This window comes from Cannabis sativa, chromosome 5 (assembly GCF_029168945.1).
Source record: "Cannabis sativa cultivar Pink pepper isolate KNU-18-1 chromosome 5, ASM2916894v1, whole genome shotgun sequence".
NCBI lineage: Eukaryota > Viridiplantae > Streptophyta > Magnoliopsida > Rosales > Cannabaceae > Cannabis > Cannabis sativa.
Window position 1 is genome coordinate 61475985 of NC_083605.1, and position 72089 is coordinate 61548073.

The 72089-nt window shown below is 33.8% G+C and overlaps 4 protein-coding genes across 5 annotated transcripts; 2 read left to right on the top strand and 2 right to left on the bottom strand.

Annotated features, from left to right (window-relative positions):
* Positions 1–3842: 3842 nt before the first annotated feature.
* LOC133038424 (uncharacterized) lies at positions 3843–30238 on the top strand. Its single transcript, XM_061116574.1, has 6 exons — positions 3843–4412; positions 17524–18016; positions 18093–18807; positions 29119–29233; positions 29315–29788; positions 29894–30238. Exons 1-6 carry the CDS (start codon positions 3843–3845, stop codon positions 30236–30238), a joined length of 2712 nt encoding a protein of 903 aa, XP_060972557.1.
* A 1006-nt stretch (positions 30239–31244) lies between these two features.
* On the top strand, positions 31245–44907 carry LOC115716346 (alpha-L-fucosidase 1). 2 transcript variants are annotated; one of them, XM_030645122.2, is made up of 3 exons: positions 31245–32055; positions 32146–32385; positions 44050–44907. In XM_030645122.2, exons 1-3 carry the CDS (start codon positions 31499–31501, stop codon positions 44729–44731), a joined length of 1479 nt encoding a protein of 492 aa, XP_030500982.2. In that variant the 5' UTR covers positions 31245–31498; the 3' UTR covers positions 44732–44907. The 2 variants fall into 2 exon arrangements, with proteins under 2 accessions (XP_030500982.2, XP_060971796.1); XM_061115813.1 differs by having other exon boundaries at positions 44062–44907.
* A 225-nt stretch (positions 44908–45132) lies between these two features.
* Positions 45133–46986, bottom strand: LOC115716134 (pentatricopeptide repeat-containing protein At5g66520). The gene has a single exon (XM_030644866.2). It carries the CDS (start codon positions 46837–46839, stop codon positions 45178–45180), a length of 1662 nt encoding a protein of 553 aa, XP_030500726.2. The 5' UTR covers positions 46840–46986; the 3' UTR covers positions 45133–45177.
* A 4-nt stretch (positions 46987–46990) lies between these two features.
* Positions 46991–50756, bottom strand: LOC115716136 (mitochondrial metalloendopeptidase OMA1). Its single transcript, XM_030644869.2, has 3 exons — positions 49333–50756; positions 49104–49252; positions 46991–47480 (listed from the first exon to the last, which is right to left on the bottom strand). Exons 1-3 carry the CDS (start codon positions 50281–50283, stop codon positions 47231–47233), a joined length of 1350 nt encoding a protein of 449 aa, XP_030500729.1. The 5' UTR covers positions 50284–50756; the 3' UTR covers positions 46991–47230.
* Between the last annotated feature and the right edge of the window lie 21333 nt (positions 50757–72089).

Sequence of the window (72089 nt, forward strand, 5' to 3'; positions counted from 1 at the left end):
TGGATTTCGAATTTTTAGTTTGGGATTTTTATCCCTGTTTTCTCATAATGTTGCAATACATTTTTTTTATTATTAATAATATTTTATTTTCTATTACAACTAAATTGCAATTTATGAGATTGAGCTTCATTTACTTTATCTTAAACCACAATTAGAACATTATATTTATATGTTTGTATGTGTAAGTGTTTTTATTATTGATACAAATTCTATAATATTTACAACTCTTCATAGAGTTATATTAAATAAGCACTAGAAATTATTTCTATGTTTATTAATAATTGTTAATTCTAATACAATTATTGAGAATTTGTTTAATAAAAGGATCTTTTGATCTGATAGGGGTGGAGAAAAGTTAAGAAAACTATGCAGTTCAACGATCTTTTATATCTAATGAACTCTGCATTGTATTCAACTCCACATAATCTCTATAACACTTAGAGAATCATGATCTTTATAACCTTTAGGGGTGGATCATATTCTCTATATACTTAGGGGTGGCATTTATCCACAATACCCTATGTAACAAATATTTTCTTTAAACATGGAAGTAATATAATGAATTAGCTATTATCAGCATAAATCCTTGATCTTGATTGTATGTTCCCATTTAGTTTTATAGTTGTACTAAATAATGATACCTATAAAATTTCTTTGATAATGTATCACATTACCTTAATTGAGTGGGAGAATTTTAAAATTCCTTACCCATCTTCATTAGGTTGACACTTGTGATAGGAACTTAAGAACACTACTGAAAAGCAAATCTAACCATTCATGTGGATAGATATAACTTATCAGAATTATGAGAATAAGATAAAAGAATTCTAGTTCAGTCTATTCGAATGACTTGAGCCAAGATTTCTTAATCCTCATAATATTTTATGGTATCTTAATTTTGATTACTTAATCTCTAGCAAGTATTTTTCACTTCAAATACTAGTCTGCTATGTTGATGATTTAGTCTTAAAAGAAACTTATAGTTTCAGACTAATACAATAAGTCACAACTAGATAACTCTCCAAACAATAAAGAGGTTAAAAGTATTATTTAACCAGACATCTACTATTGAGTGGGAGCTATCTGAGATGTAATCAAATAAGGAACGTTAGAAGATATTCAAGAAAGATTTATGAAAGTGATCTATATGTTAGATATTAAGGAACTGTATATCAGTTATTCTTATATCTACCCCAACTCATTCAAATTTTGAGATGGTGGTTACTCTGGGGGTGGAGGAGTTATTCTATAATAATTCAAGCTCTACCAGAAAAGATTTATAACTTTGTAAATTCGAATTTACCAGAAAGTTATTTTGCTGAAGAAAAGTCTACGCTGTTTTATCTCAATTCCATATTTTAAAATATGAGAGATATGTCTTGTGTTTATTCAGATGTACTTTAAACAGTAAGGATTTCAGTACCCCTTGATGAGTAATGCAAAGGATGTTTCATAAATGTATTTATGAACTAGTTTCCAGAAGTTTGGTAGGATTCAAATATACTACACTTGATCTAAAGATCAAGACAACAGATTGATTAATTTGTACAGTTTGTTTTATGTTAGTGCAAGTGGGAGTCTATTGGGTTTTGTGCCCTAAATAAAACCCTTTACAATCTGATTAGTTATCAATATAAGAAATTTGAAGTGATTTATGTTTGCATGAATTTTACATGCTTATGGTTTAATATGTTTATTATATTTATACACAAAATTTGTTAAGTCCAGATCATATGTTTATTCACAATTACAGTATTGTCAACACAGTGGAATGTGATTGTGATTATATGAATCAAAAGACTAAGTCCCTGTTCCATCAGTATTTTGGATTTACACTGATGTGATAATCAGCGATGATGTGTACTTATACTTGGAGTAAGTGATATGTTCTTTCCAGGACATTGGTAAAGTATACTAGTTTCGAATGTATGGAGTATACATTGGACTGGACCGATATTGAACTTAGTTAAGATATTATAAACTTACTGTTATATCTTTCCAAGTCAATATTAGTAGTTGATCTTAAGATTAAAAGAATCTAAATCCTGATATGCTTAGGCTCAACTCAGGAGTGCTATTCATGTTCTTTGATTTATTAGTTAAGCCTACTTTTGGGTCAGGGTGATACGTATATTTTGGGAACATGATAGTATGATTGAGTGGGAGTGCTGAACATAAATATGGAATCTATAGCTTCTAATGGTCTATAGAAGTCAAGTGATGATTCCCTTCGAGCTTAGCTAAATAGAAGTAAATGGATGAGCTCTTGTTTAAGTGACTAATTCTTTGATCACTAAACATCATTTACAGGTAGCTAAGTGTTTTAAGGGGCAAAATACGTTGAGGGGTGTAAACGGTAAAATTATCCCATCTCGATGTAAATCATCTATATAGAGGATCTTTGATCACAATAAGATTATAACAATGGTTAAATGAGATAGCATATCTATATCGTGGAACATATAATATGCTCTATATATGTCTGAGAGTGCAATTCTAAGTTCTAAGAATGGATTCAACGAGGAATTAATAAGTAGGGATTGACTTAGTAAATTCGGTTCACTTATTGGAAGCTCAGCATATAGATCCATGGTCCCCATTCTAGTTGAGAATATACTGCTTGTAAGACTCAATAATTTATTTGTGATTAATCAATTATAATTCTAAGTTAGACTATGTCTAATTTGTGAATTTTCACAAAGCAGGGGTGAAATTGTAAAGAAAAGAGATTCTAGGTTTATTTATTAATTAAGAGACTCTATATGTCTAATTAATAATTAAATTAAATGACAATATTATTTAATAATCTATTTTAGTTATTAAATAATTAGTTTTGGCTTTTAAATGGTTAGAATAGGAAAATTGGCGTTTTTGTGAAAATAGAAATAAAAATTGTGAAAATTGCAAAATCCAAGTGAGGCCCATTAACACCTATGGTCGGCCACTTAAGCAGCTTTTTCCAATTGATATTTCATTATTTTAATGCCAAATAATTGCTAACCTAAACCTAGTAGTTGCCTATAAATAAAAAGTGATGGCTCAGTTCATAATAACCTTTTTTTTTTCAAAAAATCAAAGATTGCCTTTTCAAAAAAACTGAGCCTTCCACTTCTCTCTCCATAGCCGACCCTATACCTCTCTCTTTTCCTCTTCTCAATTTCGAACCTTAGTGATAGAGTAGTGCCCACACATAGCAAGTGGTACCTCAATCATAGATTGGAAGACTGTGAAGGATCACACACAAAGAGAATGACATTCGGGCTCAGATCTTCATAATACTCTGCGACAGAAAGGATACAAGGGTTAGAGATCTGAGTGGAAGGAGATATTATTCTGCTGCAACTAATGTAAGGTTTTCTTAACTTTATATGTGTTTATTTATCGTTTTAGAAAGTTCATATTTAGGGTGTTAAACAACATACTTGTGAGTAGATCTAAGATCCTGGTAAAATAAATTCCAACATCCATCCCATCTCAAAATCTCTCTTAAGAGCATTAAATATGGGTATCTTCTCTGCCTTTTCCTTAATACTTCCATCTGGCCTTTCTCTCTATCTCTCTCATCCTTCCACCCTCCAAATTTCATTATTAGTTCCGTCTGTTTCTTCGATTTTTGAAAAATGGAGGCGGAGCTATGGCACAATGATAATTTGAAGCACAAATTCATCATTTTTCCTACTTGGCCTACGATATTGGATATGACTGGTAGATCCTCCAGGAGATCTCAAGGAGAATTTTGGTTTTACCTATATAAAGGAAGTTCCAGGTATCGTCTTCCTCACTTCCATCCACTTTTTCATTTTGTAGCCAAATATTTTTCTTTGTGCTTCGTGTCTTTCAATATGGATGAGTTCTTTGTTAATGTCTCGAATTCTCTAATTCTAAATTCTGAAGAAAATATTGTTTTTAATTATGAGATTGTTTCTGTTGAGTCTCTGGTTACCATAAGTCTTCTTCTTTGTCATCACACCATCTGTCATTATAATTGTCCTTCCCTTATGAAAACTCTTTCTGAAATCTGGTCATCACAGTGTCGATTCCCAGTTGTTGTCTCTGATCATGTTGATGGTTTATTTCTTGTTACTTTTGGGTGTGAGGGTGATAAAGGTAGGATCTTAGAGGGACAACCATGGCACTTTGCTCAAAGTGTCACGGTTTTTGCTGCTCCTGATAGTGCTTTTCCTATTCTTCTGGAGCAACTCCATTATGTTCCTTTCTGGGTTCAAGTTTATGGGATTCCTTTTATGTGTAAGTCTCATGAACTTGCTAAGTTCATTGCTTCTGAGATTGGTGATCTGGTTGAGGTTGATCAATCCACTGTCAGGGAGGGTACTAGGCAATATCTTAGGATTCGTGTTTTGCTTGATGTTAACTTACCCATTAGGAGAGGTTTGAATGTTAGATTTATCAAGGTGGGGAGAGAGATCATCAAGTGGATCGATTTTAAATATGAAAGATTACTTGAATTTTGCTGCTTTTGTGGAAAACTTAATCATACTAGAAAGTATTGTCATGCTTTCCTCCAGAAATGTGATTAAAGTCCTACTCCTCCTCCTTGTCCTTTTACTATTCTCCTTCATGGAAAAGAAAAACCAGCTGATCAATCTCAACCATTCCAATATCCACACCCACCTTCTATCTCTGTGGTTCAAATGCCTCGGGGAGGTTTCTCCCTTCCACTTGTTACCAACTATCCTACCATTTAGTTCTCCTCTCTATTTCCAAATTATTTATCTGCTGAAAATCAGCTTACTAATGCTTCTGCGACTGCTGGTATTATGATTCCCAGCCCTGTTAATCCTAATAATCTGGCTTTGATCACTGGTCCTTTGTTGGATTTTATGCCCTAAATAAAACTCATTTCAATATAATTAGATTTACTTATTAATATAGATCAGAAATAACATGTAATGTTGCATGGTTCACATGATTTATTTCATGATTATATGTACATAATGTATAAATTCATCTGAAACCCTTTTCACATACTTGATCCTGTTTATTGTGTCGTCAACACATTGGAAAGTAAACATGACTATGTGAATAAAGTTTCCTAGATTTATCAGACATAGGGTTTTACTGATATGATAATCTACAACAGAGTTTACTTGCATTTGGAGAAGTGCTAAGTTCCTTCGAGAGCATTGGTTAAAGTATAGCTCAGGTTGGATGCATGGAGTATGCATCGGAAGGGACCGATATTGAACTTTGACTTAGATTTATTAAAATTACCGTAATATCTAATCAAGTCAATATCGCCTAGTTGATCCTAGATCAAATGATCTTAATCCTGTTATGATTAGGCTCAATCTCGAAAGGCTACTCGTGTTCTTTGATTTGTTAGTTAAGCCTACTTTTAGGTCAGGGTGATACGTACATTTTGGGAACATGGTAGTGCAATTGAGTGGGAGCGCTAACATAAACATGGAATCTATAGCTTCTATCTGGAAAATAGTAAGTAAAGGATGATCTCCTTCGAGCTTGACCAAACGAAAATAAATGGTGGTGATCTCATTTCACATAAGCTGAAATATCATTTATACGGGATTAAGTGTTTTAAGGATTAAATACATTGTAGGGTGTAACGGGAATCTAATCCCTTTACAGTGTAGATCATTCATATGGAGGATCATTGATCAAATTAGGGTTATAACAATGGATAACTAATGATGTGTCTATATGGTGGAACATATAGAGCATTCTATATACTGAGAGTGCAATTCTAAGTTCTATGCGTGGATTCAACGAAGAATTAATAAGTCAGTGAATTTAAGTAATAAACTCTTGATCTGCTTATTGGAAGCTCGGTTATATAGACCCATGGTCCCCGCACTAGTTGAGATAATATTGCTTGTAAGACTCATATAATTGGTTTTGATTAATAAATTATAATTCTCAAATTAGACTATGTCTATTTGTGAATTTTTCACTAAGTAAGGGCGAAATTGTAAAGAAAGAGATTTAGGGGCATATTTGTTAATTATGATACTTTGTATGGTTCAATTAATAAATATGATAAATGAAAATATTATTTAATAATTATTTATAGTTATTAAATAGTTAGAATTGGCATTTAAATGGTTGAATTAGAAAATTGGCGTTTTTTAGAAAATGAGATGCAGAAAAGATAAAACTGCAAAATTGTAAAAAGTGAGGCCCAAATCCACATGTATAGGGCCAGCCACTTTTGTAGGGTTTTCCCTCTGATATTTTCATTATTTTAAATGCCAAATAATTCAAACCTAACCCTAGTGGAATGCTATAAATAGATAGTGAAGGCTTCATGAAAAAGACACACACTTTTCTTCTAACTTTTCATTCAGAAAAAACTGAGCATCTCTCTCTTCCTATCTTTAGCCGCCACCTTGCTCTCTTCCTTCCCTCTTCAATTTTGAAATTCTTAGTGTGAGAGTAGTGCCCACACACAACAAGTGATACCTCAATCATAGTGAGGAAGATCGTGAAGAAAGACTTTCAGCAAGAAGGAGTTTCAGCACTTAAAAATCAGAGAAAGAGATCCAGGTTCAGATATTGATAACGCTCTGCTACAGAAAGGAATCAATGGCTAGATATCTTAACGGAAGGAGTCATATTATTCCACTGCACCCAATGTAAGGTTTCCTAAACTTTATATGTGTTTATTTCATCGTTTTAGAAAGTTCATATTTAGGGTGTTAATCAACATACTTGTGAGTAGATCTAAGATCCTGGTAAAATAATTTCAAACAACTGGCCTCAGAGCCATAGTAATTTATTTGCTTGCAAGAAATTTGGACTTTAAAACGATTGTTTGATGTTTTGGATGGTATCATGTTGTATTGAGTGTTATATGATGATTGATTGATGTTTGTGAATTTTCGTAAAAAATAATTGAATACCTGTTTCTGGAATTATTTTTATTGGATAGTATGGAAAAAATTAAGCAAGTTACCTTTTTACAGAACTCAATTTCGAATTAATTTGAATTAGTTATGATTTTTTGAAGTTTCGGAAAAATTTCAGGATTGAGCAACATAATTCTGCGCGCGGAAATCATGCGATTTCCCCCTGCGCCGAGTTTGCACGCCCAAATTACCCATGCAAGTGCGCGGATGGGTATGCACAGCATCCCGTCCGTACAGCTTGCAATTTTTTTCGTTTTTCTTCGTTTTTTCATACTTTTTCATGGAATTAACTTCCGATTTTTGTGTAGTTCTGTATTTATACATTTACTATTCCTAATTCAATTCTAATTATCATAATTAATTTAATTAATATTTTTTAAATTTAATTCATGATATTAGTGTAATTTGAATTTGAAAAATAGTAAATATCTATCTTTTTGCTTAATTATCTATTTTGTTTTTAAATTTGATTATATCTTATCTTATTTTTAAATTTAAGGTCAGATTTTAAATTTTTTAAATTAATTTTTTTTTAAATAATTTGACCTTATTTAAATTTAAAATAAGATAACTATAATCATGTAATTTTAAATAGATGTAAGATATTTTGCTATCTTTTAAATTTTATTATTTTATTTATTTAAATTACATTTAAAATCTGAAAAAGATATTCATTTATCTTTTTTAATTTTTTTATTTAATTTTTATTTATAAAATAACTTTAAATTTTTAAAAGTAGTTAGCAAATTTTGAAATGATATTTAGTTTGGTTGAAACCTAATTTTTCAAAATTGTAGGTTTAATTTTAAATAATTTTTTTAAATTTCGAAATTGTTCAAATTTTTTTAAAATTTTCGAAAATAAATTTTTTATTTATTTAATTAATTAATTTTTTCGAAATTATTTATTTAAAATTAAATAAATCCTACATCCAACTATCCAGCTAACCTTGTTGCAGGAGTATGTGTTTTAGCTTGTTTGTGAGTTCTTAAAACCTATTATTGCTTGATTGCAAATATCCATGGTTAACTTTTTGCCAAATCTAATGATCTGATGGCTCCCTTGTTCATCTATGTATGACCTAGCAACATGATACGACCCATCCAAAGTGTGCCTGTGTGAGCGTATGTGTTTAATTTTATTATAGATGCATATAGGTTGTTGTTGCAAAATAAAATATCATAGTTCTTGATAGATTTTATTTAGGCCCATTTAGTTTTTGGGCGTATTCCATTAATAACAGTTGTTCATTTTAAGGTTAAATTCCTCTCTTTTGGGCCTTGTGTGAGAGTTGGGAGCCATAGTAGTGGGTACGACCTACTGAACCCAGCACCCCCTCACATGAACCACCCCAATTGTGAAGGCCCATTTGCCTGATTTGAATAACTGTACTAGGTTAATTAAACTAGTTTAACCTAATAAAATTGACTAGCAACATAATTAATTTCATTTATTTTGAAATTAATTTAAGAAAATCATAGTTTAAAGAATTTTATTCTAATCTAAACTATATGTATTTTCTTGTATTTAATTAAATATAGAATTATAACCATCTAGATTCTTTCTGAAGCTTAATTTAAATTTTTCATTAAATATTCCTATTGAAGTTAACATTTAGTTATCTATAACTAACCAGCTTAAATCTGAGTATCTTTTGGATTTAAAATTTCAAAATTAAGTTGAGGAATTTTAGGCATTGGTTATTAAGATTCTTTAGATATTTTTTTTAAGTTGATATCTTTTCGAATATTAACTTAAAATTGAATATTTTAAAATTAAGCGGTCACAACTTAATTTTTGATATTTAATTAAATTTAAATTTAAAAATATTTAAGTTCTAGATTTTTTCTAATACAACTTAAATTATATATTTTTTCAAATTTTGTGGAAAAGATACTTAGTCAAATAAGATATTTTCTAGATAGTTATTTCTAGACTACTTATTATTTTTAATATTAAATAGGAAAATATTATACATTGTGAAATTAATTATTTAAATAATTAATTTTGGTACAATTTATTTTAAATATATTTTTCCTAGTATTAAACTAGAGATTAATAATTAAGCCTTCTCTACACTTAATTGTTTATTTCTTGAATTTAATACATTTAATTAATTTGAAAATTAAATATCTAAGTTGATTTTCATCATGATACTTAAATATTTTTTTTATTCATGACACTTAATTAATAAAAAATTATTTTTAGTTGAAATTTATTTTTTCAACTAAATTTAAATAATTTTCAAAATATATTTTTTCTTTATTTTATTAATCAAATTTCAAAATTGCATTTCTTAAATGCTGGAATTTCGAATTTTATTTGAAAAATAGATTAAAGTTTTAAATTATTTATTTTAATTTTGGACCAACTTAAATCAATGATTTTTTCATTTAATGATTAATTAAAATAAATGAAGTAAAATATATTTTATTAGAAATTTAATTAATTAGTGAAAGGAAAATCTAGATAAGGGATATTTTTGCTTGAAGTATTTTTCTAGTGTATTTAATCAAATAGAAAAATAATATTTAAGTTGATTTTCATCATCATACTTAAATATTTAAAATTTTTCTTATATATTTAATTAAATAGGAAAATTATATTTTGTTGTAAATTAATTTTATTAATTAATTTTTGGCCAACATTAAATTAGAATAATTTTTCCAGGATTTATTTTTTATTTTAACATGCATTCTCGAAAATTGTATTCTTAAATACTTTAATTTTTCGAAATGCAATATATATTTATAGAAAATTAAATTTGAGTTGTAAATTAATTTAAATTAATTTTGTAACAACTTAAATGGAATATTTTTCTAAATATTTATTGGAAATTATTACTAAGATGGAAATAATTCATGTTATTTTCATATCCATCTAAGTAAAATTTATAAATATTAAATTAAAATTTATATTTAGAATTTTTCATTCTAAATTGGAAATTTTAATTAAATAAATATATATTTAAAATAAATAGATTAAATAAAGAGAATAAAAGAAAATACAACTCTCTTTAAATAATGAGCTTTATTATTATTAGGACATTCGATCTCCATTGTTGGTCTTACAATAGTTAAATGTTTTCAATATAACCTCGAGACGCTAGACTTCGTCCCCCTATGGATGGTTATTCGTTGAACGCATTTAACACTGTAAGATCTCATTTGATAAGTGTTTTTGTAAGTTTTCGTCTCTATTAGACTCTCCCCTACGGTGACTACTTAGAGATAAACTTATAAAACATGAAACAATGGTGGAAGCTCATAAAATGAGAATAACCTTGACTCTCGCCTACCATGACAACGTTGGATTCTTATTTTGATCGAATAAAAGGTTGCTAGAATGGTTTGAATTTTAGATGAGCTGACAACTCTATTCAATGAATGATACTGTGACTCTCGCCTACCAGGACACTGTATTAGTTTGTTGGAAAACTTGGAAATTATTTAGGATTGTATGTTTTAGTATTTTCACTTGTCATTCCTACTTGCTATATGTTTAATAATTTCTTAATTGTGTATGAATTTATATTGAACCATGTTATTTTCTGTTATTAAGTTGTAGTTTAATTTCGAATCTTCATTGTTGGTCTAACTTGGTTTGTTTATCTAATGAGATAAATCCCTAGTGGATTTTCACCATTAGACATACATAATACTATTAGATCTCGAAAGATAAATATTGTATATGCAACATCTAGCTGTTCATCAATTGATGACACTTTAGACTAGTATTTTTACAATATGAAACAAGAAGATTGTATAAATAAGATTACTTTGACTTTCGCTAATCGAAGCATCGTTAGATTCTTATTTATAAACGAAATTATCCTAATTCCTCTTAGCTTATTCATTTCGAATTAGCTCAATAACATATCATTGGATGAATGGTCTATAAATCATTTCACGTCATTTGAAATGAACTTGATTTGTATATCGCGGTGTTGAGATTATTTGAAATGAACTTTTTGTTTTATATTAGTGCAAGTGGGAGTTTGTTGGGTTTTATGCCCTAAATAAAACTCATTTCAATATAATCAGATTTACTTATTAATATAGACCAGAAATAAATTTTAATGATGCATGGTTCACATGATTTCATGATTATATGTACATAATGTATAAATTCATCTGAAACCCTTTTCACAAACTTGATCCTGTTTATTGTGCCGTCAACACTTTGGAAAGTAAACATGACTATGTGAATAAAGTTTCCTAGATTTATCAGACATAGGGTTTTACTGATATGATAATCTACAACAGAGTTTACTTGCATTTGGAGAAGTGCTATGTTCTTTCCAGAGCATTGGTTAAAGTAAAGCTCAGGTTGGATGCATGGAGTATGCATCGGAAGGGACCGATATTGTAAAGACCGCTTAGTTTAATTTGGAAAATTAGCAGTTAATCATGTTTAATTATGAAATTATTTATAGCTATTTAAATAATTACTATACTGTTGTTATTGAATTCTAAGATGCATTTTTATGTCATTTAGCAGTTTTCATAATTTTGCATGTCCGGTGCCCGGTAACATGGAACTTGGTGTTTGGCTCAGTAAAATCACAACTTAGTATGTTAGTAGTTTGGGACGGTTTATTAGACATTGGGAATGTCAGGAATCGGCGGGAATTTAGAATTTCCCAAAAATACCCCTTTAGTGTTATTTATGTTAGTTTAGTGTGGAGGGGCAAAATGGTCATTTTGCCCCATTGTTAGTTTGTCTTTTAGTGGATTTTAATTGGTGGAATCATGTTGTTTATTAGAGTATATGTTGGCTGAAGTAAAATAAGTTAAGTGGCATTTATTTCATTTAGTCAAAAATTTCAAAAGTTAGAAAATTGGTATTCAAAGGTTCTCTTTCTTTCTCTCCTTTTCGGTTCTGAGCAGCTGGGTTTGGGGAGGGGGGGGATTTCTCTTGGATTTCAAGCTGATTTTAGCCTAGATTTGGACCTCAAGTTGTTGGTAAGATCCTTGTAGCTCTCCCTTTTAGTTTCTTGAAGAATTTTGATGAAATGATGATGTTTGCATGCATAGTTTAAGTTGTTATTGTTGCTGTGATTTTATAGTTGTTTGCAGAGGTTTAAGCTTGACTAATTGATGTTATTAAGCTGGTTGTAATGCTTGATGGTTAGGTTGTTAGAGTTGTGGAGTTTTTTTAGTGTAAAAGCTTAAGGTTTTCAAAGAGAAATTGGAATTTTAGTGGCTGTAGTTGTTGCATGAGTTAGGGTTTGATTTCTACAGTTTTTAAATGCTTGAATATGTGATTTTGATCAAGGTTTAATGCATGTTATGTTGTTTAGTCAAGTTTTGAGTTTTAAAACACAATATTTGACCTTTAATGGTGAATTGAGTTTCTGTGTGTGAAGCTCGGTTTTGTTGCTTTAGAAATGTTCTAGGGGTTATTTAGAACAGGTCTAGAAGGTTTTGTGTGATTTGGAGTTGATTTGAATGAGTTGTGAAATTTTTATTTCTGCCTGCGAGGAACCGGAATTCCGGTTGTGCATCCGGAATTCCGGATGGATTTTGAAAATTCCCAGAACCAGAATTCCGGTTGGGCAACCGGTCTACCGGTTGGGGAAATTTCAGAAACCCTAGTTTTCCTCGTTTTTATGTTATTTGGGGTATTGCCATGCTTTTTATCGATAGGGAAACTTTTAGTTCCTAGTTTAAGTCCCTTGGAAGTTATTTAGCGTATCACTTATAGTGTTGTGATTTTTATGGTTTAGGAGCCTGTAATCCGCCGCGCAGATAGTTCCAGTCAGGTTGACCGGCACACCTGAATTCGGAATCCAGGTAAGATTAGCATAACAGTATGCATATGTAGATTACATGTTTAGCGTGCATGTAGGAAGCCTGTTAGATTACATTAGATATGTATGTTGGCTTCGAACCATCCAACTGTGTCACGTCGGTACAGGCTGGAGTATGACCAGCAGCCGGAGTATGACCGGTTCGACCGATTAGGCTGAGAATGTATCACGTCGGTACAGGCTGGAGTATGACCAGCAGCCGGAGTATGACCGGTTCGACCGATTAGGCTGATACTTAGGTTGGTGGTTCCCTACTATTTGACGTATCACGTCGGTACAGGCTGGAGTATGACCAGTAGCCGGAGTATGACCGGTTTGACCGATTAGGCTGATACTGTAACACGTCGGTACAGGCTGGAGTATGACCAACAGCCGGAGTATGACCGGTTCGACCGATTAGGCTGTTACTTGTCAATAGTACCGTCCCTATGAACGTTCAGAACTCAGTACCGTGTTGGACACGGCAGTTAGGGGGACTCAGAATCGTGTTGGACACGGCAGTTAGGGTTATGATCAGGGGTATGGGCGTCTGATCATGACCGGGATTTATGTATGAGTATTATTATGCTTTTCTTACTGAGTCTGTCGACTCACAGTGCTATGTTCATGTGTAGGTTTGGGCAAGATCAAAGCTGTGGAACCGTGAGGACGAACCTATGAAGATTGTACATGTCGGGGTGGTTAGGCCTGGAGCGTACGATCATCGGGACAGCAAGGCTACTTTTGTAATTAGTCGCTAGGCGATAAGTATTTTGTATAAACAGTGAACTTTTGTAAATGGTTTTGTAATCGGGATCCCGAGTCTTTTGTATAAATATTTTACAAGTTTAATTAAAAAGCAAAAATTTTAATTAATCACATTTTCCATAAACCTCGTTGATTAGCAACGAGCTGCACAGTATGTTTAAAAATCACGTAATACGCCTATGCTAGTTAGGGTGTTACAATTTGGTATCAGAGCCGCCAGGTTGTCTTCCGAAGATCGTCACGACATGTACAATCATCATCAGCAGTTAGCTCATTCTACGGTTCAGTAAGCTTTTATTGCTTTAGTAGCTTATTATTTATTTTAAAATGAGAAAAGCCTGATAGGAAGCATGTTAGTAGCCTGATAGTAGAATAGGCGCATGTTTTGTTTTAATTTCCAAATTAAGCGGCATTAGTAAGCTCTCGATGATCGTGACCTGAAGCGCCAACTCGGGGTTTCGAGGCTGTTCTGACTAGATGGACGCCAGACGAAATATTAGGAGTCAGGGCATCTCAGTCGGGTCAGATCAAGGTCAAGGAGCTCAGTTTCCCCCAAGTGTTATGGGCCGAGGTAGAGGTCCCAGGGGCAGGGCTCGTGGTTGGGGTGATGTCAACTCGCCGCAGGCTGCCCAGGTCAATCAGGAAGCCCAGAATTGGGAAGTTGGGTTTGCTAAAATGCAAGCCAGAATAGAGGAGCAAGATAATGAGATTCAGAGATTGAGGCAGCAGGGTGCTCCTGCAGTGCCGGTGCCAGAAGTTCCAGTGGCACCAGCCCCTGCTGCTCAGGCCGAGGTAGTGGTAGCGGCAAAGTGAATGGAACCCTTGTATGAACGGTTCCGAAAGCAAGCACCTCCGGTCTTTTTGGGAGGTCCAGATGTGATGAAGGCCGAGCAGTGGCTAACGGTGATCACCAAAATCCTGAACTTTATGGGTGTCACCGGGAACGACAGAGTGGTGTGTGCCACTTTCCAGTTTCAAGAAGACGCTCTTGTCTGGTGGGACATGGTGTCTCAGATTCACGACGTCACCACCATGACCTGGGAAAGGTTCCAGGAACTCTTCAATGCCAAGTATTATAACGAGGCGGTCAGAAGCGCCAAGAGGAAAGAGTTCGCTCGCCTAACCCAGCGAGAGAATATGAGCGTGACCGAGTATACTACTCAGTTCGCCCGGTTGGCGAGGTTAGCCTCGGGAATAGTGCCAACCGATTTCAGTAAGAAAGAAAAATATCTTGATGGAATTAATGTGAAGATCAAGTATGACCTTATGGTTACTACCGACGACAAGACCACCTATGCTGAGATGGTGGAGAAGGCAGTGCAAGTTGAGGGCGCAGTTAGATGTATGTTGGAATCAGTTAGGACTCCAGTATGTGGCGGGGCTCCTACCCCTCCTGCGTCAGGTTTCAGCAAGGGAGGTAGTGGTTCGGCCATGGACTAGAGGAGGAAATCATCCACTACATCCGGTGTCTCGGGGCAGAACAAGAGGTTCCGAGGGAACCAGAATCAAGGCGGTCGTCAGGGTAGTGTGGAGACCCGTTATTCCTACCGGAGTGTCTCATTAGTAAGAGGCATCCTCCGGGTGAGTGCTTAGGTCAAGGATGATTTTGCGTGGCTGCCAGAATCTCTAGTAAATTGGATAGACCGTATGATAGATATGAATCAGGGTTTGGAACCCTATTACCTGGCGGAGAGTTGATTATCTCCAGCAGGTGGATTAGGTCTATGCCGATCAGGATAGATGGTAGAGAGTTAAGTGTTGACTTGATAGAGATGAGCCTAGTAGAGTTCGATATTATTTTAGGAATGGATTTCCTATCTAAATATTCGGCGAGCATTGATTGCAAAAGGAAGATGATGATCTTCCAACCGAAAAGTGAAGAACCATTCGTGTTTGTTGGTTCAGTTCGGGGAGCTCGGATCCCGGTGATTTCGGCCATGTCAGCTAGGGAATTATTACATGGTGGATGCTTAGGGTTTCTGGCCGTGGTGGTGGACACCACTCGGCCAGATACCATTCGGCCAGAGGACATCAAGGTGGTTCAGGAATTTTTAGATGTTTTTCCCGAAGAACTTCCAGGGTTACCACCTCAGCGGGAGATTGACTTCGTGATAGATTTGGCACCAGGGGTGGAACCGGTTTCCAAAGCTCCATATAGAATGGCTCCAGCTGAACTTAAGGAATTAAAGTTTCAGCTTCAAGGATTGGTTGACTTAGGGTTTATTCGGCCTAGTGTGTCACCCTGGGGAGCCTCAGTTTTATTCATCAAGAAGAAAGATGGAACTATGAGGATGTGCATCGATTACAGAGAATTGAACAAGTTGACAGTGAAGAACAAATATCATTTACCTAGGATCGATGATTTGTTCAATCAGCTTCAGGGGAAGACAGTCTTTTCTAAGATTGATCTCCGTTCGGGTTATCATCAGTTGAGAATTCGAGAGGAGGACATTCCGAAGACGGCTTTCCGCACTAGGTATGGACATTATGAATTCCTGGTTATGTCATTTGGACTAACCAATGCTCCTGCAACATTCATGGATTTGATGAATAGAGTATTCAAGGATTTCCTCGATATCTGTGTGATTGTGTTTATCGACGACATCCTCATGTACTCTCAATCAGAAGAGGAGCATGAATTACATCTTCAGATGGTACTGCAACGGCTTCGGGAACACAAGCTTTATGCCAAGTTCAAGAAATGCGAATTTTGGCTATCTCAGGTGTCCTTCTTAGGGCACATTGTGAGCAAAGATGGGATCAAGGTGGATCCCGGGAAGATCGAATCCGTCAGGGATTGGCCGAGACCGAAGACTGTGACAGAGATCAGAAGCTTCTTGGGTTTAGCTGGGTACTACCGTAGGTTTGTAGAAGGATTCTCTAAAATTGCAATGCCCCTAACCGAACTTACAAAGAAGAATCAGCGGTTTGTCTGGTCAGACAAGTGCGAAGCTAGTTTTCAAGAGCTGAAGCAGTGGTTGATTACCGCTCCAGTGCTAGCTTTGCCTTCAGACAATGAGAAGTTTGTAGTTTATTGTGATGCATCCAGACAGGGTCTGGGGTGTGTGTTGATGCAAGCCGATCGGGTCATCGCTTATGCTTCCCAACAGTTAAAGGATTACGAACAGCGATACCCGACTCATGATCTAGAATTGGCCGCGGTGGTTTTTGCATTGAAGATTTGGCGGCATTACCTTTACGGAGAAAGGTGTGAAATCTATACCGACCATAAAAGTCTCAAGTATTTCTTTACTCAGAAAGATTTGAACATGAGACAGAGACGTTGGTTGGAATTAGTGAAAGATTACGACTGTGAGATTCTCTATCACCCTGGGAAGGCCAATGTAGTGGCCGATGCCCTGAGCAGAAAGGGTCCCGGGCAATTAGCTAGTATGGTTCAGATCTCGCCTCAGCTAGCAGAGGATATGGTTAGATCCAGCATTGAGTTTGTGGTAGGTTAGCTTCACAACTTAACGCTACAATCTGATCTGTTGGAAAGAATTAAAGCCGCTCAGATGACGGATCCAGAGTTAGTGAAGATCAGAGACGAGGTTTTGGCTGGTCAAGCCAGGGACTTTTCAGCGTCACATAACGGGATGCTTTTGTATAAAGCTAGGGTTTGTATTCCAAATAGTGTGGAACTCAGGAATGAGATCTTTGAGGAGGCTCATTCTACCCCTTATTCTATGCATCCCGGCACCACTAAGATGTACCAAGATCTTAAACCGTACTTCTGGTGGAGCGGTATGAAGAAGAATTTGGTAGAATTCGTATCGAGGTGCCTCACTTGTCAGCAGATTAAGGCTGAACATCAGAGACCAGCAGGGTTGTTGCAGCCTCTTACCCTACCAGAATGGAAGTGGGAAGATATCACGATGGATTTTGTGGTCGGGTTACCTAGGACCACGGGTTTGTTTGATTCCATCTGGGTAGTGGTGGATCGATTCACGAAATCTGCTCATTTTCTGCCTGTTAGAACAACATTTACAGTGCTGAGGTTAAAAGGCCCTTTTTCAACTATCAGGGGATAAGGCTCCAGGTCTGGATGGCCTTAATGCTTTCTTTTATCAAAAAAATTAGTCCACTATCGGTAAGGATCTTGTTGAGGCTGTGCTTGATTGTCTTAATAATGGTCAAGATTTTTCTTCCATTAATAATACTTTGATTGCTCTTATTCCCAAGAAGCAGCATGCTCATTCTATTCAGTATTTTAGGCCCATTAGTTTGTGCAATACCCTTTATAAATTCATTTCTAAGGTCTTAGCTAATCACTTAAAAATTGTTTTAGACAAGGTTGTTTCCCCTTCTCAAAGTGCTTTTGTTTCTGGGAGAGTAATTTTTGATAATATTCTTCTTCCACAAGAGGTTGTCCATGCTATTAATACTAGGAAGCATGGCAGGATGGGGTGGGTTGCGCTTAAACTTGATATGGCTAAGGCTTTTGACAGGGTTGAGTGGCATTTTTTGAGGAGCATTATGTCTCATTTTAATTTTCCTCAAAATTTTGTGTCTCTTATTATGAAGTGTATCTCTACTACAGAAATTTCTTTTTTGATCAATGATACTGTCCATGGTAGTATCAAGCCTACTAGGGGTCTTCGTCAAGGGGACCCTCTTTCTCCTTATTTTATTTATTTTATGTGATGAAGGGTTATCTTCTTTACTTAGAGCTTATCAGGATAGCAATAGGTTAAAAGGTATATCTATCTCTCGTAGAGCTCCTTCTTTAACACATTTATTGTTCGCGAATGATAGTCTCATCTTTTATGCTGCTAGTAGAGACTCTTGTGTTGCTCTTAGGGATATCTTTGCTATATATACTAAAGTTTTAGGACAAGCTATTAATTTCCATAAATCTTCTATTTTGTTCTCTCCTAATGTCTCTGTTCAGATTAAGGATCTTTTTCTTACTAATCTAAATCTTCAAGATAGACCTTTTATTAGTAAGTATTTAGGTTTGCCTCAATTTCTATCTAGGTCAAAGCATCACTCTTTCTCTTTTCTTAAGGATAGAGTTTCCCTTGTTCTTCATTCACGACATTCTAAATGTTTTTCTAAGGTTGGGAAGGAAATCCTTCTTAAAGTTGTTATTCAAGCTATTCCTGCTTATGGGATGGCTTGCTTTTGGCTGCCTGTCAAGCTTTGTAAAGAAATTGAGGGTGTGATGGCTAGATTTTGGTGGGGCTCTTCAGGGGATTCTAGGAAAATACATTGGAAAAATTGGCAATCTCTTTGTCGTTCAAAATTTGTTGGGGATTTGGGTTTTAGGTCTCTTATCCATTTTAACCAAGCTATGCTTGCTAAGCAGGCTTGGTGTATTTTCACTCAACTTGATTCTTTGTTGAGTCTTACTCTTAAAGCTAGGTACTTTCTGTTGGAAATTATTTTACCAGGATCTTAGATTTACTCACAAGTATGTTTATTAACATCCTAAATAAGAACTTTCTAAAACGATAAATTAAACACATATAAAGTTTAAGAAACGTTACATTGGGTGCAGCGGAATTAAATGACTCCTTCCGTTCAGATATCTAGCCCTTGATTCCTTTCTGTAGCAGAGCATTATTAATATATGAACCTGGATCTCTTTCTCTGAATCTTTGATGCTGAAACTCCTTTTGCTGAATGTCTTTCTTCACGATCTTCCTCACTATGATTGAGGTATCACTTGATGTGTGTGGGCACTACTCATACACTAAGAAATTTTGAAATTTCAATGAACAAGAGAGAGAAGAAGTGGCAGCTAAAGATAGGGAGAGAGAGAGAGGCTCAATTTTTCTGAATCAGAAAAGTCTCAGAAGAAAACTGTAATTTTCCTGAAGCCTTCACTATCTATTTATAGCATTCCACTAGGGTTAGGTTTGAATTATTTGGCATTAAAATAATGAAAAAATCAGTTTAAATTTCCTACAAAAGTGGCTGGCCCTATACAAGTTGATTTGGGCCTCACTTTTCGCAATTTTGCAGTTTTATCTTTTCTGCATCTGATTTTCTCAAAAATGCCAATTTTCTAATTCAACAATTTAAATGCCAATTCTAACTATTTAATAACTATAAATAATTATTAAATAATATTGTCATTTATCATATTTATTAATTGAACCATACAAAGTATCATAATTAACAAATATGCCCCTATAAACTCTTTCTTTACAATTTCGCCCTTAGTGAAAAATTCACAAATAGACATAGTCTAATTTGAGAATTATAATTGATTAATCAAAACCAATTACATGAGTCTTACAAGCAATATTATCTCAACTAGTGGGGGGACCATGGGTCTATATAACCGAGCTTCCAATAAGTAGATCAAGAATTTAGCACTAAAATTCACTAACTTATTAATTCTTCGTTGAATCCACGCATAGAACTTAGAATTGCACTCTCAGTATATAGAATGCTCTATATGTTCCACCATATAGACACATCATTAGTTATCCATTGTTATAATCCTAATTTGATCAATGATCCTCTATATGAATGATCTACACAGTAAAGGGATTAAGTTACCGTAACACCCTACTATGTATTTTATCCTTAAAACACTTGACCCCGTATAAATGATATTTCAGCTTATGTGAAATGAGATCTCCACCATTTATTTTTGTTTGGTCAAGCTCGAAGGAGATCATCCTTTGCTTACTATTCGCCAGTTAGAAGCTATAGATTCCATGTTTATGCTAGCGCTCCCACTCAATTGCACTACCGTGTTCCCAAAATGTACGTATCACCCTGACCTAAAAGTAGGCTTAACTAACAAATCAAAGAACACGAATAGCCTTTCAAGATTGAGCCTAATCATAACAGGATTAAGATCATTTGATCTAGGATCAACTTGGCAATATTGACTTGAATAGATTTTACGGTAAATTTAATTAAATCTAAGTCAAAGTTCAATATCGGTCCCTTCCGATGCATACTCCATGCATCCAACCTGAGCTTTACTTTAACCAATGCTCTGGAAAGAACATAGCACTTCTCCAAATGCAAGTAAACTCTGTTGTAGAATATTATATCAATAAAACCCTGTGTCTGATAAATCTAGGAAACTTTATTCACATAGTCATGTTTACTTTCCAATGTGTTGACGGCACAATAAACAGGATCAAGTATGTGAAAAGGGTTTCAGATGAATTTATACATTATGTACATATAATCATGAAATAAATCATGTGAACCATGCAACATTAAATGTTATTTCTGATCTATATTAATAAGTAAATCTGATTATATTGAAATGAGTTTTATTTAGGGCATAAAACCCAACAAACTCCCACTTGCACTAATATAAAACAAAAAGTGTGTTTCACATAATCTCAACACCTTGATATACAAATCAAGTGTAGTAGTAGTAAACTCCTCGTAATAGGATCTGAAAGGTTGAATTAACCACAACCTTTTCTCCACCATTACTCTTCCTTAATCACAAAATCATTGATAATGTGAAATTCCTCTCTATATGTCTACTCTCTTGGGATACTGGATTCTATATCTTTGGCAACTACTTTTGGTTAATCAGGAAATTAACACTAGTAGTTTAAGGCAATTTGGAATGGTGCCAAAGATGTATAGAACTTTCCTTAGACTGAATAAGTACCTTTCCTGCAGCTTTAACATTCAGTCCCTATCTGGCAGACCTAGAGAATTCAGATAGGTTTTTACACTTCTCCAAAATCACTATTCCACCCCCAGAGTAACCACCATCTTATCAGAAAGATTTACTAGCACAAAGGCAAATTTCGAAATCTGATATGGTGTAGTCTAAGAGTTTTAAACACACCCTTATAGACTAACATATAGTTCCTCTTCTTTATCTTATGATTTACTTGATTGTCTTCCAATGTTCTTCTCCTGGATTAATCTGATACCTACTCATTACTCCCACTCAACAGCAGGTGTCTGGTCTAAGGCATGCAAAAGCATATCTAAGACCTCTCACTGTTGATATAAGAAATTCTTTCATGGCTTTATCTTTTTTTGGAATAGTTAAGACTTTTCCTTAGATAAATAAAATCTATACCTAAGAAGTTGTGAAGCTTCTATAGATTGCCATTAGAAAGAAAATGCTTCAGCATCTTACTAAAGTAAGTTGCTTGCATTAGAGTAAGTAATTACCAGGTATACCACAAGCCATAGGTTTAGATAAACTCTAACCTATAATACTAGGAACAGGAAGTTTGTTAAGTCCATAGAATAGACTTATTAACTAAAATTTCCTTTTATGTCCTTGTAATAGAAAACTTTAGGTTATTCCATGTGAATGGATTAAACCATAGTTCTATTGGCTTTCTTCTTAGTTTCTTATCTTGACAATCCATTATGTCTCCCAAGTCATAAGAAGGTGAGTTCCTAGAAACTCTCCCACTACGAGAAGGCACTGTGAATTATGTCTAAGAAAACTAAATGGTATTGATCTCTTCGGTTGTGACAAGACAACAGAGGCAGTGGGATCATCATATGTTATATAAGATGATAGAACACTTTTGGAATCAAGAAAAATATCTCCTTTATTTGCAACTTGTTTTCAGACTTAGTCATTATCTTAGAAAAGTAGTATTTGTTTGAACAAACACTTTCTTATCTATTGACAATGGGATGGTCCACCCCTAATCACTTAGAATAGCTAACAAACCATGGTTAACAGTTCTAGCTTTTCTAAAGATTTTGATTAGGTCATCCGTGAATCTAGTAATGATTCACATTAAGTATACAACCATTACATCATTCTGAAATTGTATTACCATAGAAAGATTTAGGCAACGACTAGTAACTAATCATCAACATGCAACTCGAAATTTCTAGGGAGGTAAGTTTGGATATAATTCAAAAATCAATTTAATGATCTTTGAACTGCATATCTACTAACTATTTCTCCACCCCTATCAGTTCGCAAGATCTTTAACCACTTACCTTAAATGTTTTAACCATTGCTAGAGATTAATGAAATTTTTCAAACATTTCAAATTTCTTGCTAAAAGGTATAATCTAGAGTTTTCGTTTGAAGAATACAACGAAAAACTCATATCCACCCCTGAATGTACATTCATCTGCGAATGAGATGAACTACTTTCAGTGGATATAGGCATATTAACTCTTTGCAGAGATTGATCTTGTCAAATCCACTATGAACAAGATAAAAATGCCATAGATTAAAAAAAATGTGGTAGTGTCTATTGATGACATAGGTTTAGTTACATCAAAGAGTTCTTAGAATACTGCAAGTGGATCCTGGTCACAGAATACCTAACTCATATTCCATACAGTTTTAATCCATTAATAGAAGATAGATATTAAACACTTGAGAAAGTGTAACTGTATTGTATTCTGGAATTAGAAATATAAGAAAATTTCTATTTGGATTCTAAAATTAGAGTCAAAGACTTAAATTCAACCAAATATAATGAGTAATTCTTTCTTGGACCACCACTACTAATACAAACTCTAAGTCAGATTTGCCCATACAAGTAGGAGATTTCTAAGATTAAGGATTTATATCAATTGGGAATAGAATTTTGGGATTATAATCATATGCGTCATTTAATTTCTTAAGAGAAAATATAATGACATGAAATGATTTATAGACCATTCATCCAATGATATGTTTTTAAAGCTAATTCGAAATGAATAAGCTAAGAGGAATTAGGATAATTTCGTTTATAAATAAGAATACAACGATGCTTCGATTAGCGAAAGACAAAGTAATCTTATTTATGTAATCTTCTTGTTTCATATTGTAAAAATACTAGTCTAAGGTGTTATCAATTGATGAACAACTAGATGTTGCATATATAATATTTATCTTTCGAGATCTTACACTATTATGTATGTCTAATGGTGAAAATCCATTAGGGATTTATCTCATTAGAAAAACAAACATGTTAGACCAACAATGAAGATTCGAAATTAAACTACAACTTAATAACAGAAAATAACATGGTTCAATATAAATTCATACACAATTCAGAAATTATAAACATATAGCAAGTAGGAATGACTAGTGAAAATACTAAAACATACAATCCTAAATAATTTCCAAGGTTTTCAACAAACTGATACAAAGGTCCCGTAGGCGAGAGTCAAAGCATCATTTATTGAATAGAGTTGTCAGCTCTTCTAAAATAGAAACCATTCTAGCAACCTTTTATTCGATCAAAATAAGAATCCAACGTTGTCCCGGTAGGCGAGAGTCAAGGTTATTCTCATTTTATGAGCTTCCACCATTGTTTCATGTTTCATAAGTTTATCTCTAAGTAGTCACCGTAGGGGAGAGTCTAATAGAGACGAAAACTTACAAAACACTTATCAAATGAAATCTTACGGTGTTAAATGCGTTCAACGAATAACCATCCATAGGGGGACGAAGTCTAGCGTCTCGAGGTTATATTGAAAACATTTAACTTTTGTAAGACCAACAATGGAGATCGAATATCTTAATAATAATCAAGCTCATTATTTAAAGTGAGTTGTATTTTCTTTGATTCTCTTTATTTAATTTATTTATTTTAAATATATATTTATTTAAAATTTCTAATTTAGAATGAAAAATTCTAAATATAAATTTTAATTTAATATTTATAAATTTTACTTAGATGGATATAAAAATAACATGAATTATTTCCATCTTAGTAATAATTTCCAATAAATATTTAGAAAAATATTCAATTTAAGTTGTTACAAAATTAATATAAATTAATTTACAACTCAAATTTAATTTTCTATAAATATATATTGCATTTCGAAAAATTAAAGTATTTAAGAATACAATTTTCGAAAATGCATGTTAAAATAAAAAAAATTAATCCTGGAAAAATTATTCTAATTTAATGTTGGCCCAAAATTAATTAATAAAATTAATTTACAACAAAAAATATAATTTTCCTATTTAATTAAATATATAAGAAAAATTTCAAATATTTAAGTATGATGATGAAAATCAACTTAAATATTAATTTTTCATTTAATTAAATACACTAGAAAAATACTTCAAGCAAAAATATCATTTATCTAGATTTTCCTTTGACTAATTAATTCAATTTCTAATAATATACTTTAATTCAATTTATTTTAAATTAATCAATAAATGAAAAAATCATTGATTTAAGTTGATCCAAGAATTAATTAAAATAAATAATTAATTTACAACTTAATCTATTTTTCAAGATAAAATTCGAAATTCTAGCATTTAAGAAATGCAATTTCAAAAATTGATTAATAAAATAAAGAAAAAATATATTTTGAAAATTATTTAAATTTAGTTGAAAAAATAAATTTCAACTAAAAATAATTTTCTATTTAATTAAATGTCATGAAAAGAAATATTTAAGTATGATGATAAAAATCAACTTAGATATTCAATTTTCAAATTAATTAAATGTATTAAATTCAAGAAATAAATAATTAAGTGTAGAGAAGGCTTAATTATTAGTCTCTAGTTTAATACTAGGAAAAATATACTTAAAATAAATTGTACCAAAATTAATTATATAAATAATTAATTTCACAATGTATAATATTTTCCTATTTAATATTAGAAATAATAAGTAGTCTAGAAATAACTATCTAGAAAATATCTTATTTGACTAAGTATCTTTTCCACAAAATTTGAAAAAATATCTAATTTAAGTTGTATTAGAAAAAATCTAGAACTTAAATATTTTCAAATTTAAATTTAATTAAATATCAAAAATTAAGTTGTAACCACTTAATTTAAAAATATTCCATTTTAAGTTAATATTCGAAAAGATATTAACTTAAAAAATATCTAAAGAATCTTAATAACCAATGCCTAAAATTCCTCAACTTAATTTTGAAATTTGAAATTCAAAAGATATTCAGATTTAAGTTGGTTAGTTGTAGATAACTAAATATCAACTTAAATAAGAATATTTAATGAAAAATTTAAATTAAGTTCCAGAAAGAATCTAGATGGTTATAATTCTATATTTAATTAAATACAAGAAAATACATATAGTTTAGCTTAGAATAAAAAATTCTTTAAACTATAATTTTCTTAAATTAATTTCAAAATAAATGAAATTAATTATGTTGCTAATCAATTTTATTAGGTTAAACTAGTGTAATTAACCTAGTACAGTTATTCAAATCAGGCAAATGGGCCTTCACAATTGGGGTGGTTTGTGTGAGGGGGTGCTGGGTTCAGTATGTCGTACCCACTTCTATGGCTCCCAACTCTCACACAAGGCCCAAAAGAGAGGAATTTAACCTTAATAAGAACAACTGTTATTAATTGAATAGGCCCAAAAACTAAATGGGCCTAAATAAATTCTATCAAGAACTATGATAATTTATTTTAGCAACAATAACCTATATGCATCTATAATAAAATTAAACACATAGGCTCACACAGGCACACTTTGGATGGGTCCTATCATGTTGCTAGGTCATACACAGATGAAAGAAGATTGTAAATATACCTGTTACAAATTATTATCTTGACCAAGGGAGCCATCAGATCATTAGATCTGGCAAAAAGTAACCATGGCTATTTGCAATCAAGTAATAATAGGTTTTGAAAACTTACACATAAGCTAAAACACATACTCCTGCAACAAGGTTAGTTGGATAGTTGGATGTAGGATTTATTTAATTTTAAATTAAATAATTAATTTCGAAAAATTATTAAAAAAAAAAATTCGAAAATTAAAAAAAAAATTTCGAAAAATTAATTAAATATTTAAATTTAAAATTAAACCTACAATTTTGAAAAATTAGGTTTCAACCAACCTAAATATCATTTCAAAAATTTGCTAACTACTTTTAAATTTTAAATGTTATTTTATAAATAAAAATTAAATAAAAAATTAGAAAAGATAAATAAATATCTTTTTCGAATTTTAAATGTAATTTAAATAAATAAAATAACAAAATTTAAAAAATTAGCAAAATATCTTATATCATTTAAAAATTACATGATTATAATTATTTTATTTTAAATTTAAAATAAGATAAGATATAATCAAATTTTAAAATAAGATAGATTTTTGAGCAAGAAGATAGATGCTAATTCTATTCAAATTCAAATTACACTAATATCTTGAATTAAATTTAAAAAATATTAAATTAATTCAAAATAATAATTAGAATTGAATTAGGAATAGTAATAGTATAAATACAAAACTATACAAAAAATCGGAAGTTAATTCCATGAAAAAGCATGAAAAATCGAAGAAAAACGAAAAAATTGTGAGCTGTACGGACAGTTTTCGCGATCGCAAGAAAATTTCAGCACAGTCCCGAATTTTTCAAATCTTCAAAAATTCATAACTAATTCAAATAAAATCGAAATTAAGTTCTGTAAAAGGCTAACTTGCTTAATTTTTTCCATACTATCCAATAAAAATAATTCCAGAAACAGAATCGCAATTATTTTTCACGAAAAATTTATAAACATCAATCAATCATCAAATAACACTCAATACAACATGATACCATCCAAATACATACAAACAATCGTTTTAAAGTCCAAATTTCTTGCAAGTAAATCAATTACCATGGCTCTGATACCAGTTGTTGGAAATTATTTTACCAGGATCTTAGATCTACTCACAAGTATGTTTATTAACATCCTAAATAAGAACTTTCTAAAACGATAAATTAAACACATATAAAGTTTAAGAAACCTTACATTGGGTGCAGCGGAATTAAATGACTCCTTCCGTTCAGATATCTAGCCCTTGATTCCTTTCTGTAGCAGAGCATTATCAATATCTGAACCTGGATCTCTTTCTCTAAATCTTTGATGCTGAAACTCCTTTTGCTGAATGTCTTTCTTCACGATCTTCCTCACTATGATTGAGGTATCACTTGATGTGTGTGGGCACTACTCATACACTAAGAAATTTTGAAATTTCAATGAACAAGAGAGAGAAGAAGTGGCAGCTAAAGATAGGGAGAGAGAGAGAGGCTCAATTTTTCTGAATCAGAAAAGTCTCAGAAGAAAACTGTAATTTTCCTGAAGCCTTCACTATCTATTTATAGCATTCCACTAGGGTTAGGTTTGAATTATTTGGCATTAAAATAATGAAAAAATCAGTTTAAATTTCCTACAAAAGTGGCTGGCCCTATACAAGTGGATTTGGGCCTCACTTTTTGCAATTTTGCAGTTTTATCTTTTCTGCATCTGATTTTCTCAAAAACGCCAATTTTCTAATTCAACAATTTAAATGCCAATTCTAACTATTTAATAACTATAAATAATTATTAAATAATATTGTCATTTATCATATTTATTAATTGAACCATACAAAGTATCATAATTAACAAATATGCCCCTATAAACTCTTTCTTTACAATTTCGCCCTTAGTGAAAAATTCACAAATAGACATAGTCTAATTTGAAAATTATAATTGATTAATCAAAACCAATTACATGAGTCTTACAAGCAATATTATCTCAACTAGTGGGGGGACCATGGGTCTATATAACCGAGCTTCCAATAAGTAGATCAAGAATTTAGCACTAAAATTCACTAACTTATTAATTCTTCGTTGAATCCACGCATAGAACTTAGAATTGCACTCTCAGTATATAGAATGCTCTATATGTTCCACCATATAGACACATCATTAGTTTTCCATTGTTATAATCCTAATTTGATCAATGATCCTCTATATGAATAATCTACACAGTAAAGGGATTAAGTTACCGTAACACCCTACTATGTATTTTATCCTTAAAACACTTGACCCCATATAAATGATATTTCAGCTTATGTGAAATGAGATCTCCACCATTTATTTTTGTTTGGTCAAGCTCGAAGGAGATCATCCTTTGCTTACTATTCGCCAGATAGAAGCTATAGATTCCATGTTTATGCTAGCGCTCCCACTCAATTGCACTACCGTGTTCCCAAAATGTACGTATCACCCTGACCTAAAAGTAGGCTTAACTAACAAATCAAAGAACACGAATAGCCTTTCAAGATTGAGCCTAATCATAACAGGATTAAGATCATTTGATCTAGGATCAACTTGGCAATATTGACTTGAATAGATTTTACGGTAAATTTAATTAAATCTAAGTCAAAGTTCAATATCGCTCCCTTCCGATGCATACTCCATGCATCCAACCTGAGCTTTACTTTAACCAATGCTCTGGAAAGAACATAGCACTTCTCCAAATGCAAGTAAACTCTGTTGTAGAATATCATATCACTAAAACCCTGTGTCTGATAAATCTAGGAAACTTTATTCACATAGTCATGTTTACTTTCCAATGTGTTGACGGCACAATAAACAGGATCAAGTATGTGAAAAGGGTTTCAGATGAATTTATACATTATGTACATATAATCATGAAATAAATCATGTGAACCATGCAACATTAAATGTTATTTCTGATCTATATTAATAAGTAAATCTGATTATATTGAAATGAGTTTTATTTAGGGCATAAAACCCAACACTTTCCTCACTCCTCTATCTTAGCTGCTAAGGTTGGTCATAATCCTTCTTTTTCTTGGCGTAGTATCCTTTGGGGGAGGGATTTATTAGTGTCTGGTCTTGTGCGGAAAGTGGGTGATGGGGAGACTATTACTAACCCTACGGATCATTGGATCCCTGCTTTTAAATTTAAGCAGCCCCTTTGTGATTTGGACTACCGCAATGGAAGCTCTCTTATTTTATTGACCAGTCAGGTTCTTGGAACCTTGATAGGCTTAATTCATGTTTTGATGCTTCTACTGTCAATGATATTTTGAAAGTTATTTTCTCTGGACTTGATGGTAAAGATGAGCAAATTTGGGGGAGGGATAATTCTGGGCTTTTTATTGTAAAATCTACATATCATTTAGCTCTTGAAACTCGAGACATCCCTTCTACCTCTTCTTTTCAAGATTTGAAATCTTTCTAGGCTAAAATTTGGCATGCAAATGTTCCTCCTAAAGTTAAACATTTTGTGTGGAGAATTGTTTCAAATTCTATACCTGTGGCTATCTTACTTTTCCAAAGGCATATTATTCCTTCTCACTTATGCCCCTTGTGTAAGAATCATCCTGAAACAATTCTGCATGCTTTGCTTGAGTGTTCTAGAGCCAGGAAAGCTTGGAAAGCTTCAAACTTTGCTCATTTTTACTTGCAAAATAAACACTGGGATATTACGTATTTTATTACTAATGTTTTTTCAAGTTTGGGTAAAGGTTCTGCAGATATTGTGTTGTGTTTCTTATGGACAATTTGGAATCAAAGGAACAATGCTTTCTTTAATCGTTTTGTTCTTGATCCAAAAGAAATGTTTGCCTGGTGTCAAAACTTTCTCCAGTATTTGGATGCTCAGCAGAAGAGAATTGCTCTTCGTGATCAGTGTGATCAGGATCCTTCTGAAGTCGTGAGATGTTCTTAAGGCTGGTATCAGGTTTTCACGGATGCAACAATTGATGATGAGAAGAAGGTTTATAATCTAAGTGTTGTGGTGAAGAATGATTCAAATCAGGTGGTTGCAGGGTTGGTTAAGCCAGTTTCCGGTTTAGTTGCCCCTGTAGTAGCTGAAGCCAAGGCTATTTCTCTTGCGGTCACATGGACTAAACTGATTAAGTTGCATGTCCAATCCTTTCATACTGATTGTAAGAGTATTGTAGATAAGCTTAATAATTGTAATTGGAACAGTAGTGTTTGTGATGATTTGCTTGTAGATGTTAAAAACTCTTTGTCCTTTAGTCCTAACCCTAGAGTTGTGTTTGTTAATAGGGATTTGAATACTCATGCTCACAATTTAGCAAAGTTAGGCTTAGGATTAGATAAAGAGTTGTTGTGGAATGGTTCTTTACTTTCTTTGTAACAGCTTGTTTGCTTTGTTTCTTCTTGGTTAAATGAAGCTTCAAGTTCAAAAAATAAAAAAAAAATAAAATAAAAAACAATGTTCGTTAAATTTTTTTTTTTTTTTATATAATGATTACAACAAATTATTTACTAAATAATCATAGACTACCTTTATTGTTAGTCTAAATATGTCAGTTTTTCTTTCATCTCAAAAAAAAAAAAAAATAGATGTCAGATTTTTTTTTTTTTTTTAAAAAAAATCAGTTTCCAAAAATTATTCTTAGCCGTTGGATACAATTAATAGTTATGATTTAGGGTGAGTAACATGTTACTCTCTTTTGTTAGGCGTGACCGAATCAGCACCCAGATATAAGAGTATTTTTTTTTTTTTTTGATGAAAGACCCAGATATAAGAGTATTGTGTTAGCAAATTAGCAATGTTGAAGACCACATAATCGAACAAACCTGCATTAGGATCTTCAAGAATAATAAGATAAGAAATATGCATATAGACCCGTGAATGCTTGTCATACAAATGTCAACAAGCACTTCATCCAACCCTATTTCCTTTTGGCGTTACACACGTGAAGCCGTGAAGGCCTCCACCATTTTCCATATTGGTCCCATATATAATATATATACATAACCATTGGGCGGTTCTTATAGCAATATACGTTATTTTTCCTCTTTTTTAATAAAAATTACATATTTTGTAGAGTTTTATACACTGTAAAAATATATTTTTTTAAAAAAATATACATACATATTAAAAAAAATAGTATAAGGTTCCTAATTACCTTAAGGAAGGAACTAGTTATCCCTCTAACAATCTATAAAATAATTGATTATCCTAAACTTTTTTTCTATATATATTTTTTTTTTGGGTTTTTTTTCCACAAAATAACTTTTTTTAAAAAATCATAATAATTTACTCATGAAAATAATAATAATAATAATTTTGTAAACTTTGGCAAAAAAAAAAACCAAAGTATTTTTTTTTTATTAGAACCAAAGTATTATTTTATTCAGATTATAAATATCCCTACAGGCCATGTGCGCCCACATATAATTACTCAATATACATATTTATTTAAAAATAATGGATACTTCACTTTAACATTATGGGGGGTAAGAAGCTTTTGTTTTTTTTCTTCTTTTTTGTATTTTGTTTTTACGAACTTCATAAGTATTACTTATTTGAAGTTATAATTATTAGTTTAAATATAGAAGAATAGAGATTCATCAAAAAAAAAAATTATAGAAGAATAGTGAAAGAGAGATGGCTGAGCCATGGTGCTGTTGGTGGCCACTAACAAAACTAGTACTATTTCACCTACTGATAAAGTCAGCCTTTTCTGGGTTTGAGCAAGTAACAACAACACCACCATTACCGATTCTACCTCTGCCCTCATTTTCCCAGCTCAAATGGCAACAAAGGGAGGTCATAATGTTCCTTCACTTTGGCGTCAACACATTCACCGGATCCGAATGGGGAACCGGGCACGAAAGCCCGGTCATATTCGACCCGATTGAGCTGGACGCCAGCCAGTGGGTGGACACGGCGGTGGAGGCTGGAGTCTCACTGGTTATTCTCACTGCGAAACACCACGATGGCTTCTGCTTGTGGCCTTCAAAATACACTGATCACTCCGTCGTAGGAAGCCCTTGGAAGAATGGCCATGGCGATGTCGTTGGAGAGCTTGTAGATGCGGCTAAGAAACGTGGTATCGACGTGGGGCTTTACCTTTCCCCGTGGGACAGGCACGACCCACGCTACGGTCATGATTTGGCTTATAATGAGTACTATTTAGCACAACTACAAGAGCTACTCAAAAGGTAATCCGGTTTATATATCTATCTTCTAAAATTTATATAATAAGAGAATTTGGTCAAATGTTAGACAATTAAGTTTCTGGTGTTGTGTAGGTATGGGAGTGTTAGAGAAATCTGGTTCGATGGTGCGAAGGGTGCAAATGCTGTGAACATGTCTTATTATTTCACGGAATGGTTTGATATGGTAAAAGAATTACAAAGCTCAATCAATATATTTTCGGATGCTGGTCCTGATGTCAGGTGGGTCGGAAATGAGAAAGGCTTTGCCGGAAGTACTTGCTGGTCGACCATTAACCGGAGCAAACTAGCCATCGGAAAAGCTGCCATTGCTGAGTAAGCTAATTACTTTAACTATTATTTATATTTACATATATAAATTCTACCATAATAATCGCTAAAACATGGAAATTGAAATGGAGTTCTACCAGGAGATCCTCTCCTCGCAAATTCTTTTCAGGTGGTCTTTGCTTGCAAGAATAAAAATATAAAAATGGGAATAGGAATAAAATTTAAAATATATAAAAAAAATTAATAAAAAAATTATTAAATTTTTTCTCATTAAAATAGTCCTTTCTTCTATTTTAAAATATAATTTTCATTCCACCAACATGGTGAAAAGAACTTTCTATTAGAACGGTATTGCAACACTTTAATAGGTAACCAAACAAAAAAATGAAATGATAATTGTTTCATTTCTTTTTTTTTTATTATATTTCATTACCTTCACCTAAATGTCACTTTAAGTTTAGTTGAAAGGTTGATAGGAAAACAAAATAAGGAGGGATAGAAAATTGAGGAGATAAAAAAGAAAATTAATTTCTCTTAAGTTCTTTATTAAAAGGTATAAATTTACAATTTCGTAAAACTATATTAATTGAATTGAAATGAGTGTCAGTATGTAATTTTAAATTGAGATAGTTGTGGCATTAATACTCAATTTTTTTTTTATTTTGCCATTTTAATATTCAAATCTGTCTCTGTAATAATATAAAAAACTAATATTTTGTAAGATTTTAATATGCAAATCTTTTCTTTGGCCACATAATACAAAAATTTAGTATTATGTTGCAATTAGGTACAAAATATATTAATCTTTTTTTTGTTAAATGATGAGAGTAACATTGACATAATATAAGCAAATATATTTTTATTTACATGATATAAGCAAATATTTAAAATATAACAAAATAAAAATATATATATAAATATATGATGTTTTCTTTTTATTTTTTTGAAAAAGAAGATCAAAGACAAAAGCTAGAGCTGGGCTAAGATCTTCAAGGAGAGGAACTAAAATGGTTCCAAATTATCTCTTTGTCCGTTCCAAGGGCTGATCTGGCAAGATCGTGAGCTATGGTGTTTGTAGACGTGGGAATGTAATGGACAACAACACCTGGAAAAGACGACAAAGAGGATACTATCATGGCAACAAGACCCGAGAGGGCTGAACGATCTGGAGAGAACTTCTGGATACGGTGCACCAAGTTCTGGCAGTCGGAGGCAATAACAGCAACTGGAAATCGAACTGCTTGACACCAAAGAAGTGCTCGGTGGAGAGCTTCAGCTTCAGCAAAAATAGGGGGAGACCTGAATAAGAAGGAGCCGTGAGAGTTGCAATGACTGTCCCATGAGAATCAGTTACCGCCGCTCCGTACTCATGCTTGTTGGTAGATTGAGAAAAGGCTGCATCCACAGAAAGCTGATACTTTGCTTCTGGAACTTGTAAACTCGGAGAAAGGTGATGGGAGGTGTGACATGATATGGATATCCGATTCTGCGCATCCCTGTATTCCTACAAATAATAACTGACAGAATTCTCCAAACTGAAATCAGTGATATTGTTAGGATGGAAAATGGCCCTGTTTCTGTTGTTCCAAATGGCCCAAATTAAACCCAAAAAGGAGGAAAATTGATCTTTATCAAAACTTTCAAAACCTCTTAGCATAAATTCTTTAATATTACAATTTCTATTTTTAAGATAAAACTGATAAAAAGAAGAGTGCTTCCAAATTTTACCTGCCCTGGAACATTCAATAAGGGAGTGGGTGTTGGAGTCATGATGAGAGTGACAAAGTGAGCAAAAAGGGGAGGGAGTGGACTTACGGTGGAAAAGGTTAAGATTGGAGGGAAGAATGTGGTGGAAAGCTTTCCAAACAAAATGTTTGATTTTGGGAGGAATATTAGACGACCAAACAGTGGTCCACCAACGCCTGTAAGTAGCAGGATTGGAAGGACCAGGTGTGGAAAAGTTAGAGTTTGCCAAATGGTAGGCGGAGTTAACGGTGAAACAACCTGAATGGTGATGATTCCAAATGAGAGCATCATGGTTATGAGGGTCAATAGGAACAGCAAGAATGGCATTGCACATCTCCTCATCAAAATAATACCGGAGTTTTGTAAGGTCCCAATGTCAGTCTTCAGTGAGGAAAAAAGAGACATTTTGGGAGGGAGGGGACAGGCCAGGCTTTAACAAAGCTTTACCATGGGAAGGTAGCCAATTGGATTCAGAAATGTTTACGAGGGTGCCATCCCCAATTTTCCAGATAAGGCCCTTGATCAGAAGATCCCGGCCCCAAAGAATGCTACGCCAGCAGAACGAAGGTGAGTGGCCAGTGGCTGCATGCAAGAAATCATTTCGCTTGAAATATTTAGCCTTAAGGATTTGGCCAACAAGGGAATCAGGGGTGGTGAGGATACGCCAAGCCTGCTTAGCAAGCATGGCTTGATTATGATGAACAATATTACGGAAGCCCAAACCTCCATAAAATTTGGAAGTGCAAAGATTGTCCCATTTTTTCCAATGAATCTTATGGCTTTGGCCAAGGGACCCCCACCAAAATTTAGACATTAACTTGCTGTAATGTTTACAAAGAGAGACGGGGAGGCGAAAGCAGAACATAGCATACGAGGGAATAGCTTGAATGACCGCTTTTAAAAGAATTTCTTTGCCCGCTCTAGGGAAGAGATTTTGGTTCCAAACAGAAAGCTTAGAGCTAGCTTTTTGAAGAAGGAACAGGAAGGAAGAGTTTTTAGACCTTGAGAAACATTGAGGGACACCCAAGTATTTATCAATGAAAGGCTTATCGTCCAGATTAAGGGTAGTTCTGAAATTGTGACAGTCAGAGGAAGTGGTATTAGGAGAGAAAATGATAGAGGATTTGTGGAAATTGACGGATTGGCTAGTGGCGTGGTTATAAAGGGTAAGAATATCCTTGATTTCAATGGACGAAGAGGAAGTAACCTTAGTGAAAAGAAGACTATCGTCAGCAAAAAGAAGGTGGGAAATGGACGGAGCAGAGCGAGAAATGGAAATCCCATGGAAAGAGTTAGAGTGTGTTTTAGCATTGATAATCCCAGAGAGACCTTCAGCAACGAGGAGGAAAAGATAGGGTGAGAGAGGGTCGCCCTGACGGATTCCGCGAGTGGGGAGAATTTTGTGAGAGAGACAATTATTAATGCGGAGACAAAAAGAGACAGAGGAAAGACAGTTAAGAATGAGTGAGATAAAGGGATAGGGGAAACCAAAATGTTGAAGGATGTGCTCAATGTAGGCCCATTCAACTTTGTCAAAGGCCTTTTCCATATCCAGTTTCAAAGCAGCCCAACCAACTTTCCCGTGTTTATGGTTAGTGATCGCATGAATAACTTCGTTCGCAATAATGATGTTATCAAAAATAATGCGATCAGAGAGAAAGGCGCCCTGGTTATGGGAAATAAGATCCGGGAGAGTAGATTTGAGGCGGTTTGCAATGGTTTTAGAGACGACCTTGTAAATAGTGGAACAGAGACTGATGGGACGGAAATCCTTAACCCGAGAAGCATTTTTAACTTTGGGAATGAGAACCAAAATAGTTTCGTTAACCGGGCTAAGATCAGCATTGGTAGTGAGAGCGTATAAAGCCGTCTGGCAGAGATCTATACCAGCAGAGTCCCAATTTTTTTGAAAAAAACTAGGATTAAAACCATCGGAACCAGGGGCTTTATCACCAGCAAGCTGGAAAAGAGCAACTTTGACTTCATCAAAAGTGAAAGGAGAGATAAGGAACGCTGATTGAGTAGGAGTGAGGCGCTTAGAGAGACCTTGCGTAGCAAAAGTCATAGCATCAGTGTTAGTTCCTTGGGAAGCAAAGAGATCAGTGTAGAACTGAACAAAAGAGGTGGTAATATCATTTAGAGTGGTGACTTGAGAGTTGTCGTCCAAAGTTAGAGACTTAATGAAATTGGTACGTTTCCTCGCTGAAGCACGGTTATGGAAATATTTAGTGTTCTTGTCACCCGCTTTAAGCCAATTTACTCTGGAGCGCTGCTTCCAAAAGATTTCCTCTTTGACCAAAATGTTATCCAAATTACGTTGGAGATCATTGGCTTTCTTGACATCAGAAGGAGAAACAGTGGGACCCTCCATGAGACGTTCCATATCTGATTGGATACGTTTGATGCGATGTGAGAATTGATTTTTATTACGACCCCAGGAGGACAAAGAAGCGGAACAATTTTTCTGTTTGGAAAGGAAAGTGAGAATGGGGTTATTGGAAATGGAAAAATTAGATTCCGTGATCCAGCTATCTCTAAGAAGCTCGGGGAAATCAGGCTCAAGTAACCAATGATTATCAAAACGAAAAGTAGGGTTGCGAGCAAACATGATAGGATTGCCTTCCAGCAACACTTTTAGAGCTCTGTGATCGAAACCAAAAAAACCTAAGTGGTGGAGAGAGGCCATTGGAAAAAGATCAGCCCATTTCTGATTGACAATGGCCCAATCCAAACGCTCCAAGGTGGTACCATGCTTCCAAGTGAAGCGGCTTCCAGAGAAAGCGAGCGGGAAAAGAGAGTATTTACCAATAAAACTTTGAAAAGAATGCATGGCTAACCTACCTACTTCCCAATCCACCCACTTTTTTGTATTATAATCGCAAAAAAATTAATGAAGCTATAATATGTTAGCCTAAGATAGGTTTTCGAGAGGCGAGTAAATTGGAGATTTAAACTAACTTTAAAAATTTTAAAATCTCAAAGACAATTCATGCAAATATTCAAGTTTAATGTAATAACAAATATAATCACAAGTATAAACAAATCGCAAACTTGAAATGTAAAGATGTTAGGGATAGAAATTACAAACTCTCTATTTTTACAAAGTTCGGCAGAACTAAGCCACCAACGTCCTTGGTCTTCAAAATTATGGACCTAGCTTTGAGTTCAACTATCGAGCCAAGTTAACAGGCTTGACTAACCCTTACAATTGGGGAATTTTTTACCAATTTTTTCCCAAATCTCTCACAATAGGTTTCTTCCAAAGACTATCAACTCCACCGGTGGATTGTTGTAGTGCCAATCTCACTAACCGAGTTATTTTCCCACTAGTGCCAACTTCACCTCAACCAATAGTTTTTCAAAGGACTATCTACCTCTTGGAATTGTTGAAGTGTCAATCTCACTCTCAGATTGTTGTAGCAACAATCTCACTCTTCTCAAGTTGTTTACAAAATCGACGTCCATCTCACCTACAACTGAGTTGTTTTACTATCAGTGCCAACCACACCTCTCAATACAATGGATATGTGATTTTTAAATACAAAGAAAATCTCTCTAATAAGATTAATTACAATGTAAAATCCTAGAGAGAATTACAGGCAAACTAGAGAAGATAAGAACAAATTTGACACAAGTGGTTAATAAGTCTTTAGCTTAAAACACTTAGAATGATGTTATATGATGAATAAATGCTCAGCTAACCTTAATTTTTTTTTTTTTTGAGAAAAATCAGTTTATATAGAGCCCATGAAGAAACTAGTCGTTTATAGCCATCAACACGAAATTTGAGATAAAATTGGGCTTAAATGGGTCACTGTTTCACAAACAGGTAACCGTTTCCTGGGCCAAACGATTCACCATTTTCCAAATGGTTAACCGTTTACGGCACAGTAGTAAAATATAATTTTTTGGACTTACAACACGCATAACTCATAGCTTGTGTATCCGATTTCAAAAAATTTAGTTGCGTTCTCTTAGTTACAAGATGAATACTCCTAAAATCTAATTTAGAAAAAGTATATATCATTTTTGAAAAATAACTTGTCACACAAATTAGTGAGCCAAATTTTAAACTTATAAACCCTAATGTACTATGCAAATTACTTTACCAAGACTAAAGTATAAACATAATTGTATCATTTGATTGTGTGTAGTATTGATGTAAATGAGCTTGCTAGCTTGATTATCCTGTTTTGATCCGAAGTTGACTTTGCCTAAGAGTTGACTTTGACTTTGACTTTTAGCTTCTGAAGTCATTTTTAGATAGATTCTTGATGTATTGATATCTTGGTAAAACTTTTGCTCTTATGAAGTATGAAATAGTTTATATACTTCTTGAATCTACTTCTTTGATTATGTTGAATTGTAATTAACTCGAAACAATCTTTTCTTGGTCTTCAATGTTGAATCGAAACAATCTTTCCTTAGTCTTCAATCTATCTTGAATTGCAAGCCACAATACAAAGCTATGCATCAGAGTATTTAATCTTCCCTACCTTCTCTACTCCAATTAACATGACCTGGCAGCGGACAAAGCAATTTGTATCCATCAGCTATTTTGTATTTGCCTGGTGTGAAGGAGGATAGATTCATAAGTGTTCCAACTATGTCTTTGATTACTACTATCTTTCTCCAATACAACCTACCTTGTTGGGGGGCGAGTAACTCCACCATTCTTCTTCTTTTATGCATGCACTATGTACCCACTTGACTCATAAGTTGTCCTCTTTGGTTGCAACAGCCCAAACATACTTGAATATCGTTGCTTTGTTCTACTCAACTACATTCTTAAAGTCAATGCCTCCAGCCACTTTAGGCTTGCAAATATTATCCCAGGCTATTTGTCCTGCACCAGTCATCATATGTTGTCCCTTCCATAAAAATGCTCTCCAAATAACCTCAATTTCTTTCAGGATGTTCTTAGGTAGTAGCAATGTCTGACTCCAATAAGAATGTATTGTAAGGAGCATTGAGCTAACCAATATTGCCCTGCCTGCAAAAGAAATGTTCCTAGTGCTCCAGGATCTAATTCTATTGGTCATTTGATCTACCAATATGTTGCATTCTTTAGAAGAGATCATTTTACCACAAACTAGAATCCCTAAGTAAGTAAATGGTACTTCACTCCTCTAGAACCCTGAGGCATCAAGTATGTGCTACACCTCTTTGTTGGACATCCCACTACAATATATGGCAGACTTAGAATAATTAGGCTTCAAACCGAAGGTTTGAGAAAATAGTTTAAGGCCCTGTAAGAGATAATATATGCTCTTATAATTGTCATTACAAAATAGTTGTTATACATTAAATTTCGGCTATCATTTCAAATGAGGACACATGTCAAATTGGGAAGAATAGGAATCTATGAATGTAATGGTAATTATATTTGAAAATAGAATAACTCATTAATGCAGAATTGACAGAGTATATTTACAACTTGCTGACTGGAAGGTCTTATGTAAGATAAAGATATGTCAACTGTCGATCCATACATTAACAAGAAACCATACAAATTTAGATGTACAAGGCGAGGTATAAACCTCGCTATGCATTAGGAGACGAGACATGGTGACTGGTAAGACTCTTAGTGTATAATACACCTTATACAGACTAAGTTTAACAGTCGGGTAAATCCAAACAACTAATAGCGAGGCACCCATCTTGCTATAGGAAGGCACGCTCATGGTACCTTCATCAATCAGCTCCAAACACCTTTCAATGGGGATCACAGCTCCGTCGAGTCAGCTCTCTCAGATAGAAGCTGGCATACAAATGATGTTGACTGCTGAAGTCCACCTTGTCACCAAGAACTGTAATTTTTAGATAGAGCATTATGTCTTCAAGCGCAAGAACAACGAGGCTTACATCATTAACCCCAAAAAGACATGGGAAAAGTTCCAGCTCGCTACAAAGGTTGTTGTTACCGTGTTCCCAGCGAGATATCCCAGAATGTTATGGTTTACAACATATTTAATACACGTTTACCTTGACCCGGTAAAAGCGAACCTATCATAGATGTGTAATTTTTAAATGTTAACCACATTTATTTTACGTGGTATGTAATCAAACCCCACGATTTCAAGGGATAATTGTTGTAAGATATCAGTCAACTATGTAATTAACTACCTTACTATGTAATTATAAATAGAGGCAAGTTACACTAAAAAAGAGAGGAAAAAATCATTAAAAAAAGGCTTGAGAGTTGTATCAGAAATCTAATAAGATTGACTCATGGACTATGCAAAATTTTAACTACAAAACCACGTAAAAACCTTTGTGTTCATATCTTATTGTTACTGCTTTTATTTTCTGTGCAAATCTATCACTATTTAGGCTCAAATATAGTTAACAAAAATCTGCGTTAACAGTAATACATCATTTGGAAAGATGAGGTGATTCAACTTCAGATCTTGGCATCTATCATGAAAGACAAAGTCAGCCTTCTATCCAATTCTCCCCGTGATTCTATTAAGGTACTCCATTCCCAGAACAAAAATCAATGGTAACATTGTATCCCCTTGGCGTAGCCCTCTCTTTGCTTTAAAATAACCATGAAGTGAGCCAACTAGGATTTCAGTTTTTGGGACTGTCTTAGTGCAAATAGGTCAAACTTTGCATTGGGACATCAACTAGACATACCACAGACATAATTGAGGCATCAAAATTAGATTCAGAGCAAGTTCATTTTTGAGCACCTAGAACACTTGGTGCCCAGGCACCTAGCACCCAGGTTGACAATTTATCAATTTGGGCACCTTCCAAGTATCACATTGACAATTTGAGTTTTGCGTCTTCTTCATCTTCAAGAAAAATAAGGAAATATGTACTTTCAGGGAAGAAAATAGAACTTCCTAGGTGCCAAAAGCAAGGCCCAACGCCCAAGTTGACACCTAGGCTAGCCCAGCACCCAAGATAACATTTTATCAATTTGGGCCAATTTCGATGATGTTTTCTGAGAACTCTTCCAAGCATCTTCTCTATTTTAAGCAAAGATTAAGATTCAACTATTTCTAGGGACTAAACGAAACTTCTGAAGGGCCTAAAAGGGGACCCAACTCCCAGGTTGACTTATTATTAACATGGGCCGTTTCCTATCAAGTTCTAAAAAAAGTGCTCCAGAAAGTTTTTTCGTCATCAAAAATAATGAAGATTCAAGTAAACTCGGGGAGAAAACCATAATCTTGAGGCCATGGAAAAAGGGTCGAGCTCCTAGGTTGACCTAGTGCTGGGCCCAATGACCAGGTTGATTGTCAACTTAGTGCACTAGTTTCGTTCTGTCAAATGTCAAATCTAATTCGACCATTGAATCTAGAATGGTCAAAATGGGGTAGGATACCTCATCCTCAAGTTCTAGATCCTTGGAAGTATCAAAACAACACCCCGGAAGCTCCAAAAATGAGTACCCAACGCCCAAGTTGACAAATGGCCTAGTGTGTTGGGTTCTTCTTATCTTACTCTGATTTCGTTTCGATTTTCAGTCTAGTTTTTCACAATAACTAAGATCCATGAAGTTAGAGAAGCCAAATTAAAAACTTTGCATTTCTCATTTCCAACATGGGAAACTCACTTAGAAATGAAGAGTTTTGAGTCTCTCATTTCTGCAGAACAACAACATCTCCAAGAACTAGTGATCAGCTTCGCCAGAACGCGGAAATAGACTAAGTGATATCAAAATATCACTTAGGAATCATAAATTTCATCCCTTGGACATCTTTTTCACTTACCCAGCATCTGTTGACATCATATGTCAATCTAGGCGCTGTGATGTCAACCTGAACGTTGGGTCATGAAAAGTGTTCAGTAAAATGATCATAACTCACTCAATATCGATCTGATTGATGTGATTCAATTTGCGTTTTGAAGCTATTTCAATGCTCTATCAAGTCATGTCTCACACTTCAATCGTAATTCTAAATCTACCGGTCCCAAATTTCATCCCTAAGGGAGTTACAAAAATAAGCTTCGGCTTACACGGAGTAGGTCCCGTCGTCGCGACTCGAACTCTAAAAATTGATGATCAACTTTAGAAGTTAATTTTCACCGTTAGATCATCATCTATGGTAAAAAATAAACAACTTTTATTTTTCTCCTATTTTTGTGGGCCTCCTTTACCTATAAAAGGAGAACTCCCTTAATTCGTTTTTCAGATTCAGAAAACTACCGACAATGGCAGAGCTTCTCTCTCTAGAAATTGGAGCTTTGACACTATAATACCATCTTGTGAGAAATAAAAACTTGAAGTAGATGTTACTCCATTACTCTTACCATATAGGAAATGAACTACGATAAAATTGTTGTTTCTATTTTTACTTTTACTTAATAAATATTTCATTCTCGACAATCTAGCAAGCGGGTGTAGCTTAGAAGTTTGTGTCCAAATTTCTGAGACAACAGTAAAATTACAATAAAGAAAAAAAAATAATGATGAGCATGTTAATTATTACAAATGAAAAATGATTAATGCAATTTTTTTTCTTTTAGAAATACAATATCATAAATATTTTTTAAAAAAAGAATCATAATAGAAATATATGTTTTAAATATGTGTAGGGTTTAAGTTTAAATTGATTGCTTAAAAAAAATATTTTATTACCTAGCCACATTTAATATAAAAGTGATATAAGATAAAAGGTACCAGACATATGTAGTAAATTTAAATTTAAATTATAATTTTTTTTAATAAAAAAACAAGGCTTTTTATTACGTAGTCATATTTAATATATATATATATATATATTTATATATTTCTTTTAAAATATCTATATCCTACTACAATATAATTTAAATATTTTATATGAAAATTTTTGTTACAACTTATAATAACACTCAATAAGCCAATGCTACCATATATAGAAAAAAAAATATAAATTGAGTTGTACTATTTAGAGTAGCAATATCCAATCTAATAAAATTAAATCAAACCGATTCAATTCAATCTAATTATAAAAAATTAGATATTCAATTACAATTGGATTGGATTAGATTGGATGTTAAAAGTTTAATTCTAATTGGATTGGATCGCTTATTGGATGTCAATTTCAAAATTCAATTAAAAACTGATCTAATCCAATTACATTTATATTTTTTAAAAATATATTTATATTTATTTATATAATAAAAATATTTATATTTTAATTATATTTTTGGTGGTTCTTTTTTTGTTAATTTTGTAACACTTAATTATTTTGTGTATTTGTTAGTTATCTTTTGTATTTGTTTTCATGATGTTTTATTATATTTTACTACTTGACACTATTGTTGTTTTAGTTATTTTAAATTTTTAATTGTATTAAATTTGTAATGATAATATCTTTATAGAATTAAAATTAAAGACAAGGTGATATTTAATTTTTACGTATTTTTTTCATATTATGAAATTAATATTAAAAATTAGATATGTAATTATAGATTGGATTAGATTTTGAGTTTTAATTGAATTTAATTGCAGTATTTTTTTTACATTCATTCTATCGTTTTTTTTTATTATAGAAATGCTAAATATTACATGTGTTTAGTATTTGTAGGAACTCTCATATTATTATTTGTATAATTTAATATTAAATCTCATTTATCTTACTTTAATAATTAAAACAACTGTTAAACATTTATAGTGGGCTAATGCTCTTTCTTTAGCAAGAAAAATACTGAAAAACAATAAGATTTCTATTTTATAATAATGTGACTTATGGCACAAAACCTTGTGACTCGCCAAATTATTATTGTTGCGCTATGAGCTGTATAGCATTTCAACATTTCAACCATTATTGATAACATTTTCTTTCTTTTTTTTTTCTGAAAATTATTGACATAACATTTGCATGGGGGAAATTTTTGTTTTCTTCTTCGTTATTGGGTGAAAGTACTAATCAATTTTGTGAACACACAAATACACGTAGCATCAGTTTCAACCTTTATTTGCTTGTACCTAAAAACAAAAAGAAAACAAATTGTCTTATAATGCAGTTATCTCAACAGTGGTGAGCCAAAAGGCAGAGACTGGTTGCCCGCGGAATGTGACGTTTCAATTCGACCAGGATGGTTTTGGCACAAAGCAGAATCGCCAAAGAAGCTAAGCAAGTTACTAGAAATTTACTACAACTCAGTTGGAAGAAACTGTGTTTTACTACTCAATGTGCCCCCTAACACAATGGGGCTTATATCCCAGAAAGACGTAAAAAGACTCAAGGAATTTAGAAATGCAATTGACACAATATTCTCCACTAATTTGGTTGAGAAATTCTTCTTAATCAAGGCTAGTAGCCAAAGAGGAGGCAAAGGAAGTAGCTATGGACCGGAAAACGTTATCGATAATGACCATTTATGGACTTATTGGTCCCCTAAGGATGATGATGATGCAAAAGGGGACCATTGGATTGAGTTCAGATCAAGTACGGATGAAGGGCTGAGATTCAATGTTGTTAGGATCCAAGAAGCCATTGGGCTTGGTCAGAGGATCAAACGACATGAGATTTACGTGGATGGTAAAAGAGTGGCGAATGGAACGACAGTGGGTTACAAGAGACTTCACAGGCTTGAAGGTGGTGTGGTCCATGGCCGAATTGTGAGAATTAGAATCTTAGAATATAGAGCATTACCATTGATATCTTCTGTTGGTTTACATTTTGATCCATATTGGAACCCTTAATTAATTGGTTAGACTACGAAAGGGAAAAGACAAATCTATAGCTAACCAATTTGTATAAGAGAGCAAATATTAGACATTGATATATATTATCAACTACCTTTGTTTAGATACTTATCAAAAACTACCTATGATTATTTAATAAATGAATAAACTGCAATATTTTGCAGACTGCAGTATACAAACTTGAGAAAGTGAATGAATCAATGTGGTAAAGTGCACAATTTATTATTTATTTTATTTATATTATATAAAATAGCATGCCTATATGTTCAGCACAAATGTTATTATTTTTGTTTATTCCTCACAGATTCCTGTCCCAGTCAATGTATTTAGGACTTTTAATAGTCAGCCTGGGGCAAAAGTTAATGAGAGTAAAATAATAAAATTAAAAAAGAGAAACATAACATGTAAAAGTTATAGCATATAAAAACACTTGTAGCCAACATCTAAGATAGCACGGAGACCTGATAATTACCATCATGATAACATACGTACTTATCAAGTTTCATATCATCATATAACACACTCAACACTCGTCGTAATCTCTCCATTGCCACATCAGGCGATCCTCTTACTGAAAATTCATGAACCATCCCATCAATTTCAATCATGCTGCAGCCTACGACTTCCTTTTTTATTCCCGTGTCTTCCATCAATGTTCTAATGCTCTTTGCATCTTTAAATCTACAAGATTTGGCATATATATCACACAAATTCACGTAGAAAGCATGATTCAGAGGTTCCAAATCAATTAAATACTTGGCCACCCTTTCTCCTAATTCTTCTTTCCCATGCATTTGACAGCCTCCAAGTAATGCTCCCCAAACAAATACATCTGGCTTCATGGGCATGTCCCTTATAACCCTTTCTGCCTCGTCAAATAGCCCTGCTCGGCCAAGTATATCAACCAAACATGCATAGTGATGGACCTGTGGCTCAATTAAGTGAACACGTTTCATCACATCAAAACACCAGCGACCTTTCTCGACCAAACCAGCATGAGAACAAGCTGACAGTAGCCCAACAAACGTTACATGGTTTGGTTTCACCCCAGTCATTTCCATCTCTCCAAACAGATCAAAAGCCTCTGTACTGAATCCATGGAGAGCTAATACTGAAATCATTGCGGTATATGCCAAAGTATCCTTCTCTGGCATTTCCTTGAAAACCATACAAGCTCGTTCAATGCTTCCACATTTACCATACATGTCAACCAGAGCTGTACCAATCACCACATCACACTCCACACCACACCTCCTCATATAATTATGCACCCATTTTCCATGATCAATGGAACCAAGATGAGCGCAAGCAGCAAGAACACTAGCTAAAGTAAACTTATCTGGTCTAACCATATCACTGCTTACTATCTGCATTTCATGGAAAAGTTGCAATGCCTCCTTTGGCCGACCATCTTGAACAAACCCTGCAATGATTGAATTCCAAGTGACTATGTTCTTGTTATTCATCATCCTAAACAGATCCAGTGCCTCCTCTAGACCCCCACTTCTCAGATACCCAACGATGATTGAGTTCCAAGAAACAACATCTCTTTTAAGCATTTCATCAAACAGTACTCGAGCAGTACTCAAAAAACCACATGCAGAATACAGATTTATCAAAGAATTCTGCACATAAGTATCTTCGTAGAACCCATATCTAATAATTTGACAATGTATACTCCTACCGGTGCCACTATCTACCCTCTTAGCACATTCCTTGACAAGAAATGGGAAAGTGAGACAATTTGGCAAAATCCCATCGCAAAGCATAGATTTATACAGCAGCAAAGACTTGAAAGAATAAGTCTTATCCCAACCAAAGTCTTTACTGGCGTAGGCTCTGATCATTATGTTATACACATGAAGATTTGGGTTCTCAATGACCCGGAAAACATCAGCAGCATAGCTGAGAGAACCCATGTGTGAAATGGCGCAAAAGAAAAGGAGACGGGAAGTGAGCAAAAATTGGTCAGTTTGCTGTATGAATGGAGATTTTATGATTTGGGTGTGGATTTGTTTAAGCTCTCTCATGTTCTTGCATTCTTCGATTAGTCGTAATATTGCATTCTTAAGATTTAGTCTTTGACCTTCAATCATACTCAACATTAATCCTTTGGCTCCAAAGTCCAAATTACAGAAAGTTTCATGTGATTTCTGTTTTAGCTGGTGGTTCAGTAAACACACCCAATTAGTATTTGTTGCTTTTTTCCTTCATGAGTTCTCATACCCCTTCAGAAAAAATTAGTACACCAACTAATGACAAAATTTACATGTTTCTTCATTCATTGTCAGTCAAAATTTGTCCGAAAAAAATATCTGAGAGCATGTCAGGATCTCGATTACACTTGAAATAATACAATATAAACTTACCCTCATCAAGAGGTACGTTTCAAGGAAAAAAACAAAAACCTGAAAACTGAGAAATTTCAATTTTCAACCCGTACAACTTACAAGGGATCTTTTTCTTTCTTTTGCTTTTTTTTTTTTTTTTTTGCCCTTAAAGAAAACCTTCGACCCCTTTTCCATCTCTGGTATTTTTGTATATAGTAAGGGCCTCTTCCATGACCTTCGCTTGAGCCAGCAACTGAGCTCTCTTCTTTCCTGATGGATGAGTCGAAAGATAATCTCTTAAAGCAGATTCTCCAGTAACCTTGCCCAACTTCTCATACACCTTTGGTGCCACTCTAGGGTCATACCCAGCTGAAGCGATCAATAGCAGTCCAATATAATCAGCTTCCATTTCCATCCTAATTAATACACACAAAATTCAATGATTGGCAAGGGAAGTAACTTGAACAATATCTTGGATTGCATTAACATCAGAAAAAGAAAACGAATAAAAAAGTAGATTCCAATGAAATCATGTTTATAACCAAAGCTGTTTTGTTAGCCTAATACACTATTGATCTAATCTAATACTTAGAAAGAATTAGAATATTGGTAATTTATTGATATCAACAAAAGAATTACAAAGTTCCAAATTTTCCGAGACAGTTTGGTATCTACACAGAAAGTATTTCACTTTCTTCAACACAAATTCTCACTGATCCCTCTAGGAAGATAGGACTAGCCTTTATAAAGACAGCCACTAACTGAAAACAATAAAAGAAAGCTAACTAACTAGCAATACAGTCAGCCCTATAGGAACTTAAGCTTGAACTAACTCTCTAACTAACTAGTGACTTATTCTTACACCTGAATATGTTAAGCGTGTAATCATATATTTGAGGCCTAACATAGCCTAAAAGCGATGTATTAAAATTTAATTGCAACCTTAAAAGAAGAGAATCAAAACACCATCTTCAAAACAAACATTCATAGTTTCGAACGTTTTTAACAGCAGAATCAGAGCATGCTGTATTATTTCCAGTGTTGCCTGTATTGTATTATTGACTCGTAAAAAGCAAAAACCTTCTTAATCGGTCTTTGATTTACCAGAACAGAAGCAACATTATTTAAAATAATTTTTTCTCTGCTCGTGAGAAATAATGTTCATTCTCTCGTTTGTGACAAAAGAAAGTACTTTGATGTTGATATAGAAGCTAAACTATAACACTGCAGTTGTGTGGCAAGTAACTCTGAATTTCACTATACTTTCAAATAACAACCTTTGTGTGTGTGAATCAATTTATTATGTATAAAACACTTTAACTAAAATCTTGCCAAGGCAGTCCATGTTTCACCAATATTGTTAGAACTCTTAGTGCTGAAAATTCACATGATAAGATGACCAAAATTCCCAACATGTTATTTACTACCTGAAACAACTTGGATTAATGTTAATGTGGCTACACTGCTTTAAATCTGTACAATACACAACTTTAAGTACTAACATCTTACCAAAAAAAGAAAAAAACTTTTAGTACTAACAATGCCACATTTTCCCCTCACCCTTTGTCTAACAGTACAGAAGTTTATCATTCTTAAGAAGCTTCTCATCAATTCTTGTCCAAGTAGCAGGCCCAGTGACTGAGTGACATGAATGAAATGCAATGACCAGATAAAAAATATATGGAATCAAGGGTAAACAAAACCAGCAATGCAGATGCTTTTAAAAGACAACACCATTATTATGTACAGTAAGCAACACAAATTGCACGAGAAACAAGTACATTAAAACTCACTAGTAACACAATTTGTGCAATTGAAAGGCAAAAAGAAAAATTGTTAGACAACAAACAGAAGTAATGCATAAGAAACAACCGAAACTATTCTTGAAGTTCTAATTGTACATTAACAACAAGTTCATTTTTCCAACAAAAATTCATCAAAATGAGAGACGCTTCCACATATAAAGAGTCGCAGCTGCAACAAGAATCTTCCATAAAATAGCTATCACATCCAAAAGAAAACTATAACAATGTACTTACCTTCGAGAAAAAGGAAGCCTCAAGAATAATGCTGACATGGTGTTGACAATATCAGGCATAACAAACTGATAAAGCACCAATTGCAGAATGGCAAACCATAAGTTCTTCGTAATACCCTCTGCAGCATGTCTAGCCACAGCATGCCCAACCTAGACATTCAATCAACAAATTACATCAGCTGAAAAAGCTACTAAAGAACTAAAGAGTATGAAGTATAAATTACTCATACCTCATGGCCAATTATAGTTGCTATCTCGGCGTCACTTCTAAAATGCTCAAGCAATCCTGTAAAGACTACAATTTTCCCACCCGGCAAACAGAAAGCATTAACAACAGGCTCGTCCACTACAAGAACCTCCCAATTCAATCCCTCTAAATGGGAAGTAGCAGATTGAGACCCTCTTTCTTGACCCTTCTTCCTAGTCTCCTCAAACCATTTATCATCAAGAATCTCATCATCACGGAACCACTTCTCTTCCACTTTCCCCTCTCCACCACTTTCCTTGAGAGCCATCAACGTATCGTGCCCACTTTCCTCCTGGGGTGTCCCAAGGCTCTCGGACGCATAACCCAAGTCACTCCACACTTGTTCATGACGTAATCCTTTCTGCAACGCCTTTATTATGTCGTTTGCTATCAACCGAACTCGAACACTCTCTGGGTGTATTGCCGGCAATATCTTCCCCTTAAAAGCACCCTTCATCTGATCAAATTGGGCCTCTCCGAGCCTTCTCTCCATTGATCTCGACAAAAGCACGAAATGGGTTCTCTTGGTATAAGGGATAGACTCTAAATTCCCAAAATAAACTGTAATTAGAGCCCCCGAACCCACCACAGCCACAATCAAAACGGTTCTTGGATTCTGAAACCACCGCCGAGGACCCCGTGGCCTAAAATGCTGAACTTGGTACCGATCAACATAGTAACATCTCTTAGCGCCGCTGAGAAAGGGATTATTACACTTACTTCTACCTAATCCCATCTGCGAAACCGATTTCTGCGAAATCGTTGAATATGAGCAAAACCCAAACAATTTAGCACTATTCCGTGCTAGAATCGAAGACCCAGTTTGAGAAATCTTCGAAGTGGGCAGTTGAGTAAGGGGAGCGTTGGAAAGAATCTTGGAACCACAACGGTGAAAGCCATCAAGCGCAAGCTTGGCTCTTCTGTAATATGCCATGATCTTGGAAGTTGAAGTGCAATCCAAAGGCTTTTTTTTTATATAGGAAAGTTATATAGAACTAGGCATGACAATGAATAACATATGAGGAAAGAATATCAAACGCAGCGGAGGGGGAAAAGGACAAGTTAAGGGAAAACTCTCATGAAAAAATTTACTAAGTGGGAACAAACATGTCGGTAGTTGGATGCGGAGTAGTCTTGAGAGGTGTCTGGAGCAAAAGAGTGATTGCTTGGGCTTTTATATTTGACCGGTGGCGAGAGGGGCAGACTTCAAGCTGAATGCGCTGACACGTTGGCTCCGGGCAACTGCCTTGAGCCTCAAGTTAAACTTTCTGGTTGTAAGAATCCAAAAAGCAAACCAATTCAATGTCTTATTCGTGTTTTTGAGGCATTTCATAGTGTATTTAGCTTTGCTATAAAAGTTTTTAAATCATATCTATATATCTATTCTATATAAAACTTACTAAACAAATATATTTAAAAAATTTAAATTATATATATAATTAATTATAACTTTATTTAATGATAATTAAATAATAAATTATATCAAATATGTTCTGGAATGCTTTAAATTTAAATATGGTAGTCACTTTTTCTTTTAAAGATTTAATTATAGACATCTCTAGTCTCTTTTTCTTTTTTCCTAACTTATCCGTAACTCACGTTAGACAGACTGCCAATGTAATCGCTGATAGTTTGGCAAAATATACTTTAGGGTTAGATGAGACTTGTTCTTGGTTGGAGAATTTTCCTCCTTCAATTTGCTCTGTTATTGTAAATGACTTTCCTCAGTAATTTATAATAACAAAATTATCATTTCAAAAGAAAAAGTAATCAATTATATCATATTTTAATTTTATTATTTTTTCATATAATTTTACTTTCAATAATATGAAAATAGATGTACAAACGGTCCGACCGGACCCATATTTACCGAATCTCGCATTTATAATAGAAGCCTAGTATGACACGCATAACAATATGACAAGCTTGACCCCTATTTCGAGAGTCAAACCTAACAAAATAATTAAACATGAATTTTCGTGTCGAGTTCAGGCTTGTACCAAGCTTTAGCGGTCAGAAGAGTGGTTAGTAATTAGCATTTAGTTATATATTCATTTTTTTAAAATTTAAATGCATTATATTTAAATCAAAATACATATGTTAAATTTTTAAGCATAAACTTTGGATTGAAATAGCATTTTTTTTTTAAATATATATATAATAACATAAATAGAGATGAACTCTACCAAATAATTGAAAGGTCTTATTCAGCATATATATAATATTTATATTTTTAAATTATTGTTGATTAGAAGTGTTATCCATATTTTCGCAAACATGACACGTGGATATTAATCAAGGAGTTATTAAGCTGCCCAAGTGCCTCATTCAGCGCCCCAGGAGGATAAAGGTATCAACCTCGTAGGAGAGGTCTCCATGAAAGGGAGTCTCCCTGAATACCGGCCACGCAAAAGGTCATATGTGAGCTAGTGCCTCACTCCGCTCCGAAAGACGAAACCCTCTGCTCCCGCGAAGAGAATGGATCTTTTCAGGACAGGACACAGTAGTTTGGAGTACGCCTTTGACCCGTAGAAACTCAGCCCACGCGTGTCAGGCTAAAGACCCAATGACTAAGCTTTTTCTGTGTACCATGTCAGTGTTGGAATATGTTTTACCAGGATCTAGAGTTATTACCATGTATGTTAATTAACATCCTAAATATGAATTTCATAAAAAAAAATATCCTAAATATGAATTTCTAAAACAATGTAAATAAACACATATAAAGTTTCAGATAACCTTACATTGGGTGCAGCGGAATATTAATGGCTCCTTCCACTCAGATCTCTAACCCTTGTATCTGTAGCAGAGTATCACCAAGATCTGAGCCCGAATGTCCTTCTCTTGATTCTGGATTCTTCACAGCCTTACACACTATGATTGAGATACCACTTGATGTGTGTGGGCACTCACTCTATCACTCAAGGTATGAAAATTATGAAGAAGGAAGAGAAGTGACTGGTTCGAAAATAGAAGGAGGATGGCTCAGGAAAAATTTTTTGAAGGCAAGAAATTTCATCATCTTTTAAGTGTGAGCCATCACTATCTATTTATAGGCAACCACCTAGGTTTAGGTTAGGATTTATTAGGCATTAAAATAATAGAAAAATTAAGTGAAAAATCCTTCCAAGTGGACGGCCATAGTAATGGGCCCCACTTTAGAATTTTTCCACTTTCGACAAAATTTTCCTTATTTTCTCAAAATTGCCATTTTTTCAATTCTAACCATTTAAATGCCAAAACTATTTATTTAATAATTAAAATTAATTATCAAATAAATTTCCATTTAATATATTTATTAATTAGACTTAATAAAGTCTCTTAATTAATAAATAAGACCTAGAATCTCTTTTCTTCACAATTAAGCCCTTGCTTAGTGAAAATTCATAAACTAGACATAGTCTAATTTTAGAATTATAATTGATTAATTAAAATCAATTATTTGAGTCTTACGCAGTATGGTCTCAACTAGTATGGGGACCATAGGCCTATACAACCGAGCTTCCAATAAGCAGAACTAGAATTTACCAAGTAAATTCCCTAACTTATTAATTCTTTATTGCATCCACCATAGAACTTGAAATTGCACTCTCAGTCATATAGAACGCTCTATATGTTCCACGATATAGATACGCTATAAACATTTAACCATCGTTCTAATCTCAATAATCAAATATCCTCTATAGATGATTTACACCGAGTAGGGATAAATTTACCGTTTCACTCCTCTATGTATTTTATCCTTAAAACACTTAGCTTCCTGTAAATGACATTTTAGTGAACTAAAATATAATCACTGAAATAAGAGCTCTTCCATTTACCTCTATTAAGCCAAGCTCGAAGGAAATCATCGTTTCACTCCTATGTCCTGATAGAAGTTATAGATTCCATATCTATGTTTAGCGCTCCCACTCAATCACACTACCATGTTCCCAAAATATACGTATCACCCTGACCAGAAAGTAAGCTTAACTAACAAATCGAAGAACATGAATAGCACTCTTGAGATTGAACCTAAGCATGTCAGGATTAAGATCTTTTGATCTAAGATCAACCAGTGATATTGACTTAGAAAGATACAACGGTAAGATTATAATATCTTTACCATGATCAATATGTTGGAATTATTTTACTAGGATCTAGATTTACTAACAAGTATGTTTCATTAACATCCTAATATGAATTTCTAAAACAATGAAATAAACACATATAAAGTTTAAGAAACCTTACATTGGGTGCAGCGAAATATAATGACTCCTTCCGTTCAGATTTCTAGCCCTTGATTCCTTTCTATAGCAGAGCATTGTCAAGATCTGAACTTGGATCTCTTTCTCTCCTTCCTTGAGCCCAATTCTCCTTCTTGTTGATTGGATTCTTTACAGTCTTACACAATATGATTGAGATACCACTTGATGTGTGTGGGGACTCACTCTATCACTCAAGGCTGAAATTATTTACTGTGAAGAAAGGCTTAGTGTTTCGAATTGAAGAAGAAAGAAGAAGGAAGAGGTCTCATCTAGGTTTTTAGCTTTGGAGGCATTAGTGGCATTAGTTGGATGATGAGACCATAGCCTTCCTTTTATACTATTCTTCAATAGGGTTAGGGTTGAATTATATGGATTAAAAAAGAATAAAATATTGGACAAAAATTCAACCTTGGTCGTACAAGATAGTGGACTAATCTCTAGTTACAATTTTGCCACTTTATTTCAACCACTTATTCTTCTTTTCAATAATACTATATTTTCCAATTCAAACCTATAAATGCCAAAACTATCTATTTAATAATTAAAGTAACTATCAAATAAAATTGTCATTCATTAAATTTATTAATTAGACTCCATAAAGTCTCTTAATTAACAAGTAAACCCAAAAACACTATTTTTTCATAATCAAGCCATAACATAGTGAAAAATTCATAAACTAGACATAGTCTAATTTTAGAATTATAATTGATTAATTAAAATCAATTAAATGAGTCTTACAAGCAGTATGGTCTCAACTAGTATGGGGACCATGGGCCTATATAACCGAGCTTCCAATAAGCAGTCCTAGAATTTACCAAGTAAATCCAGTAACTTAAGCAGTCCTAGAACTTGGAATTGCACTCTCAGTCATATAGAACGATCTATATGTTCCACGATATAGATATGATATCAGTTATCTATTGTTATAATCCCAATAATCAATGATCCTCTATAGATGATCTACATCGCATAGGGATAAAATTACTGTTACACCCTTTCAATGTATTTTATCCTTAAAACACTTGCCACCTATAAATGATATTTTAGTGAAATAATATAATCACTAAAATGAGATCTCAATCATTTATCTCTGTTTAGCAAGCTCGAAGGAAATCATCGTTTCACTTCTAAATACCTATAGAAGCTATAGATTCCATATCTATGATTAGCGCTCCTACTCAATTGTACTATCGTGTTCCCAAAATATACGTATCACCCTAACCAAAAAGTAGGCTTAACTAACAAATCAAAGAAAACAAATAACACTCTTGAGATCGAACCTAACCATGTCAGGATTAAGATCATTTGATCTAGGATCAACTAGGTGATATTGAATTGAATAGATATTACGGTAAACTTATCATATCTAATCAAAGTTCAATATCGATCCCTTCCAATGTATACTCCATACATCCGATACTGGTAAACTCTACAATGCCTTGGAAAGGACATAACACTTATGCAAGGTGTAAGCATACCTATCACTGATTACCATGCCAGTCTAAATCCAGTGAATTGACAAATCAGGGAATCAAACTTTTGAACATATAATCATGATTATATTCCACTGTGCTGACAACACTATAATCATGAACAAATACATATGTCTAGACCTAATAGAATTTATACATTAAACAATCATGAAATAAATCATGTGAACCATGCAACATAAAATGTTATTTCTGATCTTTATTAACTAGTAAATCTAATTATATTGAAATGAATTTTATTTAGAGCACAAAACCCAACACAATATCGGTCCCAGTCCAATGTATACTCCATACATTCAAAATTAGCATACTTTGCCAATGTTCTGGAAAGAACATTACACTTATGCAAAGTGTAAGTACACTTAATCGCTGATTATCACATCAGTGTAAATCCAGTGCACTGATGAATCAGGGACTTTGTCTTTTGAAGCTTATAATCACAATCACATTCCACTATGTTGACATCACTGTAATTGTGAATGACTATATGTTCGGGACTTATCAGATTCTGTATATATTAAACCATAAACATGAAAACTACATGTAACATAAATGACTTCTAATCTTTCATTGATAACAAATCAGATTAGATTGAAATGGGTTTTATTTGGGGCATAAAATCCCAACAGCCAGAGGTTGTCTCCCACGTTACGCTATCGTGCAAAGCATGTGTATCCTTGTGTACTGAACTAAAGGATCCAACGACTAGGGACGAGGAAAATTTAAATAAGAGTGGCCCTGAGGTGACACGCATCCAACGCCCCTCGAGTACAGCCAGTATGATTTGACATCCATAAAGGCCACATAGGAAATATGCCACCTACCAATCCGATGGTAGAAACTCATCACCATAAAGATCCATCTAAGGTAGCTGAGCAAGGGGATTGGCCTATAAATACCCCCGAAGAAACACAGGAGGGGGATTTCGATCCTCTTTTCGAACCTTCATGTAAAGACCGCTTAGTTTAATTTGGAAATTAGCAGTTAATTTTATTTAATTATGGAAAATTATTTATAGCTACTTAAATAATTATTATGCTGTTATTATTGAATTCTGAAATGCATTATATGTCATTTAGTTATTTTCATAATTTTGCATTTTCGGTGCCCGGTAACATGGAACTCGGTGTTTGGCTCAGTAAAATCACGACTTAGTATGTTTGTATTGTGGGACGGTTTATTAGACATTGGGAATGTCAGGATTGGCCGGGAATTTAGAATTTCCCAAAATACCACTTTAGTGTTATTTATGTTATTTTAGTGTGAGGGGCAAAATGGTCATTTTGCCCCATTATTGTTTTGTCCTTTTGTGGACTTAGTATGTGAAAAATAAGTGTTTATTATGTTAAGTGTTGGCTGAAATATAAGGGAATTAAGTTTAATTCTTTTTGTTTATTCAAAATTTCAGAGTTAGAAAAAAATCAAAGTTTAAAGGAAAGTCTCTTTCTCTCAAACCCTCTCTCTATTTTCGGCCCCCATTGAGTAGCAAGGAGCCTTGGTTTTTCTCTATGATTCAAGCTTTTGTTGGTGTTTTAATCAAGCTAGGTTGGCTCCTTATCTTCTTCTCTTTAAGTTTGTTGAAATTTATGAAAAGATGAGTGTTGCATGTATGATTTTTGATGTTGTTGCTGCTGTTAGTTGTTGTTGTTGTTTTTGTGTTTAAAATGCTTGAATTGAATGGATTATAGGGGTTGTAATGCATGCTTGTTACCCTTGTTTAAGTTTGTGAAATTTTTTAGTACAAAAGCTATGGTTTTCAAAGCAAATTCTTGATTTTTGTTGTTGTGGTTGCTGTTATGGTTGGGTAGTGTTATCTGGTGTTAAATGATGTTGAAATATGTTGATTTATGCATGATTTAGTGGCTGTTTGGAGGGTTTAGTCAAGTATTGAGTTTTGAACTCAATCTTGAACCACCAATGGTGAATTGAGTTTCTGTGATTGAAGCTTGGTTTTTTTGCTTTGGATTTGTTCTTAGGGGTATTTAGAACAGGTCTGGAAGGTTTGATAAGCTTTGGGTTCGAATTGATAAAGTTATGAATTTTTGAGTTTTGTCTGCGAGGAACCGGAATTCTTGTTGTGCATCCGGAATTCCGGATGGGGTTTTGAAATTCCCAGAACTAGAATTCCGGTTGGGCAACCGGTCTGCCGGTTGGGTGATTTTCAAGAACCCTAGATTTTCTCGTTTTTATGTTATTTGGGGTATTGCCATGCTTTTTATCGATAGGGAAACTTTTAGTTTCTAGTTTAAGTCCCCGGAAAGTGATTTAGCGTATCACTTATAGTGTTGTGATTGTTATGGTTTACGGGCCTGTAAATCGTCGCGTAGTTCGTTCCAGTTAGGTTGACCGGCACACCTGAATTCGGAATCCAGGTAAGATTAGTATAACAGTATGCATACATATATTACATGTTTAGCGTGCATGTAGGAAGCCTATTAGATTACATTAGATATGTATGTTGGCTTCGAACCATCCGACTGTGTCACATCGGTGCAGGCTAGAGTATGACTAGTAGCTGGAGTATGACCAGTGTACCGAGTATAGGCTGACACTGTATCACATCGGTACAGGCTAGAGTATGACTAGCAGTTGGAGTATGACCAGTATACCGAGTATAGGCTGATACTAGGGTTGGTGGTTCTGTACTATTTGACGTATCACATCAGTACAGGCTAGAGTATGACCAGTGTACTGAGTATAGGCTGATACTGTAACACATCGGTACAGGCTAGAGTATGACTAGCAGCTGGAGTATGACCAGTGTACCGAGTATAGGCTGTTATTTGTCAATAGTACCGTCTTATGAACGTTCAGGACTCAGTATCCTGTGGGACACGGTAGTTATGGTTATGGTCAGGGGTATGGGCGTCTGATCATAACTCGGGATTTATGTATGATATTTGCTTATGCTTTTCTTACTGAGTTTGTCGACTCACAGTGATATGTTTATGTGTAGGTAAGGGCAAGGCTAAAGCTGAAGGACCGTGAGAGTGAGCCGGTGAAGATTTTACATGTCGTGGCGGTTAGGCCTGGAGCGTACGATCCTCGGGACAGCAAGGCTATTTTTGTAATTAGTCGCTAGGCGACAACTATTTTGATTAGTTAGTAAACTTTTGTAAAGTGTTTTGTAATCGGGAACGCGAGTATTTTTGTATAAATATTTTATAAGTTTAATTAAAAAGCAAAAATTTTAATTAATCACGATTTCCATAAACCTCGTTGATTAGCAACGAGCTGCACAGTATGTTTAAAAATCACGTAATACGCCTATGCTAGTTAGGGTGTTACAATTTGGTATCAGAGCCGCCAGGTTGTCTTCCAAAGATCGTCACGACATGTACAATCATCATCAGCAGTTAGCTCGTTCTACGGTTCAGTAAGCTTTTATTGCTTTAGTAGCTTATTATTTATTATGAAATAAGAAAAGCCTGATAGGAAGTATGTTAGTAGCCTGATAGTAGAATAGGCGCATGTTTTGTTTTAATTTCCAAATTAAGCGGCATTAGTAAGCTCTCGTTGATCATGACCTGATGTGCCAACTCGGGGTTTCGAGGCTGTTCAGACTAGATGGACGCCAGAAGAAATAACAGGAGTTAGGGCAACTCAGTCGGGTCAAATCTTGGTCAAGGAGCTTAGTTTTTCCCAGTTGTTAGGGGCCGAGGTAGAGGTCCCAGGGGCAGGGCTCGTGGTTAGGGTGATGTTAACCCGCCACAGGCTGCCCAAGCCAATCAGGAAGTCCAGAATTGGGAAGTTAGGTTTGCTGAAATGCAAGCCAGAATGGAGGAGCAAGATAATGAGATTCAGAGATTGAGACAGCAGGGTGCTCTTACAGTGCCTGTGCCAGAATTCCTGTGGCACCCGCCCCTGCTGCTCAGGCCGAGATACTAGTAGCGGCAAGCAGAATGGAACCCTTGTATGAAAGGTTCCGCGAGCAAACACCTCCGGTTTTTCTAGGAGGTCCCTACGTCATGGAAGCCGAGCAGTGGCTATCAGTAATTACGAGAATATTGAATTTTATGAGTGTGCCGGAATACACTACGCAGTTTGATCGGTTGGCGAGGTTGGCCGCGGGAATTGTGCCAACCAATTTCAATTAGAAAGAAAAATATCTTGATAGACTTAACGTGAAGATCAAGTATGACCTTATGATCACTACCGACGACAAGACCACCTATGTTGAGATGGTGGAGAAAGCACTGCAAGCTGAGGGCACAGTTGGATGTATGTTGGAGTCAGTTAGGACTCTAGTGAGTGGGGGGACTCCTACCCCTCCTGCATCAGGTTTCAGCAGGGGAGGTAGTGGGTCGGCCATGGACCAGAAGAGGAAATCATCCACTGCATCTGGTGGCTCGGGGCAGAGCAAGAGGTTCTGAGGGAACCAGAATCGAGGCGGTCGTCAGGGTAGTGCTGAGACCCGTTATTCCTACCCGGAGTGTCCCATTTGTAAGAGGCATCATCCGGGTGAGTGAAAAGGTCAGGGATGCTTTTAGTGTGGCAGTCAGAATCTTTAGTAAATTGGATAGACCGTGTGATAGCTATGAATCAGGGTTTGGAACCCTATAACCTGGCGGAGAGTTGGTTATCTCCAAAAGGTGGATTAGGTCTATGCCGATCAGAATAGATGGTAGAGAGTTAAGTGCTAACTTGATAGAGATGAGTCATGTTGGGTTTTATGCCCTAAATAAAACTCATTTCAATATAATCAGATTTACTTATTAATATAGATCAGAAATAACATTTAATGTTGCATGGTTCACATGATTTATTTCATGATTATATGTACATAATGTATAAATTCATCTGAAACCCTTTTCACATACTTGATCCTGTTTATTGTGCCGTCAACACATTGGAAAGTAAACATGACTATGTGAATAAAGTTTCCTAGATTTATCAGACATACGGTTTTACTAATATGATAATCTACAACAGAGTTTACGTGCATTTGGAGAAATGCTATGTTCTTTCCAGAGCATTGGTTAAAGTAAAGCTCAGGTTGGATGCATGGAGTATGCATCGGAAGGGACCGATATTGAACTTTGACTTAGATTTATTAAACTTACCGTAATATCTATTCAAGTCAATATCGCCTAGTTGATCCTAGATCAAATGATCTTAATCCTGATATGATTAGGCTCAATCTCGAGAGGCTATTCGTGTTCTTTGATTTGTTAGTTAAGCCTACTTTTAGGTCAGGGTGATACGTACATTTTGGGAACACGGTAGTGCAATTGAGTGGGAGCGCTAGCATAAACATGGAATCTATAGCTTCTATCTGGCGAATAGTAAGCAAAGGATGATCTCCTTCGAGCTTGACCAAACGAACATAAATGGTGGAGTACTCATTTCACATAAGCTGAAATATCATTTATACGGGGTCAAGTGTTTTAAGGAATAAATACATTGTAGGGTGTAACGGTAATTTAATCCCTTTACAGTGTAGATCATTCATATAGAGGATCATTGATCACATTAGGATTATAACAATGGATAACTAATGATGTGTCTATATGGTGGAACATATAGAGCATTCTATATACTGAGAGTGCAATTCTTAAGTTCTATGCGTGGATTCAACGAAGAATTAATAAGTTAGTGAATTTTAGTAATAAATTCTTGATCTACTTATTGGAAGCTCGGTTATATAGACCCATGGTCCCCGCACTAGTTGAGATAATATTGCTTGTAAGACTCATATAATTAGTTTTGATTAATCAATTATAATTCTCAATTTAGACTATGTCTATTTGTGAATTTTTCACTAAGTAAGGGCGAAATTGTAAAGAAAGAGTTTTAGGGGCATATTTGTTAATTATGATACTTTGTATGGTTCAATTAATAAATATGATAAATGAAAATATTATTTAATAATTATTTATAGTTATTAAATAGTTAAAATTGACATTTAAATGGTTGAATTAGAAAATTGGCGTTTTTGAGAAAATCAGATGCAGAAAAGGTAAAGCTGCAAAATTGTAAAAAGTGAGGCCCAAATCCACTAAGCATGGCCAGCCACTTTTGTAGGCAATTTAAACTGATATTTTCATAATTTTAATGCCAAATAATTCAAACCTAACCCTACTGGAATGCTATAAATAGATAGTGAAGGCTTCAGGAAAATTACACTTAAATTTTCTATTTTTCCTTCAGAGAAAAACCTGAGCCTTCTCTCTCCCTATCTTTGGCTGAACCCACTTTCTTTCTCTTCCCTCTTGAATTTCGAAATCCTTAGTGTATGAGTAGTGCCCACACACATCAAGTGATACCTCAATCATAGTGAGGAAGATCGTGAAGAAAGACTCAGCAAGAAGGAGGTTTCAGCATCAAAGATTCAGAGAAAGAGATCCAGGTTCAGATATTGATAATGCTCTGCTACAGAAAGGAATCAAGGGCTAGATATCTGAACGGAAGGAGTCATTATATTCCGCTGCACCCAATGTAAGGTTTCCTGAACTTTATATGTGTTTATTTCATCGTTTTAGAAAGTTCATATTTAGGGTGTTAAACAACATACTTGTGAGTAGATCTAAGGTCCTGGTAAAATAATTTCCAACAACTGGCCTCAGAGCCATGGTAATTGATTTACTTGCAAGAAATTTGGACTTTAAAACGATTGTTTGTATGTTCTTTGGATGGTATCATGTTGTATTGAGTGTTATTTGATGATTGATTGATGTTTGTAAAATTTTTCGTGAAAAATAATTGCGATTTTATCTCTGGAATTATTTTTATTGGATAGTATGGAAAAAATTAAGCAAGTTAGCCTTTTACAGAACTTAATTTGGATTTTATTTGAATTAGTTATGATTTTTTGAAGATTTGAAAAACTCGGGGCTGTGCTGATATTTTCCTGCGATCGCAAATCTGTCCGTACAGTTCACAATTTTTTTGTTTTTCTTCGATTTTTCATGCTTTTTCATGGAATTAACTTCCGATTTTTGGTATAGTTTTGTATTTATACTATTACTATTCCTAATTCAATTCTAATTATCATTTTGAATTAATTTAATATTTTTTAAATTTAATTCAAGATATTAGTGTAATTTGAATTTGAATAGAATTAGTATCTATCTTCTTGTTTAAAAAAATCTATCTTATTTTAAAATTTGATTATATCTTATCTTATTTTAAATTTAAAAATAAGATATTTATAATCATGTAATTTTTAAATGATATAAGATATTTTGCTAATTTTTTTTAAATTTTGTTATTTTATTTATTTAAATTACATTTAAAATTTGTAAAAGATATTTATTTATCTTTTCTAATTTTTTATTTAATTTTTATTTATAAAATAACATTTAAAATTTAAAAGTAGTTAGCAAATTTTTGAAATGATATTTAGGTTGGTTGAAACCTAATTTTTCAAAAATTGTAGGTTTAATTTTAAATTTAATTTTTTTTTAAAAAAAAAAATCGAATTTTTCAAATTTTTTTTAAATTTTTCGAAAATTTTATTTTATTATTTAATTAATTATTTTCGAAATTAAATATTTAATTTAAAATTAAATAAATCCTACATCCAACTATCCAACTAACCTTGTTGCAGGAGTATGTGTTTTAGCTTATGTGTAAGTTTTCAAAACCTATTATTACTTGATTGCAAATAGCCATGGTTACTTTTTGCCAGATCTAATGATCTGATGGCTCCCTTGGTCAAGATAATAATTTGTAACAGGTAAATTTACAATCTTCTTTCATCTGTGTATGACCTAGCAACATGATAGGACCCATCCAAAGTGGGCCTGTGTGAGCCTATGTGTTTAATTTGATTATAGATACATATAGGTTGTTGTTGCTAAAATAAATTATCATAGTTCTTGATAGAATTTATTTAGGCCCATTTAGTTATTGGGCTTATTCAATTAATAACAGTTGTTCTTATTAAGGTTAAATTCCTCTCTTTTGGGCCTTGTGTGAGAGTTGGGAGCCATAGAAGTGGGTACGACATACTGAACCCAGCACCCCCTCACATGAACCACCCCAATTGTGAAGGCCCATTTGCCTGATTTGAATGACTGTACTAGGTTAATTAAACTAGTTTAACCTAATAAAATTGATTAGCAACATAATTAATTTCATTTATTTTGAAATTAATTTAAGAAAATTATAGTTTAAAGAATTTTTTATTCTAAGCTAAACTATATGTATTTTCTTGTATTTAATTAAATATAGAATTATAACCATCTTGATTCTTTCTGAAGCTTAATTTAAATTTTTCATTAAATATTCCTATTTAAGTTGATATTTAGTTATCTACAACTAACCAACTTAAATCTGAATATCTTTTAAATTTCAAATTTCAAAATTAAGTTGAGGAATTTTAGGCATTGGTTATTAAGATTCTTTAGATATTTTTTAAGTTAATATCTTTTCGAATATTAACTTAAAATGGAATATTTTAGATATTTTTTAAGTTAATATCTTTTCGAATATTAACTTAAAATGGAATATTTTTAAATTAAGTGGTTACAACTTAATTATTGATATTTAATTAAATTTAAATTTGAAAAATATTTAAGTTCTAGATTTTTTCTAATACAACTTAAATTAGATATTTTTTCAAATTTTGTGGAAAAGATACTTAGTCAAATAAGATATTTTCTAGATAGTTATTTCTAGACTACTTATTATTTCTAATATTAAATAGGAAAATATTATACATTGTGAAATTAATTATTTAAATAATTAATTTTGGTACAATTTATTTTAAGTATATTTTTTCCTAGTATTAAACTAGAGATTAATAATTAAGCCTTCTCTCCACTTAATTATTTATTTCTTGAATTTAATACATTTAATTAATTTGAAAATTAAATATCTAAGTTGATTTTCATCATGATACTTAAATATTTCTTTTTCATGACATTTAATTAAATAGAAAATTATTTTTAGTTGAAATTTATTTTTTCAACTAAATTTAAATAATTTTCAAAATATATTTTTTTCTTTATTTTATTAATCAAATTTCAAAATTACATTTCTTAAATGCTAGAATTTCGAATTTTATTTGAAAAATAGATTAAGTTGTAAATTAATTATTTATTTTAATTAATTCTTGGATCAACTTAAATCAATGATTTTTTCATTTATTGATTAATTTAAAATAAATTGAATTAAAGTATATTATTAGAAATTGAATTAATTAGTCAAAGGAAAATATAGATAGGTGATATTTTTGCTTGAAGTATTTTTCTAGTGTATTTAATTAAATAGAAAATTAATATTTAAGTTGATTTTCATCATCATACTTAAATATTTAAATTTTTCTTATATATTTAATTAAATAGGAAAATTATATTTTTTGTTGTAAATTAATTTTATTAATTAATTTTGGGCCAACATTAAATTAGAATAATTTTTCCAGGATTTATTTTTTTTTATTTTAATATGCATTTTTCGAAAATTGTATTCTTATATACTTTAATTTTTCGAAATGCAATATATATTTATAGAAAATTAAATTTGAGTTGTAAATTAATTTAAATTAATTTTGTAACAACTTAAATTGAATATTTTTCTAAATATTTATTGGAAATTATTACTAAGATGGAAATAATTAATGTTATTTTCATATCCATCTAAGTAAAATTTATAAATATTAAATTAAAATTTATATTTAGAATTTTTCATTCTAAATTAGAAATTTTAAATAAATATATATTTAAAATAATAAATTAAATAAAGAGAATCAAAGAAAATACAACTCACTTTAAATAATGAGCTTGATTATTATTAAGACATTCGATCTCCATTGTGGGTTTTACACCGCGTTTGTTTTAGTGAGTAATCCTCCCTAATGGAGGAACGTTCATTAGCAATTTCGCACCGTTTAACCTCGCATGATAAGTAGTTTGTAAGTGTTTTGTATGGTATGGATCACCCTAATGGTGGCGACCATACTTGACTTGCAAATTATGAAACAATGGTGGAAGCTCATAAGATAGAATTGCCTTGACTCTCGCCTAAACGGGACAACGCTGAATTCCAATCTTGATCGAATAAAAGGTTGCTAGAATGGTTATCATTTTAGATGAGCTGACAACTCTATTCAATGGATGATGCTTTGACTCTCGCCTAAACGGGACCTTTGTATCGGTTGTTGAAAAACCTTGGAAATTATTTAGGATTGTAAGTTTTAGTATTTTCACTTGTCATTCCTACTTGCTATATGCTTATAATTTCTGAATTGTGTATGAATTTATATTGAACCATGTTATTTTCTGTTATTAAGTTGTAGTTTAATTTCGAATCTTCATTGTTGGTCTAACTTGGCTTGTTTATCTAATGAGATAAATCCCTAGTGGATTTTCACCATTAGACATACATAATAGTGTTAGATCTCGAAAGATAAATATTGTATATGCGACATCTAGCTGTTCATCAATTGATGACACCTTAGACTAGTATTTTTACAATATGAAACAAGAAGATTACATAAATAAGATTACTTTGTCTTTCGCTAATCCAAGCATCGTTGGATTCTTATTTTAAACGAAATTATCCTAATTCCTCTTAGCTTATTCATTTCGAATTAGCTTTAAAAACATATCATTGGATGAATGGTCTATATATCATTTCATGTCATTTTATATGACGCATATTATTATAATCCCGAAATTCTATTCCCAATTGATATAAATCCTCAATCTTAGAAATCTCCTACTTGTATGGGCAAATCAGACTTAGAGTTTGTATTAGTAGTGGTGGTCCAAGAAAGAATTACTCATTATATTTTGTTGAATTTAAGTCTTTGACTTTAATTTTAGATTCCAAATAGAAATTTTCTTATATTTCTAATTCTAGAATACAATACAGTTACACTTTCTCAAGTGTTTAATATCCATCTTCTATTAATGGATTCAAACTGTATGGAATATGAGTTAGGTATTCAGTGACCAGGATCCACTTGCAGTATTCTAAGAACTCTTTGATGTAACTAAACCTATGTCATCAAAAGACACTACCATTTTTTTTAATCTATGGCATTTGCATCTTGTTCATAGTGGATTTGACAAGATCAATGTCTGCAAAGAGTTAATATGCCTATATCCACTGAAAGTAGTTCATCTCATTCTCAAATGGATGTACATTCAGGGGTGGATATGAGTTTTTCGTTGTATTCTTCAAACGATAACTCTAGATTATACCTTTTAGCAAGAAATTTGAAATGTTTGAAAAATTTCATTAATTTCTAGCAATGGTTAAAACCATTAAGGTAAGTGGTTAAAGATCTTGCAAACTGATAGGGGTGGAGAAATAGTTAGTAGATATGCAGTTCAAAGATCATTTAATTGATTTTTGAATTATATCCAAACTTACCTCCCCAGAAATTTCGAGTTGCATGTTGATGATTAGTTACTAGTCGTTGCCTAAATCCTTCTATGGTAATACAATTTCAGAATGATGTAATGGTTGTATACTTAATGTAAATCATTACTAGATTCATGGATGACCTAATCAAAATCTTAAGAAAAGCTAGAACTGTTAACCATGGTTTGTTAGCTATTCTAAGTGGTTAGGGGTGGACCATCCCATTGTCAATAGATAAGAAAGTGTTTGTTCAAATAAAGGAGATATTTTTCTTGATTCCAAAAGTGTTCTATCATCTTATATAACATATGATGATCCCACTGCCTCTGTTGTCTTGTCACAACCGAAGAGATCAATACCATTTAGTTTTCTTTGACATAATTCACGGTACCTTGTCGTAGTGGGAGAGTTTCTAGGAACTCACCTTCTTATGACTTGGGAGACACTAATGATTAAAATCCATTGTGAGTTTAAACAAGTAATGGATTGTCAAGATAAGAAACTAAGTAGAAAGCCAATAGAACTATGGTTTAATCCATTCACATGGAGTAACCTAAAGTTTTCTATTACGAGGACATAAAAGGAAATTTTCGTTTATAAGTCCATTCAATGGACTTAACAAAACTTCCTGTTCCTAATATTATAGTTTTGAGTTTATCTAAACCTATGGCTTGTGGTATACCTGGTAATTACTTACTCGAATGCAAGCAACTTACTTTAGTAAGATGCTGAAGCATTTTCTTTCTAATGGAAATCTATAGAAGCTTCACAACTTCTTAGGTATAGATTTTATTTATCTAAGGAAAAGTCTTAACTATTCCAGAAAAGATAAAGCCATGAAAGAATTTCTTAAATCAACAGTGAGAGGTCTTAGACATGCTTTAGTACGCCTTAGACCAGATACCTGCTGTTGAGTGGGAGTAATGAGTAGGTATCAGATTAATCCAGGAGAAGAACATTGGAAGACAATCAAGTAAATCTTAAGATAAAGAAGAGGAACTATATGTTAGTCTATAAGGGTGTGTTTAAAACTCTTAGACTACACCATATAAGATTTCGAAATTTGCCTTTGTGCTAGTAAATCTTTCTGATAAGATGGTGGTTACTCTGGGGGTGGAATAGTGATTTTGGAGAAGTGTAAAAACCTATCTGAAGTCTCTAGGTCTACCAGAGAGAGACTGAATGTTAAAGCTGCAGGAAAGGTACTTATTCAGTCTAAGGAAAGTTCTATACATTTTTGGCATCATTCCAAATTGCCTTAAACTACAAGTGTTAATTTCCTGATTAACCAAAAGTAGTTGCCAAAGATATAGAATCCAGTATCCCAAGAGAGTAGACATATAGAGAGGAATTTCACATTATCAATGATTTTGTGATTAAAGGAAGTGTAATGGTGGAGAAAAGGTTGTGTTTAATTCAACCTTTCAGATCCTATTACGAGGAGTTTACTACTACTACACTTGATTTGTATATCACGGTGTTGAGATTATTTGAAACGCACTTTTTGTTTTATATTAGTGCAAGTGGGAGTTTGTTGGGTTTTATGCCCTAAATAAAACTCATTTCAATATAATCAGATTTACTTATTAATATAGATCAGAAATAACATTTAATGTTTCATGGTTCACATGATTTATTTCATGATTATATGTACATAATGTATAAATTCATCTGAAACCCTTTTCACATACTTGATCCTGTTTATTGTGCCGTCAACACATTGGAAAGTAAACATGACTATGTGAATAAAGTTTCCTAGATTTATCAGACATACGGTTTTACTAATATGATAATCTACAACAGAGTTTACTTGCATTTGGAGAAATGCTATGTTCTTTCCAGAGCATTGGTTAAAGTAAAGCTCAGGTTGGATGCATGGAGTATGCATCGGAAGGGACCGATATTGAACTTTGACTTAGATTTATTAAACTTACCGTAATATCTATTCAAGTCAATATCGCCTAGTTGATCCTAGATCAAATGATCTTAATCCTGATATGATTAGGCTCAATCTCGAGAGGCTATTCGTGTTCTTTGATTTGTTAGTTAAGCCTACTTTTAGGTCAGGGTGATACGCACATTTTGGGAACACGGTAGTGCAATTGAGTGGGAGCGCTAGCATAAACATGGAATCTATAGCTTCTATCTGGCGAATAGTAAGCAAAGGATGATCTCCTTCGAGCTTGACCAAACGAACATAAATGGTGGAGTACTCATTTCACATAAGCTGAAATATCATTTATACGGGGTCAAGTGTTTTAAGGAATAAATACATTGTAGGGTGTAACGGTAATTTAATCCCTTTACAGTGTAGATCATTCATATAGAGGATCATTGATCACATTAGGATTATAACAATGGATAACTAATGATGTGTCTATATGGTGGAACATATAGAGCATTCTATATACTGAGAGTGCAATTCTTAAGTTCTATGCGTGGATTCAACGAAGAATTAATAAGTTAGTGAATTTTAGTAATAAATTCTTGATCTACTTATTGGAAGCTCGGTTATATAGACCCATGGTCCCCGCACTAGTTGAGATAATATTGCTTGTAAGACTCATATAATTGGTTTTGATTAATCAATTATAATTCTCAATTTAGACTATGTCTATTTGTGAATTTTTCACTAAGTAAGGGCGAAATTGTAAAGAAAGAGTTTTAGGGGCATATTTGTTAATTATGATACTTTGTATGGTTCAATTAATAAATATGATAAATGACAATATTATTTAATAATTATTTATAGTTATTAAATAGTTAAAATTGACATTTAAATGGTTGAATTAGAAAATTGGCGTTTTTGAGAAAATCAGATGCAGAAAAGGTAAAGCTATTAAATTGCAAAAAGTGAGGCCCAAATCCACTAAGCATGGCCAGCCACTTTTGTAGGGAATTTAAACTGATATTTTCATTATTTTAATGCCAAATAATTCAAACCTAACCCTACTGGAATGCTATAAATAGATAGTGAAGGCTTCAGGAAAATTACACTTAAATTTTCTATTTTTCCTTCAGAGAAAAACCTGAGCCTTCTCTCTCCCTATCTTTGGCTGAACCCACTTTCTTTCTCTTCCCTCTTGAATTTCGAAATCCTTAGTGTATGAGTAGTGCCCACACACATCAAGTGATACCTCAATCATAGTGAGGAAGATCGTGAAGAAAGACTTTCAGCAAGAAGGAGGTTTCAGCATCAAAGATTCAGAGAAAGAGATCCAGGTTCAGATATTGATAATGCTCTGCTACAGAAAGGAATCAAGGGCTATATATCTGAACGGAAGGAGTCATTATATTCCGCTGCACCCAATGTAAGGTTTCCTGAACTTTATATGTGTTTATTTCATCGTTTTAGAAAGTTCATATTTAGGGTGTTAAACAACATACTTGTGAGTAGATCTAAGGTCCTGGTAAAATAATTTCCAACAACTCAAGTAGATCTCAATATTATTTTAGGAATGGATTTCCTATCTAAATACTCAGCAAGTATTGATTGCAAGAGGAAGATGGTGATCTTCCAACCGGAAAGTGAAGAACCATTTGTGTTTGTTGGTTCGGTTCAGGGATCTCGGATCCCGGTGATTTCGGCCATGTCAGTTACGGAATTACTACATGGCAGTTGTTTAGGGTTTCTGGCCATGGTGATGGACACCACTCGGCCAGATACTATTCGGCCAGAGGATATCAGGGTGGTTCGGGAATTTCTAGGTGTTTTTCCCGAAGAACTTCCAGGGTTACCACCTCAGCGGGAGATTGATTTCGTTATAGATCTGGCACCATGAGTGGAACCAGTTTCCAAGGCTCCATATAGAATGGCTCCAGCTGAACTTAAGGAATTAAAGATTCAGCTTCAGGGGTTGCTTGACATCGGGTTTATTCGGCCTAGTGTGTCACCCTGGGGAGCCCCGGTTTTGTTCGTCAAGAAGAAAGATGGAACTATGAGGAAGTGTATCGATTACAGAGAATTAAACAAGCTAACAGTGAAGAATAAATATCCACTACCTAGAATCGATGATCAGTTTGATCAACTCTAAGGGAAGACGGTCTTTTCCAAGATTGATCTCCAATCGGGTTATCATCAGTTGAAAATCTGAGAGGAAGACATTCCGAAGACGGCTTTCCGTACTAGGTATGTACATTAAGAATTTCTGGTTATGTCGTTTGGACTAACCAATGCTCCTGCAACATTTATGGATTTGATGAATAGAATATTCAAGGATTTCCTCGATATTTATGTGATTGTGTTTATCGAAGACATCGTTGTGTACTCTCAATCAGAAGAGGAGCATGAGTTACATCTTCAAATGGTTTTGCAACGGCTACGGGAACATAAGCTTTATGCCAAATTCAAGAAATGTGAATTCTGGCTATCTCAAGTGTCCTTCTTAGGGCACATTGTTAGCAAAGATGGGATCAAGGTGGATCCGAGAAGATAGAATCCGTCAGGGATTGGCCGAGACCGAAGATAGTGACAGAAATTAGAAGCTTCTTGGGTTTAGCCGGGTATTATCTTAGGTTTGTAGAAGGGTTCTCTAAAATTTCAACACCCTTAACCGAACTTACAAAGAAGAATCAGCGGTTTGTCTGGTCAGATAAGTGCGAAGCTAGTTTCCAGGAGCTGAAACAGAGATTGATTACCACTCCAGTGCTAGCTTTGCCTTCAGACAACGAGAAATTTGTAGTTTATTACGATGCATCCAGACAGGGTCTGGGGTGTGTGCTGATGCAAGCCGATTGGGTTATCGCTTATGCCTCCCGTCAGTTAAAGGATTATGAACAGCGATACCCGACTCATGATCTAGAGTTGGCCGCGGTAGTTTTTGCATTAAAGATCTCGTGACATTACCTTTACGGAGAAAGGTGTGAAATCTACACCGACCATAAAAGTCTCAAATATTTCTTTACTCAGAAAGATTTGAATATGAGACAGAGACGTTGGTTGGAATTAGTGAAAGATTATGATTGTGAGATTCTCTATCACCCTGGGAAGGCCAATGTAGTGGCCGATGCCCTGAGCAGGAAGGGTCCCGGGCAGGTAGCTAGCATGATTCAGATCTCACCTCAGTTAGCCGAGGACATGGTTAGATCCAGCATTGAGTTTGTGGTAGGTCAGCTTCACAACTTAACGCTGCAATCTGATCTGTTGGAAAAAATTAAAGCCGCTCAGATGACTGATCCAGAGTTAGTGAAAATCAGAGATGAGGTTTTGGCTGGTCAAGCCAGGGATTTCTCAGTGTTAGACAACGGGATGCTTCTATATAAAGCTAGGGTTTGTGTTCCGAGTAGTGTGGAACTCAGGAATGAGATCTTTGAGGAGGCTCATTCTACCCCTTATTCTCTGCATCCCGGCACCACCAAGATGTACCAGGATCTTAAACCGTACTTCTAGTGGAGCGATATGAAGAAGAATTTGGTAGAATTCATATCGAGATGCCTCACTTGTCAGCAGATTAAGGCTGAACATCAGAGACCAGCAGGGTTGTTGCAGCCTTTAACCCTACCTGAATGGAAGTGGGAAGATATCACGATGGATTTCGTGGTTGGGTTACCTAGAACCACAGGCTTATTTGATTCCATCTGGGTAGTGGTGGATCGATTCACGAAATCTGCTCATTTTCTGCCTGTTAGAACAACCTTTACAGTGGATCAGTTGGCAGAATTGTATGTTAGAAAGATTGTAAGACTTCACG

Excerpts from the sequence above, each read along its gene's own strand:
- LOC133038424 (XM_061116574.1), top strand. The coding sequence starts at position 3,843 with ATGGATGAGTTCTTTGTTAATGTCTCGAATTCTCTAATTCTAAATTCT. Across the intron at positions 18,808-29,118 it reads AGTCTTACTCTTAAAGCTAG|GCTTAATTCATGTTTTGATG; the intron begins GTACTTTCTGTT and ends GAACCTTGATAG. Across the intron at positions 29,234-29,314 it reads ATAATTCTGGGCTTTTTATT|GCTAAAATTTGGCATGCAAA; the intron begins GTAAAATCTACA and ends AAATCTTTCTAG.
- LOC115716346 (XM_030645122.2), top strand. The coding sequence starts at position 31,499 with ATGGCTGAGCCATGGTGCTGTTGGTGGCCACTAACAAAACTAGTACTA. Across the intron at positions 32,056-32,145 it reads CTACAAGAGCTACTCAAAAG|GTATGGGAGTGTTAGAGAAA; the intron begins GTAATCCGGTTT and ends GGTGTTGTGTAG. Across the intron at positions 32,386-44,049 it reads GGAAAAGCTGCCATTGCTGA|TTATCTCAACAGTGGTGAGC; the intron begins GTAAGCTAATTA and ends CTTATAATGCAG.
- LOC115716134 (XM_030644866.2), bottom strand. The coding sequence starts at position 46,839 with ATGTTGAGTATGATTGAAGGTCAAAGACTAAATCTTAAGAATGCAATA.
- LOC115716136 (XM_030644869.2), bottom strand. The coding sequence starts at position 50,283 with ATGGCATATTACAGAAGAGCCAAGCTTGCGCTTGATGGCTTTCACCGT. Across the intron at positions 49,253-49,332 it reads CAACTATAATTGGCCATGAG|GTTGGGCATGCTGTGGCTAG; the intron begins GTATGAGTAATT and ends TTGAATGTCTAG. Across the intron at positions 47,481-49,103 it reads AGGCTTCCTTTTTCTCGAAG|GATGGAAATGGAAGCTGATT; the intron begins GTAAGTACATTG and ends TGTATTAATTAG.